General features: G+C 37.4%; 2 protein-coding genes and 2 long non-coding RNA genes across 6 annotated transcripts; 1 reads left to right on the forward strand and 3 right to left on the reverse strand.

Moving 5' to 3' along the window:
* Positions 1-26,148: 26,148 nt before the first annotated feature.
* Positions 26,149-29,683, reverse strand: LOC145101305 (uncharacterized). 2 transcript variants are annotated; one of them, XR_013705592.1, is made up of 5 exons: positions 27,414-29,683; positions 27,212-27,300; positions 27,084-27,136; positions 26,390-26,997; positions 26,149-26,319 (listed from the first exon to the last, which is right to left on the reverse strand). It is a non-coding gene; the product is annotated as an uncharacterized LOC145101305 (long non-coding RNA). The 2 variants fall into 2 exon arrangements; XR_013705591.1 differs by having other exon boundaries at positions 26,149-26,997.
* A 1,055-nt stretch (positions 29,684-30,738) lies between these two features.
* On the reverse strand, positions 30,739-32,362 carry LOC145101304 (lignin-forming anionic peroxidase-like). Its single transcript, XM_079038501.1, has 4 exons — positions 32,049-32,362; positions 31,736-31,918; positions 31,485-31,650; positions 30,739-31,373 (listed from the first exon to the last, which is right to left on the reverse strand). The coding sequence occupies exons 1-4, from the start codon at positions 32,271-32,273 to the stop codon at positions 30,976-30,978; spliced, it is 972 nt and encodes a 323-aa protein (XP_078894627.1). The 5' UTR covers positions 32,274-32,362; the 3' UTR covers positions 30,739-30,975.
* Positions 32,363-35,297: 2,935 nt separating this feature from the next.
* LOC145101302 (uncharacterized) lies at positions 35,298-37,153 on the reverse strand. Of its 2 annotated transcripts, XR_013705590.1 has the most exons (5): positions 36,608-37,150; positions 36,340-36,518; positions 36,045-36,154; positions 35,740-35,866; positions 35,298-35,633 (listed from the first exon to the last, which is right to left on the reverse strand). It is a non-coding gene; the product is annotated as an uncharacterized LOC145101302 (long non-coding RNA). The 2 variants fall into 2 exon arrangements; XR_013705589.1 differs by having other exon boundaries at positions 35,740-36,154; positions 36,608-37,153.
* Positions 37,154-46,501: 9,348 nt separating this feature from the next.
* Positions 46,502-48,092, forward strand: LOC145101303 (lignin-forming anionic peroxidase-like). Its single transcript, XM_079038500.1, has 4 exons — positions 46,502-46,817; positions 46,948-47,130; positions 47,216-47,381; positions 47,493-48,092. The coding sequence occupies exons 1-4, from the start codon at positions 46,593-46,595 to the stop codon at positions 47,888-47,890; spliced, it is 972 nt and encodes a 323-aa protein (XP_078894626.1). The 5' UTR covers positions 46,502-46,592; the 3' UTR covers positions 47,891-48,092.
* The last annotated feature ends 23,997 nt before the right edge of the window (positions 48,093-72,089 follow it).

The raw sequence follows: 72,089 nt of genomic DNA on the forward strand, positions 1-72,089 counted from the left end.
TTTAAGTCATTATCCCTTTACTTTATCCTAGGACAATCACAAATCATGAGAAATAATAAGGTAAATAGCATAAAATATTTAATTGATACCAAAATTCTAATTTGATATTGTGTTTTTTTGTTTCAAATTTAACATTATGTTTTTTATTTTGCTTTCAATGTAACCATATTACCGGTTAGAACCGGTTTGTCGGTTACCACTCTGTTACTTCTCTGTTACTTTTGTTACTTCCTGTGTGACTTTGTCCATATCAACGAGTTTCATTACACCCTTTTCCTAATCATCCTCTTCCCTCATTTACCTCTTCCCCATCATTTACCCTTGTCTCGACAAAGCACATACCAACCCTCATTAACTAAGGTTTTCACACTCTGTAACTTCGAAGATTTTCTATCTTTAGCAGCATGTATGTTCATCGCATGCCATCGATTGCAGGAAGAAAGTTGAAACCATACCACGAAGCAACAAAAACCGTCTGATCGTATCGAAAGGGGGCCCTATTATGAATCAGATTTGAAGAAAAGTGAGTGCGATAAACACTAATATTCATTATCGTAAAGCGACTCTAAAAGGGAATTTGTTGTTGATCAGGTGTTGGATGATTGTGATGCAAATGAATAATCAAGTTCTCAACATTTGAAGATACCTTTTGATGTTTTCCTTTATAATTTATGTCATCTTCCGGTTTACAATGAGAGGGAAAATGTTGATGATGAAGCTATTAGAGAAGAATTTCATATTGATAATGAAAAGGAAGAGGAGGAGGATGAGGTTGTTCAAGATCTAACCCAATTTAGTGTTCTTGACCCTTATGTTTATTAGAAGAAACTGAAACCACATTTTGGTAAAAGGTATGCTAGTAAAGCTGAGTTAAGGTTCAAACTAACTATGTTGTTCACAATGGTTATCCAATTAAGGTGACAAAATCTTTTAGTACAAGGCTTCAAGAAAAATGTGGTTTAACAATAAAGGTAATAGGTGTACCTTCAAGTTGTGAGCATCCTGGATGAACAATGGGAATTTTTCAAATCAAGGGTCTTACTGGTAAGCATAGTTACGTTAGGGAGTACAAGTATGCCAATTGGTTAATCTTGACTGGATTGCTAAAGAATTCTTGAAACAATTGAGTGTTACACCAAGAATGAAAGCCAGTGAGGAGAAAGAAGATATAAAGAATAAGTTTTTTATGCATGGTGTCTAGGGGACAGTGTTATAGGACAAAAATAAAGCACAACAAGTTGTAACTAGAAAGTCAGAGCATTATGCTCATATATAGGAATATGGAGGAGAGATCATCAAATCAAACCCTGGTATTACAGGATAGGTTGGAGTTGATCTCAAAGAATATGATAGCAGTGTGTTTAAAATATTTTATGTATATTTCAAGGCTTTAAGGGATCAGCAAATTAGGGGTTGTAGAAGAGTCATTGGCATAGATGGTTGTTTTTTAAAAGGTTGATGCAAAGGGGAGCTACTCATTGCAATAGGTACGGATAAGAACAACCAGGTTTACCTAATAGCATGAGTTATTGTTGATGTTGAAAAAACAAGTCAAATTGAGCGTGGTTTATTCAATTTCTTGTAGAGGACCTTGGTTTACAATTAGGTGATTGGTTAACAATAATTGATTATCATCATAAGGTATATCCAATCACTCTTTTTTGTATGTTTACTCTTTTTCGTATCATGTAACATATTTTGTATCATGTAACTTTTTTGTATCATGCAAAGTTTAGTAGAGGTTGTCAAAGAGGTGTTATCATTATTAGTTGAGCATAGGCAGTGTGTCAAACATGCGCATGTCAACTTCAAAAAGGTGTACAATGAGATATATTGTAAGTGATATTTTTGGACAGCTTCAATTTCAGCCATAGATTCCTTTTTTGTTGTGACAATGGAGGAACTCAAAGCAATAAATGGGAATGCTTATGAATACTTGATGGTAAAGAACCCAAAAAAATGGAGTATGGCAATTTTTTTAGTGAAGGTAGAGCATGTGAAGTTGTAGAAAAATGTATATTAGAGAGATTCAATTCAGTTATTCTAAAGGCAAGGACTAAACCATTTTCTTACTATGTTGGATGATATCAGAATGTATGTTATGGAGAGGTTTTATAGGATGTCTACAAAGCACTTAACATGGAGTGAAGACGTATGTCCTATAATATTGACAAAGGTTTCTAAGAACAAAGAGGTCCCCAGAGAGAATTAATATACTTCAGCTTGGAAAAAAGGTTGTTGGACCAGGGTCTACTAGTTTGGAGCATGTTTCTTTAGAGTGAGTTATGGGTTGATGGGACAGTGTTTATGTTAGCCCTTTTTGTATTAAGTTATCCCATATACTTTAATTATCTCTTGTAAATGGTATACCAAAACATTACTACCCTTTTTTGTAAATAAGATGGGTCAATATGGTCAAAATGTATGGGATTTTTTGGTAACAAATCATGTAAGCTTGGTATGGTGATTATGGACCTAAACACTTTATTGAACTTCAATAGTATCTTTTTGGCACATAAGGGTAATTTGGTACCATTTGACCATAAACATATACACTCCATTGTTATTGTCTATTGCTATTATATTTGGACAATATCCTCATAAACATACATATTTCACTCTCTTAAAAGTATACACACTTTATATATATATATATATATATATATATATATATATATATATATATATATATATATATATATATGGTCAACATTGGACCTTACCAAACATTACTTCCAACTTAAAAACCTAACACAACTTCCTGCTTACCCCTTGTACACTATCCACATCAAAATCCCCACAATAACTATTAAAAAGACAAGCAAACCAATCACATCCCTAATAAGAACTAGCATTATTTTTCACCTTGACTAGGGTTCAGTTTTTCCTTTTCTAGTGGTTTTTTTTTCTTCTTTTTTCCATGATTTCATACGAAAGTTCCTTGTACCATGAACTTACTTCACCATCATACCATTTAAAGTAACCATAGTCTTCATCCTCATCGGGGAAATACTTGCACCCAAAGTATCTTCTACCAGGATTCTTCTCACTCTTTGATATCGACATTGGGGTATCTAGTCCATAGTAGCACATCCTAGAGGCACTGTTGGCTGATTTGATTACCCAAATATGGTATGATGATCCAACTGATCGGGAGAGAGACATCATTGCATGTTCCTCGTGAAGAATTGAGAAGAAAAGTAAAGACCGGTTTAAGGGAAATAAGAGTAAAGAAGAAAAAGATCGACCGAGGGAAAGTTTTGTAGGTTAAGGTCCATTTATAAAGAGTTTATTGTCGTGTAGGGTCTAAGGTGGATGTCACATAAGCTAAATGTCCTAGTCAGCAAAGTGAAAACCAGTTAACCTAAAGGCAACCGGTAATAGGGTTACACTAAAAAAAAAGTAAAAACACATTGTCAAATTAAAAAAAAAGTGTCAAATTAGAATTTGGTGTAAAGTTAGTGACTTTTTTGTGTTATTTACCTTAAGTAATATGACAAAACTGGAAAAAATGGTCCATGTGGTTATTAAAAATATGTGATTTTGGTCTATATAAATTTGGATTTGGTATTATTGGTCCGGTGTTAGATTTGTTTTGGTGATTTTTGAACCCTATCAATTTGAAAAGACTATTATACCTTTTATATTTGTTTATTTATTTATTTTTTAATATTTATGTTAATGTTTTTTACTAATTAAAAATAAAAGAATGGGCTCTATCTCTATTTCTCTCTCACTTTGTTGGAAAAACATAATAGGCTTCATTTTTTAGGGTGTGTTCTTTTGTCACTGAAAAACATAATAGGTGGTGTATGTGTGTGTGTGTTTCATTAGAAACCAAGACCTCTCGTGAACACCAGAACTCTGGCTAGCACCTAAACTCCAACACCGCCTATGTAGTTGTCATACTCTTCATTTCTTCTTATTATTTCTCTTCTCCCTTCCCTTTTTTCTTTGATTTTCGAAAAAATCCCACTAAAGACAAACACAAACCATTCATCATAGTTGGGAAAACATGACATTTTTCTGCCACCGCCATAGCCGGATCGACCGTCGCCGCCCATGATAATTGGACCGTCATTCTCGTCGATCCATCCGCACTCTACCATCACCAAACCTATCATCATCAGCTACTCCATCGATTTCACCAATTTAAGTCGCCATCATTAGGTACAGAGGCGGAGCCATTACAGGGGCTAGCAGGTGTGCTGCCCCTCCAACTTCTCTTATTTGATATAAATAAGTATTGATTATAAACATATATTGTTTTAAGCTCATAATAAAAATGAATTTCAAGCCCACCAACCACCCTTTAGCTAGCCCAATTTATTTGATATTGTGTTGCACGATTACAAATAACAAATATATTAGTTGCGGCAATATTGTTTTAAGCCCATAATAAAAATGAATTTCAAGCCCACCAGCCACCCTTTAGCTAGCCCAATTTATTTGATATTGTGTTGCACGATTACAAATAACAAATATATTAGTTGCGGCAATTATCAATCGGCAAATCTATCTTGCGATTTACAAATCATCGGCAAAGTAAAAGAAGTACGGCAAATATAGTATTTAATTATTCATCACAATTACCTATTTAAATTGATCCACGTGAACTTTCAAAAGGTAATTTCCCTTTTTATTAGTTAATACATACTCTATTTATGTTCTTTTTTTTTTTAATTTCTGGTTAATATTTTTTTTAGCAGTATAATTTGTAATTAATGATAGTATTATGATTGGTCAATTGGTTTCTTAATTCTTATAATCATAGGGTAAACCATGAGAAAAAAAAACTATAGATTCTTTTTCAAACAAAGAAGACAGCCAACAACCATATTTTGTTAGAGAGAATATTAGACATTTTTTTTCTTTATCATATCTCTTTCAATTTTACAAACTCAAGCCCCCCTTATCTTAAAATCCTGGCTCCGCCCCTGATTAGGTACCACCATCAGAAAAGCGCCATCCATCAAAAAACGATACTCCGACGAAGTCGGTGCTAGTGAATTTAGGTTTCTGATGGAATAAATGGTAGTGGTCGGGGTGGTTGAAGTTTTGGGTGGTGTCCAGAAGAGAGAGAGAGAGAGAGAGAGAGAGAGAGAGAGAGAGAGAGAGGTGGATGTGATGATTGGGTTTTTTTATTTTGTAATTAAAATAATATTAAATAAAAAAATTAAAATTAAAAAAAAAACTATTTAAAGGCATATTCGTCATTTCAGATTGAGTATAGACCAAAAACACAAAAAAAAAAAAAATGGCAACCATAGAGACCAAAACCACACAAGGAATCCAAAATTAGACAACTGATGCACCACCAACAAAATTTAAACCAAAACCACATATTGTTAACCATAATGACCATTTTTTGTAATTTTGTCAAATAAAAATATTGTAGCATCCCAAAAACACGATAATATTTTTCATTTTTAATTTAAAGGAAATCGTTATTTTCAAGCAAACCCATCTCAAAATCAAGTATCAGAGTACAAATGTTTCCCAAGATCAATATATCATAAATCTAAAAACATAACACCGAAGCATGTGTACAATCATGTCTTCGCCTTGCCCCGATCATCTGAAACATGAAGTTAAACCATAAGCCAAAGCTTAGTGAGTTCCCCCAAAGTACCACATACAACCATACAAATAACAGCATGCATACATGAGCCTACAACCTAACTGGACCGTCACACTAGGCCTAAAACCTATCTGGACCGATCTCAGAGCCTTCAACATGACTGGACTGCCGCGTCGGACCTACAAACTATCTACACTGCTCTCCAAGCCTTTGACATGACTGGACCGTCTTACATGCCTTGAGTCTATCTGGGCTGCCCTGGGTATCATGGCCTTCAGCATAAAGCAGGACTGCCTCAACCCAACCAGCAATAACACATCAACATATATCATAACAATCAATATCTAACAAATACATGTAGTCTTATAGATCTACTAGTCTAACACATATCCAGTAATATATGTAATCATACAGTTCTATCAGTCTAACGCGTATCAATAATCACCAAGTAATCATACAGATCTACCGCATGCTCAGTATAACATCTATCAATATACCAAGATATCAAATCCAGTGGGTCGGCATTGGTGACTTCGACCCACAAGTAAAGTGAGGAAAACTCACCTCTCGGTCTGAAAAGGTCGATGATCAGGACATTCCTCCGAATATCAGCTATACATATCACTTATACATCAAATAGTGACTAATCTCAAATACAAGTCAGAATACCCCAAATACCCTTAGGCCAAACTTGGTCAAACCCTGGTTAGAGTCAAAATCAATCCACACTCGAATGTCCCACAATCCCCTAATCACGACGTGACCCCTAATGGTCACATCGTGACCTAATAAGTTAAATCAGTCGAGGAATACCATCCTCACGTCGTGACACCCATGTGCTCACGTCGTGAGAACCTTCTAATCAGAAGTTCTTAATGAAACTCATAATCCCTTTTTGGCTAAGCAACCAAACCCTCCATAGTGTCTTATTTACTCCAGGACATAAAAATCATGGATTTTTGGACATACATGTCCAATGCATGTCCTAAACACTAACTAGGGCACAAAAGAGGAAATGACACAAAATCTCATGCAAGAGTCTTAAAACTCAACCATATTCTAAATCTAGCATCTATACTACTCAAGGGACACTAGAGATCCATAAATTTGGCAACTTTATGGATTTCAACCACTACATCATCTTGAATATAAAAGATTAAGCATAAAAACCTAGATCTAAGCTAATGGACTCATAAAGCAATGAAGTTGAAACTCACAAAAGGTCCAGAAGGTGTGATAATTCTTGATGGGGAGACTTGAATGCAGAAAAGATGTACTAGATGCTCTTCCTCTTCTTTTCATTGGCTAGAATCACCACAAATAAGCTCAACATCAAATATGGATGTTAGGGTTTCAAATAGGAGTAAAAGGAGGTGATGGAGGCTGAGGGTGGGCTAACCCTAGCCCTCACTTCCTGTAAATACGGGATAAAACCCCTAAAACTAGGGTTTCCTCTCAGGCAGATCTCACATCATGAGCCATATGTGCTAATGTTGTGAGCCCAAAGGTGATGCGCGATTGCACTAACCTCCTCACGACGTGACATACATAGCTTACGTTGTGAGTAAGGTTAAACCTTTGAATTTTTAAACTTACCAATTGCTCACCTGAACTGAATGTTACAATTTTCCCCCTCTTGAACTAGACTTCATCCTCAAAGTCCGCTGTTGTGAACAACTTAGGGTAAGGCTCTTGGATCTCTGACTCGGGTTCCCACGTCCATTCGAAACCTTTCCGATGCAGCCACAAAACCTTGACCAAATACTACCTTGTTGCGCAAGGCCTTTGTCTTCTGATCCAAGATCGTCACTGGCCTCTCAATATAATTTAGGCGATCATCAACCTGAACATCATCCAGAGGAACAATCGCTGAATTATCGACCATATACTTCCAAAGCTTCAAAACATGGAAGGTGTTGTGGATCTGACTGAGCTCCCCAGGCAAATCCACCATGTATGCTACCTTGCTAACCCTGGCAATCACTCGAAATGACCCAATATACCGAGGCTCCAACTTTCCTTCTTCCTGAAGCATATTACACCCTTCCAAGGCGATACCTTCAGCAAAACCATGTCTCCAACCTGGAACTCAAGCTCAGATTGACGCTTGTCGGCATAACTCCTTTGCCGACTCTAAGTTGTCTACAACCTCTGTCTAATCTATTGAATAAGAGCTCTGTCATCTGAAGGACTACTTCACTCTTTCTCATAACCCTATGACCGACCTCTCCCCAACAGATTGGGGTACGACACTTCCTCCCATAGAGAAGCTCAAACGGTGGCGCGCCGATACTGGAGTGATAGTTGTTGTTGTAAGAAAAATCCGCCAGAGGAAAATAGGAGTCCCAAATCCCATCGAAATCTATGGCACAAGCTCTCAACATATCCTCAAGTATCTGCATTGTCCTCTCACTCAGGCTATTAGTCCGCAGATGATAAGCAGTGCTAAAGTGCAATCTCGTACCCAGTTCCTCGTGGAACTTCTACCAAAACCATGAAGTGAATCGAACATCCCGGTCTGAAACAATAGAAACCGGAACACCATCTCGAGCGACAATCTCACACACATAAACATCGGCCAATTTTTCAGCCGACAAACTCTCACGGATGGCTACAAAATAGGCACTCTTGGTCAATCGATCCACTATCACCCAAATCGCATCAAAGCTCTTAGCTTTCCTAGGCAAATTAGTGATGAAATTCATTGTGATCTATCCCCATTTCCACATGGGAACTTCCAAAGATTGAAGCTTTCCATACGGCCTCTGGTTCTTAGCTTTGACCATCCGACATGTAAAACACCGCTCGACATACCAAATATCTCTCGCTTCATGCACAACCACCAATAATTGAGTCGCAGATCCCAATACATCTTAGTGGATCCAAGGTGTATCGAAAATTTGTATTTGTGTGCCTCTTCCAACATAGCCTGTCTGACCCCACTAAAATCTGGTACCTATACTCGACCATACCGGGTCAATAATCCTTGGTTTTTGGTAGAAAACCTTTCGATCTTGCCTCTGAGTTGCTCCTGTTTCCAGTTCTTTTTCATGACTCCCTCCGCACGAGCCTCTCTAATCATACCCAACAATGGCGAATCAATAGAAATACTCATACAAATGCTCCTAACAGCGAAACTAGCTGTCTTGCAGCTCAAATCATCAGCGACCACATTTTCTTTCCCGGGGTGGTACAGAATCTCGTAGTCATAATCCTTGACCATGTCAAGCCACCTGCGCTACCTCATATTCAGATTCGGTTGATTGATGAGATACCTCAAACTCTTGTGATCCATGTAGATGGTACAACGGACCCCATACAAATAATACCACCAAATCCTGAGAGCAAACACCACTGCTCCCAACTCCAAATCATGAGTCGAATAACGAACCTCATGTAGCTTCAGCTACCGAGAAGCACAATTGATAACCCTCCCTCGCTACATAAGCACCGCCCCCAAACCAATGATAGATGCATCACAATATACGAAAAAAAATCCTCTACACCCTCAACCAGGTTCAACACTGGGGCCTCACATAACTTCCATCTCAATGTATCGAATGCAGCCTGTTGCTTAGGCCCCTCCAATGGAAATACACGCCCTTCCTCGTCAGACGAGTGAGGGGTACCATAATCTTGGAGAAGTCTTGAATAAATCTACGACAGTACCTTGCTAATCCCAAGAAACTCCTGATCTCACATGGGGATTTTGGAACCTCCCACTGCATAACAACCTCAATCTTGGTCGGGTCAACTAAGATCATGCTCTGGTTAACGAGATGCCCTAGGAACTGGACCTCTCGTAACCAAAACTCACACTTCAGGAACTTGGCATATAATTGTTCTCGCCTCAAAACTCCCAGAAGCTCTCGAAGGTGCTCCTCATGCTACTCCATGGTCTTGGAATACACCAAGATATAATCAATGAAAATAATGACTGATCGATCGAGCATCGTCTTGCATACCCACTTCATCAAATCCATAAATGTTGTCGGCGCATTGGTGAGCCCAAACGGCATCACCACGAACTTATAATGACTATAACAAGTCCGAAACACGGTCTTCTCCACGTCCTTCTCTTTAACCCTCATCTGATGATACCCTGACCTCTAATCAATCTTGGAGAACCAAGATGCACCCCGCAACTGATCGAAAAGGTCATCAATCCGCGGAAGTGGGTAACGGTTCTTCACGATCAATTTGTTCAACTCCTGGTAATCAATGCACATACGGTGTGAACCATCCTTCTTATTGATGAACAAAATCGATGCTCCCCCTACGAACTACTCGGTCTAATAAACTGCTTGCCCAACAGCTCCTGAATCTGATAGGATAAATCCTGCATCTCAGGCGGCGCCAAATCGGTACGACGCCATAGCAATCAAAGCCGCACTTGGAACCAAATCAATCATGAACTTGACCTGCCTCTCAGGAGGTACGTTAGGTAACTATTCTGGAAACACATCAACAAAATCCCTCATAATAGGAACATCCGAAACATAAACCTCCTTCCTAACCCGGGTGTTAACCACATACGCAAGATAACCCATACACCCGTGCTGCAGATACTGTCGAGCCCTGACATCAGAACAAAAGGCTGATCCAATCCTAGTACCCTCTCTATAGATAAATAGTTATCCCTCACTTTGGGTTCAAACTACCACCCACTGAACCTCGCAGTCCATCATAGCACCAAACCTGCTCAACCAATCCATCCCTACTATCATAACACACATCCGCCATGGGGATAGGAATCAAATTAATCGGGTAAGGCACCCCAAAAATCTCCAAGACACAACCTTGATAAATACTCGATGAAGAAACCCCATGTCCGTTGGCGATAGAAACCTGCAACAGATACTCTAACTCTCCAAGAGTCATATCAAAACTCATATTGAAGGACTGAGATACAAAGGACCAACTTGCACCAGAGTCAAATAGCATAAGAGCAGGCAAGGAGTTCACTAAGAAGGTACCTAAATTTTTTTTAAACATACGCATACCATAAAATAACTGACAGAATAATAAATGGAAACATACTAGTAATGACGTTCGGCGCTGCCCTGGTCTTCTCCGCCATATGCTGGAAAGCACAACCCTGAGCCCTTAGGGGCTCCTCCCTACCCTGGCGCCCATATATGATCCTAGGAGTAGCAGTAATTGGTGCCTGAACTGGCCTGGTGGTAAGTAAGGGGCAATAGGCCTTCACATGGCCCACCTGCTCGCAATGGTAACAAATCTTGGGACCCACAGGTGGGGCCTACTGACGGTAATCCCTCGTGTAGTGCCCCTCCTTGCCATATTTTTGGCAACCAAAAGAAGAAGATATATAAACCCCATCATGAACCTTGCCACACTTTCCACAAGTGCGACCCTTCGAACCTCCTGATCGCGAGTCAGCGAGTTTGAATCGCTTCGTCGCAGGCTGGGACTGAACGGGAGCTTGACGCTGCTTCATCATCTGCGTCTTAATCTTAATCTATTGCCTCCTTGCGGCCTCTTGGAGCTCAGCAAGGGTACCGTATCGTTGGGTAGACACAAACTGTCGGATATCCGTCTTAAGTATGCTAAAGTATCGGATCATCTGGTCCTGCTTCGAAGCCGAAAACTCGGGACAAAATAAAGTCCTCTCAATAAATATCTTGGTGATCTTCGTCACCATCTCAGTCGACTGCCTCATATCCAGGTACTCCTTGGTCAATCTCTCCCTCTCCACTAGGGGCAAATACTTCATACATAACATATTTGTGAACCGCTCCCAAGTCACCGCCACCCCTCTGCTCATGAGTGTAAGAGCCAGTAACCAATTTCCACCAATATTCGCCCCCGAACAGAGAAGGTTCAGGGCACACTTGGCCTTCTGGTCATCCATACAAGAACATGTGAAGAAACTACCCTCCGTATTAGACAACCACCTTATCGTCACAATCGGGCCCTTGACCGTATAAAACTCTGGCGGCTTCTTATTGTCAAATTCCCAATACTAGAAAGATCTCTCCTCCCGAATCCTCGCATCAATAATAATTGTGGTAGCTGTAGCAACAACAACCTCAATAAGAGCAACGTAGCGGTCTTCGAACAGCTCAATCATGGAGGTCTTGATAGACCCAAACAACTTCAGAATAGATCCCCATATAGCAGTAGCCACCTCAACGTAAATCATCTCACATATCTAATCATTAATCAATCATGGCCTATCTTGGCCATTCGCTCCAGATCCGGAACCAGATCCTCTCGTGAACACCATACTGAAAATGAACCAAAATATACCAAAAATGTCACAATTCATATCGCCACACTATCTCAGATAGACTAAACCCTCGGGCCTTGTGACTTCCTTGCTATTTGTATGAGTCCTATGTTTTCAGTATTATAAGCCCATACTACCTTCCACACTTACTCGTGTTTGTCTCAAGGATCATCACAACACTCAAACAAATCCTCAACTAAAATACATATACATATTATTGTCACTCTACTGATAATGGCTAATCATTCCTTATCTAGATGAATGTTCACACATACTTACCCATGAAACTTCCACCAACCCTATAGCCGCTCGTGCATGCTAGTCATACATAACGCTGGATCCTATAGACAGTCGAATACTTGATTATACCCTAAGACCACAACCAGATAAGGAACATGAAGTAAGTCCCAACCAAACATTCTCAGGCTATAGAATCTTAGTTATGTACAACTATGATGCGCACAGTAAGCAACTACAATAATGATGTAACTCCATACAGGAAATCTTCCTAGAATACAAATATTTCCCATGATCAATGTATCATAAATCTCAAAAACATAACACCGAAGGATGTGTATAATTACGCCTTCGACTTTCCCCGATCATCTGAAGTACCTGAAACATAAACTTAAACCGTAAGCCAAAGCTTAGTGAGTTCCCCCAAAGTACCACATAAACCATACAAATAACAACATGCATACATGAGCCTACAACCTGACTAGACCGCCGCACTTGGCCTACAACCTCTCTGGACCGCTCTTAGAGCCTTTAGCATAACTGGATTGCTATACCGGGCCTACAACCTATCTAGAATGCCCTCCAGGCCTTAAGCCTGACTGGACCGCCTCGTAGGCCTTCAATCTATTCAAACCGTCCTAGGTATCTTGGCCTTAAGTACAAAGTAGGACCGCCTTAACCTAACTGAAAATAGCACACCAACATATATCATAACAATCAATAGCTAACAAATACAGGTAGTCCAAGAGATCTACCAGTATAACACATATCCAGTAATACAGGTAATCATACAGTTGTACCAGTCTAATGCATATTAGTAATCATTAGGTAATCATACAGATCTACCACATTCTCAGCATAACATCTATCAATATACCAGGATATCAAATCCACTGGGCCGATCTTGGTGCCTTCGACCCATAAATACAGTGAGGAAAACTCACCTCTTAGTCTGAAAAGATCGTTGATCAGGACACTACTCCGAATATCATCTCTACAGGTCGCTTATTCATCAAATAGTGACCAATCTCAAATACACTCAAAATACCCAAAATACCCTTAGTTAAACTTGGTCAAAACCTGGCCAAAGTCAAAATATTCCACACTCGAAAGTCCCACAATCCCCTAGTCACATCATGACCCCTAATGGTCACGTTGTGACCTAATAAGTTAAAACAGTCAATAAATACCATCCTTACATCGTGACGCCCATGTGCTCACGTTGTGGGAACGCTCTGATCATAATTTCTTAATGAAACTTATAATCCCTTTTAGCCAAGCAACCAAATCCTCCATAGTGTCTTATTTACTCCAGGACATCATAAAAATCATGGCTTTTTTGACATACATGTCCAATGCATGTCCCAAACACTAACTAGGGCACCAAAGAGGAAATGACACCAAATCTCATGCAATAGTCTTAAAACTCAACCATATTCTAGATCTATCATCTATACTACTTAAGGGACACTAGAGATCCATAATTTGGCAACTTTATGGATTTTAACTAATACATCATCTTGAATATGAAGGACTGAGCATAAAAACCTAGATCTAAGCTTATAGAATCATAAAGCAATGAACTTGAAACTCACAAAAGGTCCAACAAAATGTATGATATTGCTTGATGGAGAGACTTGAATGCATAAATGGTGGACTAGATGCTCTTCCTCTTCTTCTCATTGGCTAGAATCACCACAAATAAGCTCAAGATCAAATATAGATGTCGGGGTTTCAAAGCATTGACGGATCTTCATAAGGGCGAGGGGGGTTATGCCCCCCTTGTTTTTTTTAGAACAAGTCCATTACTATTAAAAACTTTACATATTAGACCCAAAACAAAAAAAAATTGACTATGGCCCCCTGTTTCAAAGGGGAGTGCAAGGAGGTGATGGAGGTTGAGGGTGGGATAACCCTATCCCTCACTTCCTGTAAATATGGGATAAAACCCCCAAAATTAGGGTTTCCTCTCAGGCCGATCTCACGTCGTGAGCCATATATGCTCACGTCGAGAGCCCAAAGGTGATGCCCAATTACACTAGCCTCCTCACGACGTGACATACATACCTCACGTCCTGAGTAAGGTTAAACCTTTGAATTTTTAAACTTGACAATTGCTCACCTGAACTGAATGTTACAAATATTGAAGGATTGATTTCAATTTTTAAAATAAATGTTAAGACTATCCCATTAGCAATCTACCCTATTTTTTACTAAAAAAATAACTTTTTTTAACCACCACAATCTGATCATATCCAATTTTTCACACTCATTAGCAACCAAACACGAACCATTTCTTAATAAATATAATTTACATTTATTTTATTTTATTAAAATCTATTATAAATATTAATAATAAATATTTTATCTCAAAACAAATAAATTATATATTTTAAATATAAAGTTAAATAGAAATAGATAAAAATAAATTACATTTATCAAAATACTTAATAAAATAGATAAAACAAGATACAATCATAAAATGAAACATATATTACAAATACCAAAGGGCTTCTAGCCCAGCGGTACCAGATGTTGTCCTCCCTCCTAGAGGTTGAGGGTTCAAGTCTCATTGGAGACATAGGTGGAATTAGGGGTAGTTTAAAAGTAGAGTAGATTTACCGTTCTAAAAAAAATAAAATAAAATTTTAATTATTCACTAGTGCCGAATTTTTTACAAATATGTTTAGTTAAATTGCCTTTTAGATCGTTATGAGCTACGATATTACAAACTTGTGCCATGTTGGTTATAAAATAAAACTGGATAGGTCTGCAATTCGTTGAATGGAGTATTGAAAATGTTATTCATCTTCTATAGTTAAAATTTCAGATGGATCATAATAGTGAAGGTATGTAAGTCGTTTATCTTTAATGATAATATTATCATTATGAATGATGATACATGCAATCATAATTTTCTCCATCATATCATTGTCTCACACACGACAAGGGGCGTTGAATAAATCAAAAAAGAGCTTGTAAAACTCCAAATGGTCATTCAACATCTTTTCAAGCAACCTCGTGATGTTCAGTGAATAAATTTTGTTTAAAGTTGTTGAGAACTTATTGACTCGACAAAGGTAGCCCACGAAGGATATATGCATTCAGTGAGAGATAAAAAAAAAACCATATTATTTTCCCTATCATTCATGATGTAACTCACTTTGGTCCTCGACCTACCAAGACATCATAAAAAAAGGAGATTATTTAATTACGGTAATATTGTTGGATTAGTGTCTAAGTCCATAACTATTTTGGTATGTACTTGACCCGATGGTAAATGGTCCCTTTGGGTTGCCTTCACCAAAGCAACTTGATAGGATGAATTATGGAGAGAGAGGATTAATTATGATTTATTAATATATTATGAGAATAATATATTAAAGGAGAAATTATATTGTTTAATTAATATTAGTCAATAATTAATTAAGAATTAATTTTGTGGCTAAAAGAGATTAATTAAACTTAAGGGACTAGAACTATCAATTATATGATAGTTGAATATTGGGCTAATGGACTCCATATTAGAGGAGTGGACGAATTCTATGGGGAAACCCATTAGAAATCGTCCAAGGCCTCTAAGGAGGGAGTCCATGGGCTGCTTAGGGCCTAGGCAGTCAAATTAGGGTTTCCTTGTTAGATAACCCTAATAGCCTCACTATTTAAGGACCCTAGGGCACCAAAAACATGGATAAGAGTTTCCTGAGGGTTTCTAGACGTTTTTGAGTGCCTCTCCTCTTCTCCTTCTTCATCCTTATTACTCTTGGTGTTTGTGACTCCATTACAGGTGCAACACTTGAGGCACTAAGCTTTCTGAAGCCAATTACAAGGAGGAATAGACTGTTATTACTACATAACAATCAAAGGTAATTTCTAAACCCTTAATTCAGTTCATAGTATGATAGATCTAGGGTTTATAGCTTTGGATAATTCAATTGCATGTTCATTAGACAAACTAGATCCAAAGCATTAGGGTTTGCATGTATACCATAGTAATGATGTAATGCTCGAAACCCATCAGTGGTATCAGAGCCTAGGGTTGTTTGTTGATGAATTTGTTGCATATTTGATTATTCTTTGGCTGAAAATCGTTTTTCTTGCTCTCTGCCTGACTGACTCGGCGAGTCCATTCCCTAACTCGGCGAGTCCCGGGCTCAGACAGAGGGAAAATCGGGATTTTATGCTCTTTTTGCTGTGGGATAATTACCAAAACGATTTTTATTGATAAGATACGGATCTTTATGATATTGGATGATTATCCTTGCCAAAATAAAAGATAATTTCATATTAATTGAATTATTATTTCCTTAAATGATAAAATTTGATTTTTTTTTTATGAATTATCTTGCATGAAATCGGATTAGGTCGAAATTAGATAACCACCAATTAATTGTTAATTGATATTATTTGTATTTTGATCTAGAATATTCTTGATAATGTTTTGAAAAGTTTCAAAACTTGTCCTCAAGTTTTGGAATTTAAATTTTTGATTAAAAGTTTAATTTTGAAATATTTAAATTCTAAACCCTAACGTTTTGAAATGTTTCAAGACTTGCCCTCAAGTTTTGGAATTTACAATTGTTTGATTAAAAGTTCAATTTTTGAAATTATAAATTCTTAAACCCTAGTTTTTTGAAAATTTCAAATTACACCGTCATGGTTTTATTAAGTTAATTAAAAGTGTAATTAAAAGAGAATTATTAAATCCAAAATGATATGGTTTATATTTAATTAAATTAAAGGTGTAATTTATGAAATTAAACCACCTAGTATTTTAAAAATGTAAAATACACCCTTGTACTATATATAACATTAAACGTCTAATATTATATATGTATAACTTAAACTGTTAGTCTTATAGTTAGTAGGCCTCATTCACGAAGCTGGTCTATAAGGGGTGTTTAAGGAAATTGCCTATAAAATGGCGATTGAATGGGTATCCACTCTTACCCACCGCACTCTTGACTAGTGGAGGGTCGTTAGCCGAACGGGTAGGATAGGGCAAACCTTCTCCTCATTAAAAGTATAATGAATTATAAAGTAACTAAATGTTTTTACAAAATTCCCACTCCTAGTTACTTTAGTTAAAAGTGAATTGATGCAATTCCATGAAATTACACTTTGTACCCTTTCTAAGACGTTAGTGGAGCGTGTGTGGTTAACCGGAACACTAATTGGATGCTAAGCAAAAGTAGCAAAGGGTGACTCAATGTTTGTCATAGTTCGGTGGAGCGTGTGTAGTTAACCGGCACATCGAATAGGCAACTATAACATTGGGGGCACCATGTCTATTTGCATGGTTATTCACACCCTGTTTTGTGAGCTTCGACATCCCAGTCACAAATCGAGGGTCGTATCGAGATTTAAACATGTCATTGAAAAGTTCAATGAATCTTAAAGGATCTAGGAGTTGTTCAATACATTTAAAACTTAAATCTCTTTTTCGTTTTTCATGGTGGAAAATTAGTGAATCGTCATTCACTTACCTTCAAATGTTCTGAAATTTGGGTTACGACATCCCTCTCCCAAGTTGTAGAGTATTGTGTTGGGTCCTAGCCTTAATATCTCATTTAGGTGATTTATTAAGGACTCAATCAATCAACTAACTTGATTTTTCTCCTGTTTTGTAGATGTCTGAATCTAACCGTGGTCTTCCTGAATCCTATGGAAAAGGTTTTCCTGCTCAAAGTGAAAGTCTATTACACAATGAAGGTGAAAGATATATCTCTGCATTGTGGACTAGCTTGGTTTCACTTCCTCCACCTCCTCTTGTTGTTCTCCCAAACCCACAAGATTGAAGAATTGAAAAGTTCAAAATCACTCAAGCCCTGTTGGCAATGAAACATGAAGATGGAAAATCCATGCGTGCTCACGTCCTAGGGATGAAATCACACATCGATAGGTTGACAATGTTGGGTGAATCTTTTCCAAAGAAGTTGACTGTAGACTGGGTTGTTCATTTACTCCCTAAATCATATGATAAGTTCATAAGAGAGTATTATATGATGGATCTTGACGCGACCCTCATTGACCTAATTTACATGCTTATTGCTGCTGAATCAGAAATGATTTAGCAAAGTAATGGAGCATATTTGTCTGGTAATTCAACCAACCATGCTTCTGTGGTTGCTCCAGGAGAAGCCACCTGTTTCTGCTGCCAAGAGAAGGGGTGTTGGATACGAAGCTGCCTCGAGGACCTAAAGAATCTAAGAGATGGGAGAGTCAAGAAGTATGGCTAGACTTTAGGTAAAATCCACTATCTAACTCCATTAAGTTCATATTCATTGATTCTTAATACATAATGTGATAAGATTACATTTGAATGTTTTGCAGGATCAGAGAAAAGAGAGGAAGCTTGATGGAAGAGCAAGATGAGTCTGATCACGAGGAAATGGATCACGATCGCATGGATTCAAAGATTAGATTTTGAGCTAGGAAGTTATGATATATTTGTTAGGGATATTTGATTACATAGTTTTTTATTTGATTTTGCATTGTAAGGACATGTTTTCCGCTGCTTTTATGAATAAAATAAATTTTGGTTTGACTTTTTTATTTATATCCTTGCAATGAAAATCGTTGTGGAAAATTGATGTTTGCGTATTTCTATAATAAATGGATGTGATTCTTATGGAAATTTTCTTAGTAAGGAAAGATTCCTATCACCCAAGTTTCAATTGGACAGAATCTTGGAATCATATGATGAATGGAAATCTTGATACTTAGAAATTTTAAGACTAATTCCTTGAAAAAGAGTCAAGTGAAGGACTAGGAGAACGGGTTCACACTGTTGTGCACCATTTAAGTCCGTAATAAATAACAATAAGATTATTCATCATATTTACTAAAGGATTAGTGAATGTGGTTATGCTTATAGGATTAAGCATGATTCTGAACCATTGAAAAATTTCAATGAATGGCAAAACGAATAAGAAGAATCAATTAGGCAGAAAGATAAGAAGTTTCTCCAATCTAAGAAGAATGGAAAGTACTTATGTATCAGGTTTTATGATCATCTTAATTGTAAAAAACCATATTACAATTCATCCTCTAAGAACACCTTAGTGCACTAGTTTAGCTAAGAAGATGATTCAGGAATTGCTATAATGGTTAAGTCGTTAAGATAAATCATACTTCGTTCCAATATCGGATATTAAAATTAAGATTGTGACATTGAGTGACACATCTTAAGTAGGTTTATAACACTTATCAATTGTGGAATAGAGAAATTTTTCTTATTCATACACATTTGGAATTCGTAAGTTGTGATGTCTTGAAGAAGACAAAGACCAACTAGAACAAATTAAATTAAGTGTTAGTCTTGATGGAATTTTGCACTAACTCTTGAATATTTGTTTTGTCAAGGAATGTTTCTTGACAAGAGAATCATATATGTCAAGAGGTCAGTGGGAGTATAAATGATCTTGAAAAGTTTCAAGAACAAATTAAGAATAAACCTAATCAATGATTACTAGCATACGACTTGAAGTTTACAACCTATCATGTTGACATATTCTCGTTTCTGTGCCATTCCAGTTTGGTTAACTATGCATATGAGTTCTACGAGTTCTCAATGGGTTGCATAGGAGCAAGGCATCTTGATCAATGGAAAGTGCATTGAAAGATAGGGGTGACTTGTTCAATAACTTGGAAGCTATGGTGGGACCCTTGATGGCAAGAAATCAAAGATTAAATAAGTTCAGTCCATATGAGTTGGATTTTTCACAATCATTATCTTATGATTATACTTATGACAAATGCACATGGATAGGAACACATACACCACAAAATTTAAGTGTCATAAGGTTTCTCTCCTTCATGAAAATGATTGTGAGGAAACGATTTCACTAAGAAAGATTTTGAAGATAGCAGTATGTAATTTGCATTTCTCGAATTTGATTATGACTACGACATCCCTCTTCATAGTTCGAATTGTGAGATTTGGCAAATCAGTTTGAACATTCGAGACTTATTGCTATAAGTTCTAGAATTTTTTAAACACACATATGGGTTGTCTAAGGAAAGGTGTATGAGTTTAAGAAGCTTAGATAAAGTCTTATTGGAAGCATCTAGTATTAGAAATATGAACTTAATAAATTCAATAAGCATTGGTTTTCTAGAAGTTCAGATGATTTCTGAATACATGTCAAAGCTAGTGGGAGCATAAGTGTTATGCTAGTATGGATATAATCACCATGTTAGTGGGAGCATGGTAATTATGGTAAGTTACAAGTTGGCAATATTAATTATAGAAAAAAAGTTTCAATTTGCAAAGTTGCAATGTTGAAATGTTTTTTTTGCTATAATTAAGGGAGAGAATTTTATACTTCGTTTCAAAATCTAAGAGCTTAGATTGAGAAATTTTAATCAAATTTAGTCAAATATATGAATTGCATTCTCAAAATTCGATTATGATTACGACATCCTTTTTTATAATTCGAGTTTTGAAAACTTGGCAAATAGAAATATTATGGCAAAAGACCGGTAAAGTATCACGTCTTTATGTAAGACATTATGCTTCGTGTTCCATACGCTTCGGGTATAGGATCAATCACATATGCTATAATAATTGACCGTTCTTAAATTTTTCCAAATGCCTAGGGCATAAGAGGGAAAAAGGACTGGAACCGGACATGGCTAAGTTTATTAAACAACTATCAAAGGACTAACTATGGTTCGCCAAGGATTGGTCGCTTATGAGCAGTTGGAAGTATAGTAATAGATGGACCATATCGACATTATTATAAATAGATAGGATTCTATTTAGAATGAGTTGTCATATGGCGAATATGGAAATATTTCCATATTGGGAGTTGGACGTTAAGAATCTATATGTCTAGATTAGAAACTTTTATGAGAGAAGGATGTTCAAAGGAATGTACTTTGAATATGAGACTTCGTATTTATGGAATTGTCTTGCAACAATTTCCAATAGATGATTTTGTAATTTCATTGGCAAAGGATTTGTGACTGGCGTTGTGATATTACGAAAGAATCATTGCATAAAATGTTAGAATCTTATATATATTCTATAAGTGGCAAGAATTTGATATTCTTACACTTGAGGTAAGGATTGGGAATTGTGAAATGAGTGTTATTGAAAATATGTTCAATTGATCTATTTCACAAAGTAAGGACCGTAGGAAAACATAATGTGCATGCTAAGAGCATAGGACAACTATAGTTATAATTCAAGTAGTAAGTTGATTACCCAAAACAACAAATAATGAGTAATCAATATGGTGATAAATAAAAGGTGTTTTATTTATACTCAAAATTTTGAGGCCATATAGGATTAGTATTATTCTTGTGTTAACTTTGCATGTTTTGTGTAACGCCCGGGTTTCGGGGCTAAGAATTTTAGACAATGTAATAGTATAGGTCAACTATTGTAACTCTTTTTGAAGTAATAATGATGAAATATTTGAGTATTATGTGAATTATGTGTATTTATGTGCTTATTATTTATTTATAAATGTATAATAAATAAAGGATAAAAATAAGTGTCAAAATTAAAGTGTGAGATAACTCCGATACCTTTACATAAAGTTTTAGTGGTCGAAACAAGGATTCCGGGGATATAAAGAACGCCGAAATCCGAGTTATAACGAAGAAGTTTTGACCTGTCGAAGTTTTGCGACAGAACCGGCACGACACCGGGAAGCGTAAAAAGTGAATTTATGATAGAAGACTTTTTAGCCTTAGTGATCTAAACCAAAGTTGTAGAGTATGTTAAACCGAGAAAATCCATAAAAATAACGCCCAAATCTGACTTCGTATGAGGAAGTTATGATTTTTCGAAGTTTCGACTTAGCAATGTACAGCCCGAAACTCGAATTTTAGTTCGAGCGGTTTTTGGCTTATGCGACCTAAATGAGAGTTGAAGATCTCATTATTAGGAACTCAACGGTAAAATGACAGATGAAAACGGAGTCCGTATGAAGGAGTTACGAATTCTTCGCGGTCATTTAGCAGTCTAATCTCTCCTACTGTTAAATTTACCGTCGGTCGAGAATTAGCCGACGAAGTCTAAATGAAAGTTGTAGATCTTGATTTTACCTATGTGTGGATATAAAGAACGTCGAAAACGAAGCTAATATTCAAGAGTTATGATTTTTCTAAGTCGGGAGGCTCATATGCGATATTGGGTGATGTGGCACCACCAGAATTGGACACATGGCACCACCAGAAGGCTGCCACATGCACCAACTCGGTGAGTTTTTGGTCAAAAATCGGCGAGTCCATCAGAAATTTCACTATAAATAGAGGTGTCGGGTCTTGCCATTTCTTCACACCTCTCAAACCTTCTTTCTCTCTCTACACACTCTCTCTCTAAGCTCCCTAAGCCCCCCTAAAGTCTAGGTAAACCCCCTAGCATCCGAAGGAAGCCCCGAGGCTCTTGGAGTCCCAAGAAAAGAGCCTTTCGGCTTGGAAACGCTGCTCCAGCGAAGCCCGGTTTTGAGAAAAACCCGTTGTAAGTGAGCTACACCTAACCTATCTTTAGTTTAGCTTATGTTTTAATATAGTAATGTTATTAGGACCTTATAATAAGTACTTGGGCTATTATTATGGGTTATATAAGTATCATTTAACGCTTATATAGTAGTAATAATAGCTAGACTATTAATTAGTCTCGGTGAATATTAGACTAAACCCTAGTGGTAATGATACTAGGTTTTGCCGAAGGAAAAGTGTGTTAAGAGTAACGAAGTGCTGTCCAAGCACCGAGTCACCACCTACTTAGGTGTGTGCATAGTTACTTTCATCTTACACATAGATATGAAGTATTTTATATAAATTATGTGCTATGTGTGCATATTATATGTATACTTGCTATCTATGCTGGATGAATGTTTTTATACAAGTTTTAAATGATTTAAACTGTATATGTATTTTATATCTACAATAATGTTGGGATAAAACATGGGTAGATGTAGTAAGACGATGTGTGATAAAATGACGAGAGGCCTCGATGTTGTTGTTGGTGATCCAGTCATCTAGCGGATGATGACCACAAACTGTTCTACACAGTCCAGTGGAACGCTAGCAGGCTCGCAACTTGTAGGTGTTTGTGAACGATGTGTTCACCGGTGTACTCCATCCCCCACATGGTTGCCTTTAGGACATTTATTGCTAAGGAACCCCCTTAGTAGTAGTGTCCATCCCGATGATGATCCTTAGGATAGGTCCCTTATGATAGGTGTTTAGGGACGTAATGTGAGGATAACGGGAATGGGTAATCAAGTTGTTGTTGGTTGATGAAATTAATAAACTTATTTATTGTGGGTTGAAAACCCTATGTGCTCACCACGCTCCCAAGCCTGACCCACTCAGTTTCATGTATTACAGGTAGTGGCGCTCGAGCATAGATGTGATGTTTTGCATGAGGGATTACGGATATAGGCCTATAGATATGAAATAACGTAGTAAGGCTTATATTGTACTATTTATGCTTTTGATCTATATCGAACATGACATCCCAAGTCCTTTAATGAAATACATTTCTTTGGAAATGCTTTTGATAAATCTTTATCATATTTTGTTTTGGGACAAATTCCGCAATACTTTTATTTAAAATGCTACACAAATTTTCAAAAAAGCATAAACAAAATCGGTCTTTTCTGGCCGCGAAAATGGGGATGTCACATTTTGACATCCTGAATAATTAAATTATTTTAGAATAATCAAATTATTCGAACGGTCCAAAGTCGTTTATACGTTGGAAGTAGGTATGAATGAAGACTATCATGGATTGGTGTGTAGATTGTCTAAAATATGTTAGACATAGCAAAGGTTTGCTGCAACGTTCATGAGTGCTTATGAATATGATTTGAGCATTGGATTAAAACCCACGCTCACTTGGATCGCTTCATGGATTTTATCACGAGTGATTGGTGAGACGATAATATCTTATATTCTTGAAATCGAGATGTGTGAGTTGTATCTTGCAAATCGGTTGCACATTTATAATATGTAAACGCACCGGTAACTTGATGTTATAAAACGTATTGTTGTGTGTGATTCGGTGAGTGAGTACAAGCAAGCATTGAATCGAAGTTTATCCGTTCCTTTTACCCAAAGTGGGATAAATGAGATATCTGTGGGCCCCTCAATGATTTAGTGATGACACCTAAAGTGCTTGGCCAAGCTAGAACTAAGTTGACGTGTTCAATTGTAGTCTGTTGTCAGTCGTCATAAATCGGAAATCGGGAAACAACACATAGACTGAGAGAATGATTTAAATCCATGTCTCATGTCTATATGATATCTAGAATGGAGGAATATATGATCCCTTATCTAAAGGACAGGGTTCTGATAAGATCAGAGCTAACAGCGGCTTTTGAAAGCTACGATTGTGAATCAGGATCTGAAGTCACACGCAGAATAGTTATTAGACTTATCCAAGTGGGAGACTGTTGAATTAGTGTCTAAGTCCATAACTATTTTGGTATGTACTTGACCCGATGGTGCATGGTCCTTTTGGGTTGCCTTCACCAAAGCAACTTGATAGGATGAATTATGGAGATAGAGGATTAATTATGATTTATTAATATATTATGAGAATAATATATTGAAGGAGAAATCATATTGTTAAATTAATATTAGTCAATAATTAATTAAGAATTAATTTTGTGGCAAAAAGAAATTAATTAAACTTAGGGGGACTAGAACTATCAATTGTGTGATAGTTGAATATTGGGCTAATGGACTCCATATTAGAGGAGTGCACGAATTCTATGGGGAAACCCATTAGAAATCATCCAAGGCCTCTAAGGAGGGAGTCCATGGGCTGCTTAGGGCCTAAGCAGTCAGATTAGGGTTTCCTTGTTGGATAACCCTAATAGCCTCACTATTTAAGGACCCATAGGGCACCAAAACCGTGGCTAAGAGTTTCTTGAGTGTTTCTAGATGTTTTTGAGTGCCTATCCTCTTCTCATTCTTCATCCTTATTGCTCTTGGTGTTTGTAACTCCATTAGAGGTGCAACACTTGAGGCACTAAGCTTTCTGAAGCCAATTACAAGGAGGAATAGAATGTTATCAGTACATAACAATCAAAGGTAATTTCTAAACCCTTAATTTAGTTCATAGTATGATAGATCTAGGGTTTATAGCTTTGGATAATTCAATTGCGTGTTCATTAGACAAAATAGATCCAAAGCATTAGGGTTTGCATGTACACCATAGAAATGATCTAATGCTCGAAACCCATCAAATGTCATTACACAAACCCAGTGTTCTAAAGAATTCATGTTATATCCATATGTCATATGATGTAACAACTTCATAAATGATTGTTGTCTTACCACTTTTGCCTGCTTATTGCCCAACCCAAGCGGTGGGGCAAAATTTTCATTCCCAATGCATGCGGTCAGTGATTTTTAATATTTTTTCATAATTTTAAATAAAGACAATCTTAATTTAGTTTATCTAGATAAAATCAAAGGATCCAATAAAAAGTTGACACATAAGATAATGGTGAATTTCCTAGATGATAAGATCATATTCACAACTTTACATTCAATGAAGATGATTACCACAATTTTGCATTTAATAAAGATGATACCGACAACTTTTCATTTAATAAAGACGATCTCGACATTTCATGTTTAATAAAGATGATGCCGACAAATCTTTATTTAATAAAGATGATATATATTGATATCTCCAATTGTGACAAAATTCAACTTAAAATGTGGCTAAAACAATGATAAGATTTTATCAATAACCTTTACCCATAGTTTTAATCAAAAGTGTGACCATAGGTCATTTGTGTACTAGTTAATGGTGCGGTTTTAAAACCGCACCAAAAAATGATGAGAACCGCCCTAAAAAAATTGTTTCTTCCATAAAAACATATTACAATCGCCTCATTAAAGCTTTAAACCGCTCCTTTAAATATAAAAAGAATCGCATCTTTAAATAAAAAAAAACCCATCTAAAAAGTACCGCAACATTACCAAGATAAACTATTGCAAGATCTAAAAGCTTTTTTTTCCCACCGTTAACAATATAAACCCCTTTAAATTAGAGTATAGACACAAAACAAAAATCAACCCATGAATCTTAAAACATATAATGTCATAATACAACAGTGGTCGAGATTCAATGTATTTAACAAATAAGTTGCATTTAATTCTAGAAAACAAAGAAAGATATAATCATTTGAGCTCTAGCTCCTTGCAACTCTTGTAGTCTTGCTCCAATGGGGTTAGTTTAACTTAGCTTTATTTTAGTTGCGGAACCTTAAGCCTGTAAAAGGAACACAAAATGATGCACGGAAATTCATGGAATTAATTTATATTATCAAGGTATAACATACATTTGTGAAACGGAACCAAACCGGAACCGATTAGTGGTATTTGGTACAGTTTCGAATCTCCTAATCCATCAGTTTTCATTTTTGGTTCTGGTTCGGTTCGGGCAGGTTTCGGAACGGTTTACATCCCTATGTCAAAATTATTCTCGTTTTCATAAGACTGAAGGCAGAGAGATTGGATACAAACCAAAGGTAGCGAGCTTGGACACAAATTATTCTCCCAATCCTTTGTCTGTTCAAAATATACAAATTGTCCTCTTCATCCTCATCAAAAGTAGTAAATCTGTAGCCAAATGATTTTGTTGAATACAAGTTTGCAGAGCTATTATTGCTTTTTTTTTTTTCTAACTTTCTCATCCTTGTATCTATTTTCAATTGGATATAGTAACTACACAACACACCATTAAATCATAAAAAAGGAACCATTTGCTAGATTTCCAAAACCTTGATTTCACTAGTGTTTGCAAACTAGATTTTAAATTTATAGGTGATAAACGAATAAACCCTAAGAAAGTAACTCAAATGCAAGCCTTGAGGATTGAAACATCCATCTGTTGTGACTGCCTCCATCTCTTTTGACTTTTCTTCATTCATGTCTTTTAATTGAACTTCTGTTTATACAAAGATGAGAATTCTGATATTAAATCGATTTAATGATGTTAGAATGAAAGATTAACATAAAGATATAACTACTAACCTGGGACCCAAACAAGCATTTGCCCACCTATTGACACAACATCTTGTGGTACACTATATAAAAAAGGGGATTTGTTTTAGTGGAAAAAGGCATCAAGAGATGTAGAACGCCACAACTAACAAGGTTACCTGCTTGTTGTTGTTCGGAGATGACTTAGGCATTTAAACAAACAGATAGAGTGTAATGGATAAACCCTAACACCCTATCTCATTTTTACCTGTTTCAATTTGCACCAAAACTGATCAATTAGATTTTGCGAATCAATCACATCCACACAATCATACATTACATATAATTAAAGGACAGGAGGAGAGGACTTTTATTAATTACCATTCTTTGAACCACTTAACCACATGAATTTTAGACTTGATGAAATTATGTCGTTCGAAGGGGTTGTTGCGCCAGAGTAGAGACTACCTTACCGCGCCGGTGTGTAGAAATCAATGAGATCGCTGATGTAATAGGCTGGAAAGAGAAGAAAACCTATAGCAGAAGGGTCTTTGAGGTGTGTATACGACAAAACAAGGAGGAATCAGCGAAGAAATGAAAAATCAAAACATTTAACTATTTAAGAATAGAAAATCAGAAAAATCGACGCTAGGGTTTTTAGATTTTGTATCGAAGCAGGAGGAGGAAGTCGCCAGAAGCAGGAGGTCGTCGTATCTGTTGTGTCTTTGTCGTCTGCCCTTTGGGTGAGAGATGAAGAACAAAATATTGGGCGGAAAGACATGGTGCGGGAAATGAAAAAATTAGAAGGGGGAAACACCATCATGAACAAAATATTAGGAGGGAACTGGATCTTTAATAATGTGTTTTTAAAATAAACCGCACTAATAAATGGTTTCTAAGCATTTTTATAGAAACTACATCAACAAATATATTTGATGGTACGATTTTATAGTTTTCTAATGTGAAAACAATTTATTGATACGGTTTTATGCTATCACCGCATTAAATGAAAGATATTAAAAAGGGTTTGTACTAGTGTAACCTGGTTGGTAGAGTTTATTGCCTCATGGAGTAGAAGCTCAACCTGGTCAATGAAGCTTCTAACTTTAGAGTCACTAACATGTTAACCATCTAATTTATCGTTCTAAAAAATTCATTAATTGTAATGAAATATCAACCCTTGGCCTCACTGACATATTACCAAACCATTAGGCCAAAGTGATTAATGAAATATACATCGGACATATTGCTTTCTAGATTTTATTACTATATATTTTTTTAATCAAAAGAGAAATACATAGGAATTCAGAAGTGAAAAATTCAGAAAACTCTCTCCTGCCAGCAGTGATTTTTGGAAGGTGACATATCCACAGATGAAGTGAAAACGGCTGTGTGGGATTGCGGGAACGATAAGGCTCCTGGACCGGACGGTTTTACATTCAAATTCCTGAAAAAATATTGGGAAGTTCTGAAGGGGGACATTATGGCGTATATTAATCATTTCGAAAAGTGGGGCAGGCTTTCCCGGGGATGCAACTCACCATTTATAACATTAGCGGCTAAGATCAAGGATCCGTTATCCCTTTCGGATTACCGTCCCATTAGCCTTATCGGTTCATTATACAAAATAATTGCAAAGATTTTAGCATCAAGAATCCGAATGGTGATGGGGGAATGTATTGATGAAGTACAAACTGCAGTTGTCAAAGGACGGAATATATTAGAAGGACCTCTTATAGTAAATGAGATATGTACATGGGGGAAGAAGAGAAACAAGAAGATTTTACTGTTCAAAGTTGATTTTAATAAAGCCTTCGATTCGGTAAATTGGAACTTCTTGAATTCCATGATGCAGCAGATGAATTTCGGAATAAAATGGAGGACTTGGATGAAAGGATGCTTGGAGTCAGCTAGGGCATCGGTATTGGTGAATGGTTGCCCAACAACGGAATTCCAACTAGAAAAAGGAGTTAGGCAGGGAGACCCTTTATCGCCATTTCTTTTTATATTGGCCATGGAAGGACTAAATATCGCATTAAAAGAGGCAGTCGAAAAAGGTGTTTTTCAAGGTATAACTATTCCAAATTCTGATATTAAAGTATCACATCTATTCTACGCTGATGATGCTCTTTCATTGGAGAATGGTCTAGACAAAATATAAAAAACCTGGCAAGGATACTTAAGTGTTTTCAAGTATTTTTCGGACTAAGTGTAAATTTTAATAAATCAAAAGTTTTTGGCATATGTGTTAATACACAAGAGGTTGAGAATTGGGCACTACCGTTAGGATGTGAACCCAGTAATGTGCCATTCAGAAACAAGCTTTCTAGGTGGAAATCAAAGACTTTGAGTTTTGGTGGCAGAGTGACTCTTGCAAAGGCGGTTCTGGGGAATCTCCCCACATTCTACTTATCAGTTTTTGCTACCCCATCGGGGATCATTGAGGCTTTAGAGAGAATAAGGAGAAAATTCATATGGGGAGGTCCAGAAAATGAATCAAAAATTAATTGGGTTGCTTGGGACAAAATTCTAGCACCCAAGGAAGTGGGAGGTCTTGGTCTTGGCTCCATAAAGGCAATGAACTTAGCTTTGCTAACAAAATGGAAATGGAAATTCTTCACTAAACGAGACTTGTTATGGGTGAAGATCATAAATGGTTTACACAATCTTGGATCGTTTCCGCCAAGCAAAATGTCCTCTAGATATATATCTAGGTGGATTTTGGAAAAAATATTGATAAATGCAATAATTCTCTTCGGAAACTAAACATTGCAGATAAGGATGTGATACGACGAAATCTGGGAGGTACTGGATGGGATTCTGATTTTATTTTGGATGGAAAGTTTATTGTTGCAGCCTTAAGAGGACGAATTGAAAGGGCAGGTCATTGGATCCCGGATGGAGCCTTCATGTGGAGTAACTGGATTCCGTCCAAGGTGAGTTGTTTTGTCTGGAGAGAAAAAATGAACCGCATTCCATCATCGAATGCTCTTGTTCAGCGAGGAGTTCAGGTGCAAGATTTACACTGCAGTGCGTGTATCTCAGATATTGAATCCACAGACCATATGTTGGTCACTTGCCCGTTTGCAGAAAAAATCTGGAACCGGATATGGAATTGGTGTGATATCATGCCTCCTCAACTATCTAGTGTCAAGGCGATTCTAAACTTTGCAGCGGAGTATGGACATATCCCAAAGAAGAGGAAAACAGTGAACACAATCATTTTCGGAGTATTATAGTGTATGTGGAGAACCAGAAATGACAGAACTTTTAATTCAAAATTTACTACACCTGAACTCGTTTTTTAAGGTGTAAATACCATGGTGTATATATGGATTAAACATAGATATGGAAAAGGAAATTTCGTGTGGGAGGAGTGGAAAAAATCTCCATTTTCATTTATGTAATTGACTGTAATAGTTTTGGCTCTCACTAGTGACTTGCTAGTGAGAGTTTTTTTAATAAAATTTGCCGGTTCAAAAAAAAAAAAAAAAAAAAAAAAAGAGAAATACAATTCACATTAAATGGCGACATGAATGTTAGTGTATATTGAGTGTAATTTTACGTTGTGCCATTTTCTATTCATTTGTAATTTGTCCATATAGCCCAAAGTATTGTTGTATTTACTGTACCCTGATATGTCATTCAATCAACTTTTGAAAATAAGTGTGTGCTAATATTAATAAGCTAGGGACATATTATTACATACACGAAGGCAAATAAAAAAATCATTTGATTTTCAATAAAAATTTACAATTGTAAAAAGACAATATTCATTATCATGATCTTAAGCTATCCATTTTGCGTCAAATAAGACTTAAACCCTCAAAACTTATTTACTGAATACAATTATACAAATGTAATGGTGACCCAAGAAACATGGTCCTGAAAATTTAATATAGATGTCGCTACTTTTCCATATATACGTTCGATTTTTTTTTTCTTAATTGGCAGCGCTGCAGATAGTCCTTATCACTCCGTTTGCACCTGTACGGGGATCAATTTCTCCCATCCTAACCATGGCTGCTGCAAAATCAGATGCAAACCTTGAAGGACTGTTGCTGTACTCTAATACGATGCTATCACTTGAGCCTCCATTAAAGAGCACCTGATCCGATCGAAGAAGACCTCTCCTCTGTACTAGATTTCTGAAGTAGTTGTTATCAAATGAATTTGGTGTCACCAAATCAAGAGGTGCCATGTTATCATCTCCTTCTCCTCTAGTCAAAGGGCAGTTGCGCCTACGTGTGGTAGCAAAGTTAGCATCTATGTCCGACGACCCATTGCCATGTATCCTGCCTCGAAAAGCAACACACCGTGATTGCCCAATAGTATGAGCCCCTGATACGAAAAATATTGTTCATGATCAGTTTCAAAATTTGAGAAAGATAATTGTCGGTGATACCATGGATGCAGCGACATATGTAAAGTGTATAGATTATAAATTCTAACCAGATAAAGCAACCATGTCTCTTTCACTCAGACCCTTCACTTGAAAATCCGAAATGAGTGACTGTAGATCCTGATCAGCTCTTGGAAGATCGCTATCGGCTTGACTTGGATATGCAGCAGTAGAATCTCTTCTACCAAGACCTACTGACCATGATGGACCACCCACCTGCATGTTTTTAAATTATTGATAAGTAAAAAGATGCAGATTCTATTTTTACTATAAGAAAATATATATTTAAGCAGTCAATTACCGAAACAGAAGCATCACGGGCTGCAACAGCGAGTATATCAGCACATGAAACGATGCCGGGACATATATTCTCCACAGCAGATTTTGCTGCATCTATAACTTCGTATCCTCCAACCCCAACATTGGAAAATGTTGTCCTCTCAGTTGTGGGTGTGTCGTTTAGTAAAATAGATGCATCGCAACCCTACAAATTTAGCCAGTATATATGAAGTTCAAGTGTGTTATATAGCTAGCTATAGGTCAAAAAACACAGGCACCATGGTCAAATGTCATGGAAAGGAAAAGGGAACTTATAAATTACGTATTAAATCTACCTGAACAAAACAATCATGAAAATGAAGGCGAATGAGAAGAGCTGCCATGCGACGTTGCCGTGACACTGCAGTCCTAACTGAAGTTCGGATGACGGTGAGTGCGTTGGGGCATGTGCTATCGTAGAAGGTAGGAGACAACTGAGCTTTGCACCCCATACTGTTCAATGAAAGAATTAAAATGATGATATAAGGGTAAATGGTTCGAAGAGAATGATGAGGATCCATTTGGTTGAAGATTCTGATTAAGTAAAGATCGATCAACGGCGTGTGTTTTTGTTAATGAACTGAAAAGTTGCAGGTTTGTCTGGGAAGTGTCATTGCTTGAGTTATATATAGGGCTACTGGGCTAACAAGTGGTTCAGTTGGGTGAAAGGGTAATTTAATCTCATTTATTATTTGCTTGTTGACTTAGTCACTTAGACTAAGCCTCGTGTACGTGTGGAGCCATGATACTTATAACTTAGTTCACTTTTCTTGACCTAGAATTAAAATTTGCTTTCACCAATTTGTACATTTAATGTAATTACCTTGGGTTACTGCCTTCCTCGGACCAGAGGTTTTCAAATCCTTCTCTTAACAAAACATATGAGGTTTTCCCTTGGCCGGCACTAGGCATGCCGGGATGTGTGACCATACATGGTTCGTGTCATTTAGGAGGCCCATAGTCTTTTTATGTATGTTAGAACTTAGGACCATTTTTTTCTTTTTTCGCACGGGCCTATGAGACAAATGAAATTAAGGAGTATAATAGTGTGTGCATGTGTGTTGCCTTTATGAAGAAAAACAAGTGAACATCACTCAGAGGGAACTCACTACACAACGAAGTTATGATTTGTGGCAATAGAAATGGCGTCTGTAAGTACAATATCATCTAAATAAAGTATATATAATGTAAGCGTTAACCGATCCTGAATGATATATATATATATATATATATATATATATATATATATATATATATATATATATATATATATATATATATATATAGAGAGAGAGAGAGAGAGAGTAAATCGTTGAAACTACACATGTGGTGCATATATTTGACACCATATATGAATCTATGCTTGGTCTAAATTTATGGTTTATACTTTGTTTTTCTAGACATTTATAGTTTTTGGTCTAGGGTCAAAATCCCCGTGAGTTTATTTGTTGTTTGGACCGAAATCACATGTGATTTCGGTCAAACTATTGGGTATATATATATATATATATATATATATATATATATATATATATATATATATATATATATATATATATATACTAGTAGGGTACCCATGCGATGCAACGGACGGCGAATAGTTCCATTCAGGAGATCAATTATATTTTGTCGAACGATGAACAATTTGCTTTTGATCTATTATGGGCAGTCTCTATTGTGATTTGATATCAGCATTTCAGCGAATTGTTCATTTCAGTCGCGGCGATTATATTCATTTTGGCAAATACATCGACTCAATGTTTTCTTTCCAAAAAAGCATGCAATATTTTGGTGAATATTATCACAATCAAACTATATCGATAACGTATGTTGTTTTCAGTTAAAATGAAAATATGTTATTATTTTGAATTGAAGTTAAAACTGTAATTAGTGGGGGTAGGCAAGCCAAAGTGGGCGTCAAAGTAGGAGGCATCGTGTATGTTTGGCAAAAAAATTTATTTTTTTACAGTTATTATTACTTTTTTTGTCAAATCGTAAATTAAGATTTTTCTGTCAAAAAATTAAATTTTAGAATTTTCTTGTTAAATTGTTGAAAGTATTAGGACTTTAGTGTATATATTTCTAAAAAAAACTAAGTAAATAGTTTTCCTTTTAAAAAATAAAAATTAAATATTGAAGTTTCAAGGAAACAAAATGAACAATCGACCACAAATCGTTAAGAGAATTGCAATATATATAATACGAATCTACCCATTTGTTGGATACCAGACGGTTTTGTCTTTTATTATTATTATTATTTCGAGATTGGTAAATCAAACATGTATAATCTTTAATATGTGTATTTTAAATTTTCGGTATTTTGTTAATCAAAATGGATAAATTATAAATCATATTTTATCGAACCAGATATTTGTAATATTGTCGGATTTTGAACTAATTATGTTGCTTTGATCTTTAAGAATCACTAAGTTCAACAGATAGTATTTTTGTTTTATTTCGATACAAAATATCATGAAAATAATAACTTTAGCAAAATATTTATCCGTTTTTACAAAATATATTTCTTCTTACAACTCTATTTGCTATTTTATTTTTTACATTTTCATTTCTTTTGCAAAGTATAGTTATAGGAAATGTCAATAATTGTATTTTATATATTCATTTATAATATCGGTTTTCTATAATATTTGCTTTTGATACATGCTCGATTGTGTTTTCTAAAAAAAACAAAAACTGTGTTACAATGTACATGATACAAACCCTAGTTAATATGCAATTTTTTTACACATACTTTATCCACATAATAATTAACAATTCTTAATTTAAAAAATGATCACATTGTATATATAAGAACATTTCCTAGTTCATTGTTTATGCTAAACAACTAAAATGTAATGTTCGAAAAAAATAAAATATGCTTAAAAAATAATATTTAATATTTAATATAAATAATAGAAGCTTAGATTTAGTACATATGATTAGTCTCATCCTTTTTTAGATCTTGGAACTCTACAAATCTTTTTTTAACTAAGTGTTTTGGAAATTTACAAAAATCTATTGTTATATATATATATATATATATATATATATATATATATATATATATTTGCCAAAGATTCAAGTTTTTTATCATTTAAAAGTTAATTCAAACATATATTATAGCATATATTATAGTAGATATTCTTACGAAAAGAATAAGTTTTAATTGAGGATAAATAGTACTACAATTATATTGTTAGATTGTTAAATGCAAAAAAAAAAAAAAAAAAAAAAAAAAAACTACACAACAAAATGGTCGTTACTTGTTACAAAAAAATCTTTATTTTTTTTTTTTATCTATTTCTACTTTTATCCACTCTACTTAATGGAAAAACGTTTGATTTTTTTCTCTTTGAATATATATATTAAATTAATTGAAATGTAAAGATAAATTAAAAGTTTTGCTTGGATACCTCTACAAAATAAACACCACTTTATTTGAAACATAATATCATAAAAAGATAATACGGTTTACAAAATGAAATGGCTATTATACAAATTCCAAACAAAAAAGTTACAAACAAGTATATCAAGAAACCTTAAAATTTGACAGCTAAACAAATACTTTAGTAAATCGTTATTACAATTGTTATATTTACATCATATTAACCACACCCTTTTTATCTAAAAACATTGCGCAAAACAGATTAGAAACCCTTTCCTCATCAAATACTTATATCAACACAAATTTGATAAATAAATAAATAAATAACCATAGATGATTTCAGTCCCTTTTAGCTGTCATCGTGACATAAACAAAATAAAAGTCCACAAGATCATAAACAAAATAAAAGTCCACAAGATCATAAACGCATTAAAGATAGACACATACAAATAAAACTCCTTTGCAAGTTGTTTATGCTTAGCATTCCTTGATAAACCTAACATAACATTAATACTCATGTATTAATATGAAGAATCGTTGAATAAACAAATCAGTAAAGAAAACCCAAAAAACTTTACATGTTAGTATTAAGTAAAAAGTACCTGACTACAAAAAATGAGATCTAAAGACCTAATACAAAATAGCTTCTTCCCGGACTACTTGCAATCCAAAGGTTTCTTTCGATTCAACTCCCACAGTTGGTACAAAAAGTTCCCTAATAGTCATATACTACAAAAGTATGATCACGGTTAGCAGGGTAATAATACACTTTGGATATTGAATCTACTCTGTATGTAGAGAAGATCTGCTTCAAAGATGATCTCTCTATGCTATCACAGTTAACTTCATAGTATGACAATAATAAACAACGATTAAGTCATTCACAGTTAACACGAAGAGAGAGTACCAAGAGGTTGTTCCAATTAGAAAGAGATTTTGATATAACGATCACGGAGGTCTTTTCAAATTTGATTCATCCCAAGGATTCATCAACTCCTCCTCCAACTTTCATTACTCCTATAGAACAAAAATGAAACAACAACTACATCAAGAGCTATTGATTTCACAAAGAAAACCCACTATTTAAAAAAGTTGATAAATCTTAAACCACAATTTCAGATACAAGGGAGGTGAGGGGTAGTGAACAATTGACAAAGTAAGTGATAGATTCGTGTAGAGAGAAACAAAAAATCAGACCATACCTTGCTATAATATACAACAAGCTAAAGCAAGCGGTGCAATTAAATGGTCTAAGGCGGCACATATGAACCTCGAAAGCAGAAAAGGACCTGGTGGCGGAGGTTGATAGTGACGTTTGACGCTAGAAATCCATATCACAATTGATGTTTATGTCTTGAAATCGTTTCTATCACGATGTTTCCTATATACAAAACATCAAGATCAAGAGTTAGTTTTAGGGATTGTAATCGATATAGGTAGTAAGACTTAGGGATCGAAATCAATGCTTACCTTGGAGATTTTGGGTTTATTTCAGGAGAGTAGTTTTGGCTGATGTTGCCAATCGTTCAAAAAGTCGATTTATACCTCTATCTTCATCTTAGATCTGTTTGAAGCAGGGGGTGCATTTTGGTGGTGAAACCCTAAATCAGAATAAGATAGAATAAGATAGAATCGATTACGATGGTCTCTGGATCAAGATCCATGTCCATAATCGGAAAATAGATCTAAACTTGAAAAACAAATATGTTTCATTCCTTTTCAAGATCAAAGTTTTTGTTCCCAACAAAGCTTCAACCATGGCGACTGTGGTGATTTTCCTGAGATAGGGTGAAAGGGAGAGGGTGGTGTGTTGCTGGAAACGTGGTGCAATGATGATCGAGGTGGTGAGGGAGGCTATTTAAGGTTAGAGGGGAGAAGAAAATGGAGAAAGAGAGAAAAGTGGCGGTGGTTTCCAAATTTTGAAAATGAAATACATGACGAAGAATAGAGCGATGCAGAAAAGAAAGACACGGTGGCAATCTGTGTGAGTTGATCCGTGTAAGGCTCCGCATGTTTGGTAGATCTTCCCATCTCAATCATTATAAATTTGTACACAAGGCTCTACATGTTGTCTTTTAAGACAATTTTTAAATTCTCCATTCTCATTGGTTAATAACATTTCACACGGATCACCATTCGGAAAATCCTCACCGTTCAATATAGATCCGACGGCCTAGATTATCTTTCCTTGTTTTTTAAGATAACATGCTTAATTTTTTGTACCTTAGGCTTTACAATTTGTAATTAAGACATTGATTATGTATGGGGTGTGTGTGTCTATATATATATATATATATATATATATATATATATATATATATATATATATATATATATATATATATATAGTGTCAAAAAGGGCGTGTAATAGTGAAAAAAAAGGAGGGAATGTTCAAGGGGGATGATATATTGTTGGGAACGTGTTTTAGAGAAAGAAGTAAGAGAGAACGTGTGTGGGTGTGAATCTTGTGTATCGGATTATCAATCAATACATTGTGTGCATTGAAGATTCATCTTCTTCTTCTTCTTCTTCTTCTTCTTCTTCTTGTGTATTCTATCTTGCATCATCCACTTGATTGAGATTCCGCACCATCAAGTGAATCAGATTGATACATCAAAGCGAATTTGGGAATTACAAGTGGTATTAGAGGTTGGATCGTATTAATCAAATTGGCAAGATATTGAACGTTTTTGGATTTTTCTTGGAGTTTTTGGCGTTTTTGATTTGTTTTGGACGAAATATTGGTTGTTTGTTCTTCTTGTTCTTCATAATTTTGAGTTTTTGGTCGAGTTTTTGCATTAAAAGTTGAAAAATCGTGTTTTTGGTCGTAATCTGCGAGACCCCGGTGGCTACTCTCTGTGTCAGATAGGGTTTCCACAATGTTTTCGGCCAACAACGTGTTTTCAGCCAGCAACGATTTCGGTGGAGCGTCTGCGAGGGTTTGCGGTGGAGCGTCCGAAGGTTCTCGGTGAGAGGGTTTACGGTGTGAGGTTCTCGGCCTCAGAGTTCTTGGCTCGCACGTGTTTGGTTCCGATTTCGGTCTTGCATTTTCGGTTAGAAGTAGTTTTCGGTGCGAGACTTCTCGTTGTGGATGAGAAGCCTCGCGATTTCGGTCTAAAAATCAAATTTTCAAATTTTAAAGTCTCTTTTTCGGCCTAAAGTTTTGACTTTCGACTTTTGACTTCCAAGTTTGAATTTTAACTTTCATTTTTGACCTTTGACTTTCAAAGTTGACTTTGAACTCTCACGATTAACTTTGATTTTCTAGTTTAACTTTCAAATTTTAACGTTTGGCTTTCAAATATGATTTTCAATTTTGACTTTCAAGTTTGACTTTTAAGTTTGGCTTTTAAGGTTGACTTTTGAGGTTTCAAGTCAGAGAATATTTTTGGTATACAATGAGTTCCTCAATCAACAAGGTTAATGAAACTTCATGTTGTCAGTCTTGTGAAGCTACAATTAAGCTTCTTCATGATCAAATTGATATATTACATAGAGACAATGAGGACCTTAAATATGAATGATATACTCTTAAGAAGGCCCAAAAACCCTTAAAAGAACAACTAGAGGCCAAAACCAAGGATTTTAGAAAACTTCAAGAAGAATATAGTAATAAATGTGAAAACTATAACTATGTTAAGAGACGGCTTGCCAGCTTGACTCACGAGCTTGACACATTGAAAAACAAATTTAAAAATGCTGATTTTAACTTCAAAAAGTTTGATGTGTCAAGTAAGAAAGTTGAGACTATGATTGAGAAACAATTAAATTTAAAGATAATCAAAATAAGGGTATAGGGTATCACAATGTTCCACCTCCCTTCAGTGACAACTATACCCCTCCCCTTGAAATCAATGAAGAAGAGACACCTGCTCAGTTTGGTCCGCCCCTTGTACCAGCTTCAGTTAAGACTAAACAGTAAGGCCCAACTGAGAATATTGAGATGAACGATACTGATGATTCTACTTCATGCGCAGGTCAAGTAGTGGAGAAGGAGAACAAGAAGAACATAATTAATTCTAGTTTTGTTGATTCTGTTGATTGTCAAACCAATGTCTCCTTGAACTCTGAATCTTGTGCTTCTAATTTAGTTACTTCTACTAAACCTGTTGTTGGTAAATATAGGCCACCAAATCAAGCGAAACAGACTGCTTGTTGTAAGTGTGCTTGTGGGAACAATCAGAGACAAGTCATGGGCATGTTACCAGGGACAGGCAGAAACAACTTCTACGTGAAGAAACAGACTTGTTTCCACTGTGGAACACTTGGACACATTGCCAGAAGTTGTCCAAATCATGCATATGTTCCCTTCTATGCACAAGGTTGGCAGAATGCTCCAAGAGGGAGATTCTCCAAAAGTAACCCTTCGAGGTCACAATCACGTAATGGTGACTGGAATGCGAAAAGGCCAAGAATCAAACTCCCAAAGACAAGAAGGGAATGTCGGCCAATAAGCCAAATTCAAGAGATGGTCTAGTTAAACCAAGATCAGTTAGGTCAAAGTCATCTCGACGTTTGGTTTCAAGTTCTAAAGTGAGTGATAAGGCTTCCATCCGATCAAACAATAAATGGGTTAAACCCGACTACAAATGGGTACCAAAAGTTCATACTCCCAAATTGTCTAATAATTCTAACGTTTCTTCATCTTCTGTGTGTGATAAACAAGATATGTCATGGGAGAGAGTATCTTGCGTAGATGATAAAGGTCAACCCAGTTTCAAAATGGATTGGGTTCCAAAGACCAACTAATCTCGCACTCTGTGCTGGAGCAGATATAGAGGAATATCATCAAATTTTGGTTTTTTGATAATGGTTGTTCCAAGCACATGATAGGGGGCATCTCTCAACTGTACAACATTCAAAAACTTAATTGAAGGTATGTGTCCTTTGTGGGAAAGGAAGAAAGAAGAGTATCACAAATGGGGATTGTACTTAACGATGTGAAGAATTTTTGGATATGTTCCGGAGTTGAGACACAACTAAGATTGAATGTGTTGTTGCATATGTGTGCTGTTCTTAGATCATCTGGATGCAACTTCAGTTGGTGAATTATGGTTTGCGTTTTCTCGATACTCCTGAGTTTTTCTTAAAAAGATTCGTTTTGAAGAAAATGTTTTTTTTCTTTCTTCCCCATGCCCAAATTTAGGGGGAGAAATCAAAATACAAAAAAATTAAAAAAATCAAAAATACAAAAATCTGTACTTATAGTTTTTCGTTTGTAGGTATTATTAGGAAAGTGATATGAAGTCTAGTGTCACACCCCCAAACCAGAACGGCAGAAACGTCTGAGGCATATGGAGTGACTTCATGTACAGTACTATAACAATTGAATAGCAATGAAACATAGCAACACATACATTTAGACATTGAGATTTCAAATATTACATTGTTTACAAACATGGTTGTTTCCAAAAATTCAATACAAATAACTGAAAAGTAGGAAAACATGAGACGACGACGTCAGCCCTCAACAAAGGTTTGAGTACATGTCTACTGGTTTCCTGAGAATACAAGTGATTTTGAAAAGTATCAACAATTAAGGTGGTGAGTTCATAAGCATTTTTGCATAAAAAGGGTTTGTAACTGTTTCACGAAAGACGGTTTCGTATATTTCCAGAAAATCCGACATTTTCTTTAATATGAATTGAAATTGAAAGTAATTCCTTTGTATCTTTTCCTTGTAAAGTAATAATGTATATTTCCATAAAAATGCAGTATTTTCTTAAAAGTGAACTTTGGTCTTAAACCCTAAGACAACGATGGAAGTGAATATCGTACATAAAATAGTATATAGTTTCATTTCTTTTAATAAAACTAATGAAGTGTAAGCTTCCTGTAAACCAAATAGTTTCGCTAATCTCTATGTGAGTTCTTATAACCATGCTTGATATGACTGTTATGCCTAAACGGCGTTCTTCAGGCGTCAGAGTTGGTACACTTTTGTCACCCTAGACTTGCTGGTCTAACTATAGCGAACAACTGAGATGTGGGGTTGTCAATCCCGTATAGATCTATACACAACGGTCTCGCTATCCCTCCAGGAGACTCTGGTTATAACGCAAGACTTAAGGTGTACGCTAGGTAGGTATGGTGAAGGAAAGTCTCACAAGAGCATTAACAGATTTACGTGAACTATGACTCAATTTTACTTGCACAATAAGACAATTATGTCTTTAAATAATTATATGTACATTTGAAAAGTGTGGTTTGTGACCTCCAAACAATACCGATTATAGTTTATTATGTTTGTTAGTCAAGACAATTTATATAATCATATATATAAATACATATAAGTTAACATGTCTAGATGTTTTGAAAGAATATATCATATAAACTCTCAGCTAACACGAGTATAAGAACTTTTAGTATGATAAAGACAATTTTTAGTTTTTGATTTTTCTATCCATGTTTTTTAGAAAAATTATATAAAAATTATCATAAGTTGAAATTTGGATCCGTGAACTCTGAGAGTTTAGGAAATGAGTCTACTTTGTTCATAATTTTTATTATAATTTTTAATGGTCTCAAACCAGTTTTGAAATGTTCATCTTCACAGACTGGTCCGAAATCGTTTATGAAATGATAGACAGTTTTGTAAAAATCGCCATAAATTGTAGAAAAATCATATGAACGTGTGCGGGTAGTCTTTAGATAGGTATAAATCTGAACTATTTTCATATTAAAAGGTTTTGAAAAATATTAAGTTTAAGATGGTCAAAACAGTCCATGAATAGACCATAACTTTTCTATTGAAATTTGATGTTTAAGTTTAGATCATGTTTTGGTGTTGTAACTTGTATTTGCCCTCTAAAACTTGAAGAAAACATGAAAAAATAGGGGTATGAACTCACCTTGTTGATTTCGTGGGTTGAAGGAAGGAAGTGAAGAAGATTGTGTGCCTAGCCTTGCATAACTTGAAGAATACTCGAAAATGGGTGATGTTCTAAGGATCATACACACGAAAAATAGGTGTGTAAGTGGAGTGATCTTAACACAAACATGTAATAAAACCCTTTCAGTTTCACAAGGAACTTACCAAGATGCCTAGGACTGAGTTTTGTGGTGATGAAGCTCGAGTTTTTTAGAGAAGAAATGGGAGGAAGTTCTTGAGAGCAAAGTGGGGGAAAATGAAATTGTGAGGTGTGTGTGTGTGTGTTTGGCCGTAACATAAGAGAAGGGGGGGGAGTTGACTTTGTTAATGGTTGATGTGAAGCTGGCTTGGAAACATGTTGGTCCATAGCATTGTTATTTGGGGGTTAAAAATGAGGTGGCAACTTTTTTTGCAAACTCTTTTTCTCCTTTTTTTTTCTCTAATACCAACCGAAAAGCATAGGGTTTTCGGCCGCTTATGGCTCTTCAAAGGGCTTTTCGGTTTTTGGGTGACCGAAAACACCCTATCTTCTAAAAGGGTTTGCGGTTTTGAAGAATGTGGGGGCTTTAGGGCTTATTTTGGCCCACTAAAAGGGTTTTTGGTCCAATAAGGCCCAAAGAAAAGGGTTTTCGGCCTAGGATGTTTGGGCCGAGAATTCTTGGGTGAAGGCCCAAAATTGATTGGGCTTAGCTACATGGATCAGTTTTTGGGCTTGCATGAGGTTATTACTATTTGATTCATATGTATTCATAAAACATTGTTGTTTTGGACTTCAATAGATAATGAAATAAGGTTACGTAGAGGGAATTGCTTTATACATGAATCACAATCTCAACCCTAAATTTGCTAGTTGTGACATCTAGTGTTAATGGGTAATTTGAAATTTGTGTAATGCACTAAAACTGAATTGTCTAGATTGTGTGTTCAATGTACTGGTAGACACGAAGGATTCAAAAGGACTAGCATAGATTGATAATAAAGGGACTTGACAGTGTGGATGTAGATAGTTTCGTTTGGACTGACCATACGACGCTCGAATAGATTGAGTAGTGAGATAAACAAGGGAGCCTGCGAGATACATTAAAGTCATATGTACCTAGATTTTTGGCTCAACATTTCCTCGATGTACGAACTTATGTCCTTAATTTCGATACTGATAGGGCGACTGGGGGTTCTGATAAAGTAGGTCTGTAGGAAATTATTTTCTTGCTTTCTATCTGTCAGCCATATGTAGCCTCCTTTGCGCGGTGGAACATATCCGACCTGGAATGCAACATATGCAACTCTATTTCTATGCACCTTCTTATCTGTGTAATTCTTTTTATTTGTTAGCCATGTGTTGTTTCCTATGCGCGATTGGAAACGATCCGACCTGGAACACAGCATATGCAACATTCTACCTCTCAATCCCTCTATCTGTGTTAGTCACATGCTGTCCCCTCTGCATGATTAGAAAGGATCCGACCTGGGGCACAACATATGCATTTCTAAATCTGACTTCTTTCTTAATGATTGAATACTCACCTAAAGTAAGGAGTTCTTTGGAAGTTTTTGATTGCCAGGGTATGTTGGGAAGTGGGGAACATATTCTAGTAAACCTAAAACTAAACTACTTAAAAGGTTGTTTGTAGATCTCGCTGCTGAATTTAAGTCGACAACAATATCAGTAGTCGTCGTCAGCTAAATGGTCTATTTTAGAATATAGGTGCAATGTCTTGTCACTTATAATCTGTCCAACTTGTCAATATCATTTGTGCTTAAGTGGATCACAATACTGGTTATTGACCATAGCTAAACATACAGTTGTGTGCTTATAAACGATATTGAATTGCTTGACAACTTTGATCCCAAAAGTCTTAAATTTAGTTATTATTTTTGTTTTTGTTAAATTTGTTCATAGTTTTCCTCTATGCACAAATTTAGGGGGAGAATTAAAAAAATTTAAAAGCAAACAAAAATCATAAAATTTAAAAATCCAAAAATATGTTTATTTCTGTTTTTATTTCTTTTTCAGAAAAATCAAAAAATCCAAAAAATATTGTTTTGAGTGTATTTTACCTTTTATTTTTATTTTTAGTTTACTTTTTAGTGATTTCTATTGTGTGCTAAGTTTTCTTTTAGTTTTGTTTTTATCTCAAAATTTCATTTGTCTTAAAACAAGAACTCAAAGGAAGAAGAGACTCAAAGAGACTGTATCGGAACTTTCTGAGCCAAGGTTACATCCTTGAACAACTGTGGTGAGAAGGGTTTTTCATAACTCTGTGATCCACAGGGACTTTTTAGTCATTTGTTACTTTTCAAAGCGCAATAGTGATCATTGAAGAATTGTCATTCGAAGGAACAAGAAGTGAAGATTATTTTTCAACATTCAATCTTTCAACCCCAGAAGCAAGATGATGCTGTACTTGAAGTTATGTGACAGATTGCATTGAAGCCTCCTCAATCAATTTGCTGCTATCTATGAACCTGCCGAAGTGATCCAGAAGAATCAGTCTCTCTGTTATTTTCTCGGAAGATTCTCAAAGCTGAAAGTGCCGATTTTCAAGAATCCTTATAAGAAGCCTCCACTCCCAATGTGCGTTCAAAGTCAAATTTTTTGAAGAAAAGTTCAACTGTTCAAGATGAAGTCATTCATACAGATATTCATTTGCTCATCTTGAAGTTGTGAAGAAATCGAAGATAAAAGCTGAAGCTAAGCACAAAGCGAAGATTGAAAAGTAAAGAAGCTTCCAAACCAAGGGGAATTTGTTAAGACATAAGAAAAGAAAGCTATAAACCAAAGGGGAGACTGTTAAGTCTAAATTTATGGTTTATACTTTGCTTTTCTAGGCATTTATATAGTTTTCGGTCCAGGGCCAAAATCCCCATGAGTTTATTTGTTGTTTGGACCGAAATCACATGTGATTTCGTTCAAGCTATTGGGTTTTCGGTTTGGGCTTTGTACTTTGGGTCCATACATATATAGTGTCAAAAAGGGCATGTAATAGTGAAAAAAGATGAGGGAACATTCAAGGGGACTGATATATTGTTGGGAACGTGTTTTAGAGAAAGAAACAAGAGAGAACTTGTGTGGGTGTGAATCTTGTGTACCGGATTATCAATCAATACATTGTGTGCACTGAAGATTCATTTTGTTCTTGTTCTTCTTCTTCTCTTGTGTATTCTATCTTGCATCATCCACTTGATTGAGATTATGCACCATCAAGTGAATTAGATTGATACATTAAAGCGAATTTGGGACTTACAATCTACACTCAGCAAACGCGTTGTGTCGTGTCGAGTTAGAACATTAATCATGTGGTGTCAAACCATTTATTTTTGTGTTGGGTTGCAGTTTAGAGTTTAGACCTTGTAAATCTGTTGTGTAATAATAAAACATTACTGAACATTAAAGAAGTTCAAAAAGTATGAGTCAGGGAGAGCCAGAAGGAAAAAAAAATAAAATTTTGAATGTGTAAAAGTTGGATGGCAGAAGGACAAAATTCAAAATACATAAAATAAAAATCATTATATAAAGTTTGTTAATATATATGATGAATTATTTATATTTAAAAATACAAAAAAAAAATCGAAATTGAAATTAATATATAATATGAAGGACTATAAATGTAATATTTATTATATCGTGATGGATTTGCTGCTAATCTACCCTAATAAATAAGAATGATTTTGCCACATGTCATTCTCTCATTTAATTTGTCACATGTCATTTTGTCATAATTTAGAGATATATTTATTTTCCACTTGTCATTTATTTCATTTTCCATTTCTAATATATTATTAATTAGTTTCCATAAATTAAACCTACCATAATGATATTAATTTTAAATTTTAAATTTTAAAATTCAAATAAATTTACAGTTTAAACCTTTGTGTTTAACATTTTGTTATAATTAACCTTTTTAGTATACGGGTCTGATAACTAAACAATAATTTTTATTTATTTATTTTTTGCATGTTTTTTTTCTTATAATTTTTATTTATTTCAAATTTCAAATTCAAATAAATTTCTCATTTAATCGTTTCTATTTAACATTTTGTTTTAATCAACCCGTATAATATACGAGTTTCACAACTAGTGAATAATGATTATGTGTTAGTCAAGTCGAAGTGGTTTTTGACTTTTAAAAAAAGTGTTGCTAAATTGATATTTCATGGACAATCATTTATCAAAAATCAGTCCTATAATTAGTTACATACAACTATTTTTTCTGAATATCTGAATCAATAAAATATGGTAATTTTATATGTACCCACAAGTTGTTTTTTTATATCTTTTGTGAGTGAAATAGTACCCACAAATTGTTTTTTATATCTTTAGGCGTAGGCGGGGATACCCACAAATTGTTTTTTTTATATCATGGCTCCACACGTACACGAGGCTTAGTCTAAGTGACTAAGTCAACAAGCAAATAATAAATGAGATTAAATTACCCTTTCACCCAACTGAACCACTTGTTAGCCCAGTAGCCCTATATATAACTCAAGCAATGACACTTCCCAGACAAACCTGCAACTTTTCAGTTCATTAACAAAAACACACGCCGTTGATCGATCTTTACTTAATCAGAATCTTCAACCAAATGGATCCTCATCATTCTCTTCGAACCATTTACCCTTATATCATCATTTTAATTCTTTCATTGAACAGTATGGGGTGCAAAGCTCAGTTGTCTCCTACCTTCTACGATAGCACATGCCCCAACGCACTCACCGTCATCCGAACTTCAGTTAGGACTGCAGTGTCACGGCAACGTCGCATGGCAGCTCTTCTCATTCGCCTTCATTTTCATGATTGTTTTGTTCAGGTAGATTTAATACGTAATTTATAAGTTCCCTTTTCCTTTCCATGACATTTGACCATGGTGCCTGTGTTTTTTGACCTATAGCTAGCTATATAACACACTTGAACTTCATATATACTGGCTAAATTTGTAGGGTTGCGATGCATCTATTTTACTAAACGACACACCCACAACTGAGAGGACAACATTTTCCAATGTTGGGGTTGGAGGATACGAAGTTATAGATGCAGCAAAATCTGCTGTGGAGAATATATGTCCCGGCATCGTTTCATGTGCTGATATACTCGCTGTTGCAGCCCGTGATGCTTCTGTTTCGGTAATTGACTGCTTAAATATATATTTTCTTATAGTAAAAATAGAATCTGCATCTTTTTACTTATCAATAATTTAAAAACATGCAGGTGGGTGGTCCATCATGGTCAGTAGGTCTTGGTAGAAGAGATTCTACTGCTGCATATCCAAGTCAAGCCGATAGCGATCTTCCAAGAGCTGATCAGGATCTACAGTCACTCATTTCGGATTTTCAAGTGAAGGGTCTGAGTGAAAGAGACATGGTTGCTTTATCTGGTTAGAATTTATAATCTATACACTTTACATATGTCGCTGCATCCATGGTATCACCGACAATTATCTTTCTCAAATTTTGAAACTGATCATGAACAATATTTTTCGTATCAGGGGCTCATACTATTGGGCAATCACGGTGTGTTGCTTTTCGAGGCAGGATACATGGCAATGGGTCGTCGGACATAGATGCTAACTTTGCTACCACACGTAGGCGCAACTGCCCTTTGACTAGAGGAGAAGGAGATGATAACATGGCACCTCTTGATTTGGTGACACCAAATTCATTTGATAACAACTACTTCAGAAATCTAGTACAGAGGAGAGGTCTTCTTCGATCGGATCAGGTGCTCTTTAATGGAGGCTCAAGTGATAGCATCGTATTAGAGTACAGCAACAGTCCTTCAAGGTTTGCATCTGATTTTGCAGCAGCCATGGTTAGGATGGGAGAAATTGATCCCCGTACAGGTGCAAACGGAGTGATAAGGACTATCTGCAGCGCTGCCAATTAAGAAAAAAAAAATCGAACGTATATATGGAAAAGTAGCGACATCTATATTAAATTTTCAGGACCATGCTTCTTGGGTGACATTACATTTATATTTCATAAATAAGTTTTGAAGATTGAATCCATGTTTGACGTGAATAGTGTAATAGCAGAGTAGATTGTTTTGTAAATTACTTTCCAAAAAAACTCATATTCTCTTTTCCCAATTGTAAATTAACACACACACACACACACACACACACACACACACACACACACACATATATATATATATATATATATATATATATATATATATATATATTGTTGGCGAGAGCTAGAGTTCAACACATGTTGTTATCCTAAACTTGTATTCTTATCTTATAGTTTCCCTTATCATAGGATAGTAAGTTATATATAGCCTTGTACCTTGTTCTTTATAAGATATAAGAAAAATCTTGAAAGAGAATTCCACGAATTTATCTCTCTAAATTAAACATGGTATCAGAGCAAGGTCACTGATCCATCGGATTGCAGAAATCTCAATCGAATTGAGGACATCTCTCAAGGCGAAGCAACATGGGCGAAGGTGAAGAAGGGTCAGGTCCATCGAATCAGGTCATCGTCAACAATGTCCAAGATCCTCCGTTTCCCACCCGGGTCATTCTTGACGATAACAATTTCCCCCTCTGGTCTCAACTAATGGAGATGAGAATTGGGGCACGTAACAAACTCGGGTATCTCACTGGTTCATCAATAAAACCCACAACGAACGAGAAGGCAATCGAAACGTGGACTACAGAGAATAACAAAGTTAAAAGCTGGCTCATTGACTCGATGAGTCCAACTTTGATGCGGAGATTCATTAGGTTGAAGACAGCAGCGGAGATCTGGGATGCGGTGTCTAAAACCTTCTACGATGGAACAGATGAGACACAACTGTTTGAATTGAATCGAAGGTTGTTCAGTACTCGTCAGAATGGACGCCCATTACCCACGTATTACAATGAATTAGTAAGTCTTTTCCAAGAAATCGATACTAGGCTTGCTGGGGAAGGGGATTCAGTAGCGGAAACCCTTGTAGTCAACAAGGCTATGTCTAGGTTTCGAGTCCACATATTTCTGGCTGGATTAGATTCAGAATTCAATCAAGCAAGGAGTGAATCCTTGAGAAAAGATCCACCACTCACTCTTGAATCCTGCTATGCATACATCAGAAAGGACCACAACCAGCGACAAGCTATGGAAGTCAAAACAGTTGAACCAGATAGCGTTGTGAACGTGGCCACTCGAAACTATCAAACGAAGAATAAGGGCACAAATGGAAAAGGAGGAAACAATCTCTCTTGCACTCACTGTGGAGAGACAGGACACTCAAAACAGAGGTGTTACGAGATCATAGGGTATCCAGACTGGTGGGACTTCACGAAGAAACCCAGGAAGAAGATTGGAAAAGGCCAAGCTGAGGTGGCAACAACAATGAGCCCTGAAACCCCACCCATTGCAGCTTACACATCAACGAACTCTGGTAAGTCTCACGTTGACTTTAAAAAACCTGAATGGGTAATAGATACGGGGGCCACAGATCACATGAAAAATAATCCTAATTGCTTATCTACTTCGTATACTCCAAAACAAGAAAATGTATACACTGCGAGTGGAGGTGTTGAACGTGTCATAGCAGAGGGCACAGTTAATGTATCAAACTCTATGGAACTGAATTCAGTTCTTGTAGTTCCCTTTCTATTGTAACAACTCGTCATTTAAGGTCATTGAAAATCGAGTCTTGTAACCTCTTGGAAAAAGTAATTGGGATACCATCGAAAAATGAAGTATTCAAAAGCTCTGGTTGGAGTACGCTATGTAGTAGATATCGTCTTAAGATTTCCAAGCATATAAAGAACACTAAAATCCGAGTTATAACGAAGAAGTTATGACCATTCTAAGTTTTCCGACAAAAACCGGCAATACGAAGTTACGTAAAAATGCAAAGTTTCAATAAAATACTTTTTGACCTTAGGTGTCTAAATGAAAGTCATAGATATCGTTAAACTACAAAAGTACATAAAAAGAACACCCAAATCCGACTTCGTAAATTGAATTTATGATTTCTTTTTTTAGTTCGGCTTAGCAGCAGGCAGCTAAAAACTTGAATCGGAGATCGAGCGACTTTTGGCTGGAATGACCTAAACGAGAATCGAAGGTCTCGACAATGGTAATTCAGCGGTAAAAAGTCTGGCAAAAACCGACGTCAGATAAAGAAGTTATGAATTTCTAAAGAAATTCCTTAAACACGGCCTTTTAAAAATAAATAATAAAAATAATTTCGGAATTTGCCGACAGAATCTAAACGAAAGTTGTAGATTTTAGTCTCACCTACGCGTGGATATAAAGAACGTCGAAAACGGAGTTCGTATGAAGGAGATATGAATTTTTGAAGTTTAATAAATAATTAATATATATTTTTAATTTTAAACTCTTGGTAATATCCGAAGAGGAGTCAAGATAGGACCGAGGTACGCCCTGCGTACCCTCATACGCCCCGCGTACTCAAATCAAGGGCCTCGGTTCGACCACGTCGCCCCCTATGCGAGCTATGCCCCGTCCCATCCGAGCTCCGGGGCAGTCGAGGACTCGATCATGCATGATGCACGGGTACGCCCCGCGTACGCCCGTACGCCCCGCGTACGGAGGCCTCTCAGCCCCTATAAAAGGGATGCGAGGGTTCCGGGAAAACATGCTCATTTCCTCTCGTTTCTCTTGCGTTTTGCCTCGTTTTTCGTGCCCGTGCTAACCCGAAGCCCTGGTCATTTTGCCCAAGTCCCGAAGATCGTTTTTACTCCCGAGATTCCTGAGAATCCCGAGAAAAATCCGTTTCCCGAGACGAAATTCTGCCCGATTTCCATCTCGCTTTCTTCAAACTTTCAGGTGAGTTCATACCCCTACAAACACATTTTTAAATACATTTTAAATGTTTTTTATACTCTTTTAAGGGGGGGGGATACAAGTAAACATACGGTTATTATCATGTATTTCACAAAGTTTCACTGTACTCGTTTTTATCGAATGAATCACTTGTGATTCACTACTACTATGTGAAAACTCTTGTCACTTTTTGCATGCACTAGATTTATACAAAGTATTTAGCAATTCCAAAGCATCCTTCGTTGCTAAACCGTTTTAATACATTTTAAAAACTTATGATTTATGCATTGTCGAACATTGTGAAAAAGGATAAACTTTACATACGAAACTACTACTTTAATACAGACTTAGTTGAGAATCCGTGAGACGTGTACATCTTCAAATAATACATTTTTGCTAAAAGGTACCGCTTCAAGTCCTGTCTATAACCAGAGTCTCCCGTTCGGAGAATGTGTCAAATGTGTATAGATCTATACGGGAAGTCATGATCCCGCGCCCTGACTGTTAGCTACAGTCCGTCCTTTGGGGTGACAGTTTGTCATAACGCTACAACGCCTGAAGAACGTCGCTACAGGCATATTATGTTTAGTATGGTTATAAAACTCATCGGATATACAATTATTATAGTACTTCTGATTGATGAACGAGTAGTTATTAAAACTATTCTTCATCTAACAAACTGAAATCTTCTAATAGGTTTTATTATATAAATCTATGCTCTAACCCCCTAAGGCATGTCTTTTGCTTTCGGTTTTTAGTCTGGGACATTAGGCTAACTATCACTTTAGGAAAATATGGGATTTTCCCGGTATACAAAACAAACAACTAATAGGAAAATAAGGGATTTTCTTGATTTAACTATCCATATTATTCAATACATATATTCTCATGCATTTCACACTTTTATAAGAAAATAAGGGATTTTCTTGGAAAACATACACTCAATTTGGAATGGCATACAAACTTTCTAAACTACTTATGAACTCACCAACTTAATTGTTGACACTTTCTCTTTGAAATAACTTGTATTCTCAGGGAACCGCTAAGCAGGTTTGGAAATCAACTTTTGGGGATTAACGCGCTGGCGTTAATTACTTCTTTTAAAAGATGTTTATGCTTTTATCTTTTGGGCATGTAATGAATACAATGATGTAAACATTTTAAAAACCTTTATATATGTATGGTGGTGTGTACCTTCCTTTCTATGAACTGTTATGATACTGAATATGACGTCCTCCGCCCCCGAACGTTTCCGCCGTTCTGGTTTGGGGGTGTGACAGATTGGTATCAGAGCATCATTTATAGTGAATTAAGTATAACAAAACCATTTTTGGTATACAACTATAAACTCAACTGGGCAAAAACACTCTGAGAAGAGTCACACTTTTGAGATTAAATTTATTTAGTTTTTGTAAAGTAAGCATGCATTCATTTCGTACTAATAACAGTTTCACATCGGACCATTTTAGAAGTATTATAAATAAGTTGTGCAGTGCAGGTACGCCTTGGGACATGTAATCGGAACTGGGAAGGATATAGCCTGATCAACTATATTTGTCCGAAAGCCGACTAACGTATGCCGAGGAGTGTCTGTAGTGGACAACAAATTTAAAACTTGCCAAAAACATATCGTTAAATAATACTAAGGGAGTATTTGAGTATCAACAACCATTAAAATTAAGGGTAAATTTCATGTACTCTAGCTTATAGTAAATTCTTAACCCTATTCTCGTGCAGACTCAATGTCTGGATTCCACCACCCCAATGACCCCTACTACCCCAACCAAGGTAATGGAGGATGGATCGAAGAAGATCCCGAAGAAGACGAAGAACCTATAGAGTTGGATGAAGGAGATGACTCTGGTACAGATTCAGAGCCAGAGGTTATCAATCCACCAGCCCCACAACCTCCTGTCCATGTGAGGAACTTCCAAGGACCCACTCCTGTGGGGGGGAGTCACCTCCACCATTGGAGCCAACAACAAAGCTTACGCCCTCCCTACAGCATGTGCTGAGACTTTTATGATGTCAGGGGCGGGGGATCGACGGATCGAGCACTTCCGGTCATGGTTGGCAAACTAGCCAACCAGTGCTATCAATCCGGAGTTCAAGCCAACCGGATCCGCGAAATCAACGTAGAAGTGCAGGTTCACACTTCTGACATCCGTAGGCTGGATGGGATTCAGGACCATGCCCAACTCCAAACTGAGGCATTTCAGGCTCAAATTATTGCAGCCCTAGCCGAATTAAGGGAACAACAAGCCGCTTTTGATAGGCGTCTAATGGAGTTGAAGCAATCGGATGCGGAGTCAAGCTCCAAGCGCAACCTACGTCGCAAGTAGTGCTTGCTAAAATTTCAAATTTTGTTATAAATTAGGACTTCGGATAAAAGTATTACTTTCTTTAAACTTTCTGTAATCGGAGACCTTTAGAAAGGTCAAAATTTTTTGTCTAAACTCGGATGTAACACAACTATATGTTTAAAATATATAGGGAAAACCTCTTTTTTGTTTTGATTATGTGCAGTTCGTCCAATTCATAAGTACATCTATTCAAACTTCATTTATAAATCAGACTCAGAACCCTATGTTGGCCAAACCAAAGCCTTAAACTATTAAAGGAAGTTAACTCAATATCATTCAACTTGCAATCACCAAAACTTATAATTTCTCACTTTCTTTTGGCAGCGCGATGCCTCCTTGTCCAAACCCGAGGCCTAGACCGGGCACGGTGCCACCACCACCTCCACCACCAACGTATGATCCGACCATGGTCCAGGCGGCTATCACAGCAGCAGTAACAACAACTCTCTCACAAATAAACTCCAATGCAAATGGAGGTACAGGAAGCAGCACAAATCATTCAAATCATGGCACCGGCCGTGGTCAAGTGAGGGAGTGTACCTACAAGGAGTTCTCCAACTCAAAGCCAAAGACTTTTAATGGCATGGGAGGAGTCATTGCACTAATGCAATGGTTCGAAAAGACCAAAACAGTCTTCGAGATCTGCTCGTGCCAAGAAACAAGCAAGGTCAAGTTCGCTGCTTGCACCTTCATAGATCGAGCCCTCACTTGGTGGAAAAGCCATGTGAATTCGGTGACGCTCACTGTCACCAACGCCATGAGTTGGGAAGATCTGAAGGTTCTACTACTGGAAGAATACTGCCCAAGGGGCGAAGTGCAAAAGCCTGAGCAGGAGCTCTGGAATCTGAAAATGACTGGGTCTGATCTAGTCACCTACATAGCTAGGTTCAACGACCTCGCTGCATTGTGCCCTACCATGGTCAACCCAGAATCAAAGAAGGTTGAAAGGTACATTTGGGGGTTATCACCCTAGATTCAAGGGCATGTCCTAGCTTCCAACCCTATCACCTACAACAGCGCTAAACGCTTGGCTCAGCGACTCATCGACCACGGGGTAAAACAGGGTACCATTGCAACTACCGCCAATCCATCTAAGGAGGCACAAGGCCAGAATAGGCCTTGGAACAAGAGAAGGGGGCAAACCCTACATGAGAACCCCAAGAAACAACAAGTAGTAGCGATCCACGCTATTACTGTACCTACCAATACTGCCCCCACAAGCTCATACAATGGGAAACTTCCGAAATGCAACCAATGCAACTTCCACCACCACGGTCTCTGCCGTGACCTTCAATGCACCAGGTGCAATAAGAAGGGACATACAGCCCGCTATTGCAAAGAGCCAACCCAAAAACCCGCCCCCACTACTAATATCGGAGTAAGCCGCGCCTGCTTTGAGTGCGGAGACACAGGGCACTACCGCAGGGACTGCCCGAAGGCAAACAACAGGAATACCGGCGGAAGGGGCCGAGTATTCGCAATGGGACAAGATGAAGCCGTTGCAAACCCCACTGTTGTTACGGGTACGTTTCTTCTCGATAACTCGTATGCATGCATTTTGTTTGGTAGTGGAGCGGAGAGAAGTTTTGTGAGTCATAATTTTAAAGGCCTGCTAAAGCCATTACCACAATCATTAAGTGAACCGTTTATAGTAGAAATGGCCAACGGTAAAACCGAAGGCACCAAGGAGATATACTTAAACTGTACTCTAACTCTAAATGATAATCCCTTTACAATCAGCCTCATGCCAGTCTTGATTAAGAGTTTCGATGTCATCATTGGCATGGATTGGCTGAGTTCTCATCATGCAGACATTTTATGTTACGATAAGGTCATTCGTCTTAATCTGCCAACCGGCGAAACTTTCATTGTCTTGGGCGACAAACCCAGTACCACTCTTCGTATCATCTCATGTATCCAAGCTCAGAAGTGCCTACGCAAAGAGTGTCACGCGTTTTTGGCACATGTTGTAGATGTGAAACGCGAAGTCCAGGACGTCAAGAATGTGCCCGGCGTATGCGATTTTCCCGACGTTTTTCCCGAGGACCTTCTAGGAATACCACCCGCGAGACAAGTTGAGTTCAGAATCGATCTGGTTCCCAGAGCTACCCCAGTAGCTAAAGCACCCTATCAATTAGCCCTGGCAGAGATGCAGGAGCTATCCAGCCAACTGAATGAGCTACTTGGAAAAGGATTCATCAGGCCGAGCTTCTCGCCATGGGGAGCACCCGTCTTGTTCGTGAAAAAGAAGGATGGATCATTCAGGATGTGCATCGACTACCTAGAACTCAACAAACTTACCATCAAGAGCCGATACCCCCTACCCCGAATCGACGACTTATTCGACCAACTCCAAGGAGCCAACTACTTCTCCAAGATCGATCTGAGGTCAGGATATCACCAACTGCGAGTCCTGGAGAGCGATGTTCCCAAGACGGCCTTCCGAACGAGATACGGACATTACAAGTTCGTAGTGATGCCGTTCGGACTAACCAATGACCCGGCCGTATTCATGGATCTAATGAATCGGATATGTTGTCCATTCTTGGATAAATTTGTGATCGTATTCATAGACGATATACTCATTTATTCAAAGAATAAAGAAGAGCATAGTCAACATCTGAGACAAGTCTTAGAGACGTTACGGACTGAGAGACTTTATGCAAAATTCTCAAAGTGTGAGTTTTGGATTAGAAAAGTGGACTTCCTCGGTCACATAGTCAGCAAGGAAGGAATCCACGTGGACCCATAAAAAATCAAGGCTATCAAAAACTGGTATGCCCCAACTACTCCAACAGAGATTCGCCAATTTCTAGGTCTTGCTGGTTATTATCGAAGGTTCATTCAAAATTTCTCCAACATCGCAAAACCTCTTACCGCTTTAACCCAGAAAGGTGTGACCTACAACTGGGGAGAAAAGCAAGATGCTGCATTTCAGACTTTGAAACAGGCCCTTTGCAGTGCACCACCCATCCTTTCTCTTCCAGAGGGGACCGAAGATTTTGTGGTGTATTGCGACACTTCGAAGCAAGGACTGGGTTGTGTGCTAATGTAGAGGGGAAAGGTTATTGCATATGCCTCACGACAACTGAAAACGTATGAGGTCAATTACACTACTCATGACTTAGAACTTGGAGCGGTGGTCTTCGCTCTTAAAATCTGGAGGCACTACCTATACGGTACCAAGTGCACTATCTTTACAGACCACAAGAGCCTCTAACACATCTTCGACCAGAAAGAGTTAAACATGAGACAGCGACGTTGGGTCGCATTGCTCAACGACTACGAATGTGAGATTCGCTATCATCCGGGAAAGGCAAACGTCGTGGCCAATGCCCTTAGTCGTAAGGAGTACTCTGGCCGAAGAGTGAAGTCATTAGCCATGTCGATCCATTCGCACCTGTCAGCACAAGTCAAGGAAGCTCAAATAGAGGCCTTGAAACCCGAAAACGTGACAGGTGAGACCCTTAGAGGAATGGACAAGAACTTAGAAATCAAGAGTGACGGAGCACGCTACTTCATGAACCGAATCTGGACACCCAAGTTTGGTGGATTCAGAGAGGTAGTTATGAGCGAGGCACACAAGACTCCATACTCCGTACACCCAGGGTCATACAAGATGTATCTAGATCTCAAGCAACTCTACTGGTGGCCAAACATGAAAGCGGAGATTGCTACCTATGTGAGCAAGTGTTTGACTTGCGCCAAGATAAAAATAGAACACCAGAAACCCTCAGGCCTACTCCAACAACCTGAAATACCTGAGTGGAAATGGGAGCAGATTTCTATGGACTTTATAACGAAACTGCCCAAAACTCAGGGTGGCCAAGATACTATTTGGGTGATCGTCGACAGACTAACCAAGTCCGCTCATTTCTTACCGATCAAGGAAATTGATAAGATGGAAAAACTATCAAGAACCTACATCCGAGAGATCGTACGACTTCATGGAGTGCCGATGTCCATCATCTCAGATAGAGACAGCAGATTCACTTCCAGACTCTGGCAATCATTGCAAAAATCCATGGGAACAAGGTTGGATATGAGTACAGCATACCACCCACAAACTGATGGACAGAGTGAGAGAACAATCCAAACCTTGGAAGACATGTTGCGAGCATGTGTAATTGACTTTGGTAAAGCATGGGATGTTCACTTACCTTTGGTCGAGTTCTCTTATAACAATAGTTATCATACTAGTATCAAGACTGCTCCATTTGAAACCCTTTACGGCCGTAAGTGCAGATCACCTATGTGCTGGACAGAAGTGGGCGACACGCAATTGGCAAAAGGTCTAGTCCCTGATAGCACCCTCACTGGTCCGGAGATCATCAGAGAAACGACTGAAAAGATCGTGCAAATACGAGAACGACTGAAATCCTCAAGGGATAGGCAAAAGAGCTATGCCGACAAAAGACGTAAACCCTTGGAATTCTAGATTGGCGACCGTGTACTACTGAAGGTCTCACCCTGGAAGGGCATGATACGCTTTGGAAAACGTGGGAAGCTAAAACCTAGGTACATTGGACCCTTTGAAATCATTTCAAGAGTTGGTCCAGTGGCCTACAAACTCCAACTTCCGATCGAGCTTAGCAAAGTACATCCAGTATTCCACGTGTCGAACCTGAAAAAGTGTTTGTCTGACGAAACACTAGTAATTCCACTCGATGAAATCGAACTAAATGAAAATCTTAACTTTGTGGAAGAACCCGTCGAGATCATGGACAGGGAAGTTAAGCGAACTAAACAGAGTCGCATTCCAATAGTAAAGGTCTGATGGAATGCTAAGAGGGGACCTGAGTTCACGTGGGAACGAGAAGATCAAATGCAACAGAAGTATCCACACCTCTTCCTCAGCCCGTAAAACTTATCTTTTGTATTAAAAATTTCGGGACGAAATTCCCTCTAACGGGGGGATGATGTAACAACCCGTCATTTCAGGTCATTGAAAATCGAGTCTTGTAACCTCTTGGAAAAAGTAATTGGGATACCATCAAAAAATGAAGTATTCAAAAGCTCTAGTTGGAGTACGCTATGTAGTAGATATCGTCTTAAGATTTCCAAGCATATAAAGAACACTAAAATCCGAGTTATAACGAAGAAGTTATGACCATTCTAAGTTTTCCGACAAAAACCGGCAACACGAAGTTACGTAAAAACGCAAAGTTTCAATAAAATACTTTTTGACCTTAGGTGTCTAAATGAAAGTCATAGATATCGTTAAACTGCAAAAGTACATAAAAAGAACGCCCAAATCCGACTTCGTAAATTGAATTTATGATTTCTTTTTTTAGTTCGGCTTAACAGCAGGCAGCTAAAAACTCGAATCGGAGATCGAGCGACTTTTGGCCGGAATGACCTAAACGAGAATCGAAGGTCTCGACAATGGTAATTCAGCGGTAAAAAGTCTGGCAAAAACCGACGTCAGATAAAGAAGTTATGAATTTCTAAAGAAATTCCTTAAGCACGGCCTTTTAAAAATAAATAATAAAAATAATTTCGGAATTTGCCGACAGAATCTAAACGAAAGTTGTAGATTTTAGTCTCACCTACGCGTGGATATAAAGAACGTCGAAAACGGAGTTCGTATGAAGGAGATATGAATTTTTGAAGTTTAATAAATAATTAATATATATTTTTAATTTTAAACTCTTGGTAATATCCGAAGAGGAGTCAAGATAGGACCGAGGTACGCCCTGCGTACCCTCATACGCCCCGCGTACTCAAATCAAGGGCATCGGTTCGACCACGTCGCCCCCTATGCGAGCTATGCCCCGTCCCATCCGAGCTCCGGGGCAGTCGAGGACTCGGTCATGCATGACGCACGGGTACGCCCCGCGTACCGAGGCCTCTCAGCCCCTATAAAAGGGATGCGAGGGTTCCGGGAAAACTTGCTCATTTCCTCTCGTTTCTCTTGCGTTTTTCCTCGTTTTCCGTGCCCGTGCTAACCCGAAGCCCTGGTCATTTTGCCCAAGTCCCGAAGATCGTTTTTACTCCCGAGATTCCCGAGAATCCCGAGAAAAATCCGTTTCCCGAGACGAAATTCTGCCAGGTTTCCATCTCGCTTTCTTCAAACTTTCAGGTGAGTTCATACCCTTACAAACACATTTTTAAATATATTTTAAATGCTTTTTATACTCTTTTAAGGGGGTGGGATACAAGTAAACATACGGTTATTATCATGTATTTCACAAAGTATTTAGCAATTCCAAAGCATCCTTCGTTGCTAAACCGTTTTAATATTTAGCAATTCCAAAGCATCCTTCGTTGCTAAACCGTTTTAATACATTTTAAAAACTTATGATTTATGCATTGTCGAACATTGTGAAAAAGGATAAACTTTACATACGAAACTACTACTTTAATACAGACTTAGTTGAGAATCCGTGAGACGTGTACATCTATACGGGAAGTCATGATCCCGCGCCCTGACTGTTAGCTACAGTCCGTCCTTTGGGGTGACAGTTTGTCATAACGCTACAACGCCTGAAGAACGTCGCTACAGGCATATTATGTTTAGTATGGTTATAAAACTCATCGGATATACAATTATTATAGTACTTCTGATTGATGAACGAGTAGTTATTAAAACTATTCTTCATCTAACAAACTGAAATCTTCTAATAGGTGTTATTATATAAATCTATGCTCTAACCCCCTAAGGCATGTCTTTTGCTTTCGGTTTTTAGTCTGGGACATTAGGCTAACTATCACTTTAGGAAAATATGGGATTTTCCCGGTATACAAAACAAACAACTAATAGGAAAATAAGGGATTTTCTTGATTTAACTATCCATATTATTCAATACATATATTCTCATGCATTTCACACTTTTATAAGAAAATAAGGGATTTTCTTGGAAAACATACACTCAATTTGGAATGGCATACAAACTTTCTAAACTACTTATGAACTCACCAACTTAATTGTTGACACTTTCTCTTTGAAATAACTTGTATTCTCAGGGAACCGCTAAGCAGGTTTGGAAATCAACTTTTGGGGATTAACGCGCTGGCGTTAATTACTTCTTTTGAAAGATGTTTATGCTTTTATCTTTTGGGCATGTAATGAAAACAATGATGTAAACATTTTAAAAACCTTTATATATGTATGGTGGTGTGTACCTTCCTTTCTATGAACTGTTATGATACTGAATATGACGTCCTCCGCCCCCGAACGTTTCCGCCGTTCTGGTTTGGGGGTGTGACATCTATCAACTAGTTTAATATCAGTAAGTCAAATCACTCAGGCACTAAACTGCTATGTGACTTTCTGGATGAATGATTGTGTATTCCAGGATGCGAGGACCCATCAGATTCGTGGTTATGGTACTAGGAGAGGGAGGCTATATTACATGGAAGAAGACTATAGGAGCCAAGTCAATCATGTTGGAGTAGCTGAGTCAAATAAAGCCTTGTCGGTATTATGGCATCGCCGTCTTGGGCACATGTCGTTTTCGTACCTTAGGAAATTGAAACCGAACATTTTTTTGAATTTATCAGACAATACATTTAATTGTGGTGTTTGTGAGTTGTCAAAACATAAAAGAAGTTCTTATTCTCCTAGTGATAATAAAGCTACGTTTCCTTTTATGATAATACATTCGGATGTTTGGGGTCCAGCCCCAATTGCAACTCCAAGTGGTGCTCGCTATTTTGTTACGTTTATTGATGAATGCACTCGTGTAACATGGGTTTCTCTTCTTAAGACAAAAGATGAGGTGTTCAATGCCTTCAAATAACTCCACAATCTCGTAAAAACAGAATATAGGAAAGATATTCATACTCTCCAATCAGATAATGGAGGAGAATACATGAGCTTAGAAATGAAAAACTATTGTAAATCTAACTCAATACGACACCAAACATCATGTGCAAGAACACCGCAACAAAATGGACTTGCAGAACGAAGAAACAGGTCCATTCTTGAAATTGTTCGCGCATCTTTATTTGACATGAAGGTTCCCCGTCAATATTGGGGTGAAGCAGTCAGATCGGCTGCATATATTATGAACAGAACACCCTCGAAAGTTATAGAGTTTGTTACACCGATTCAAAAACTCCATGATATCATTGGCACCACTCAAAAACAAAACCTTGAACCACGAGTGTTTGGATGTACCGCCTATGTACATCAAAGTATTGGCAAACTTGAACCACGCTCAATTCGATGTGTATTTATCGGATACGCAGACCTGAAGAAGGGGTATAGATGCCTTGATCCAAGTAACAATAAAGTGCATGTGTCATGTGATGTATCCTTTCACGAATCTGTACCTTACTTTAATCATGAGGGACCACTTCAGGGGGAGAAAGGCGTTGAAGTGACCCCTAATGAAACTGTGGTACAGGGTACTAATGATGGGGATTTCCTAACAGATTTTTCTGATGGCATTGAAGCAGTCAATGTAACGAATCCTTCTGATTCTGATGAAAATGAAACAGGACCAACTGATATCGGTATGAACCAAACTGATACTAACACTGATACTAACACCAGTACTAGTGAGACACAAGGTACTCAACAAGTAACTCAAGAACGTGGAGTAAATATACCATCAGAAAATGAAAATATAGTCTATGATGGGTATATATCTCGTGAAACTGAAAGTGATGGGGAAGTGTCGAATGCTGAAGACGTAAATACACCAAGGTATCCCTCTCGAAGCACACGAGGGAAACCAAAAAGGCAATATGAACCAGAATTAAACGCAAAGGGAAAGTATCCAGTCAATAATTATGTATCACAACACCGTCTTGCTAAGTCACATGCTCTGTTGGTAAAGGAATTGGATGTTGTTACTATACCGGTGAATGTGGAGGAAGACTTTAAGGATTCTAGGTGGAAAAAGGCAATCAATGACGAAATGGAGGCATTACAAAAGAACAACACGTGGGACTTGGTTAACCCACCTCATGGGGTTAAAATGGTGGGTTGCAAGTGGGTATTCATTGTAAAACTCAATGCAGAGGGAAAAGTAGATAGATTTAAAGCAAGGCTCGTAGCAAAGGGGTATACTTAGAAATATGGGATCGATTATGGGGAAACATTCGCACCAGTGGCAAAGATTAATACAATTAGAAGTATTATATCTCTTGCTGCAATTGAAGATTGGCCATTGAAACAATTTGATGTTAAGAATGCTTTTTTGAATGGCATTCTGGAGGAGGAAGTCTACATGGAACCACCACCGGGTATCAATGCAAATGGAAAAGTATGCAAACTGAAACGGGCACTGTATGGATTAAAGCAGTCACCACGTGCATGGTTTGGAAGGTTTTCTAAATTCATGAAAGAAATTGGTTATAAACAGAGTGATGCTGACCACACTCTGTTTGTGAAAAGGAGATCAAAGAAGGTGACAATCCTCATAGTTTATGTAGATGATATGGTTGTGACAGGAAGTGATGATGAGGAGATAAATAAATTTCAACAAATATTAGCAGCTGAGTTTGAATTAAAGGATCTAGGAAATCTGAAATATTTCTTAGGAATCGAAGTTGCAAGGTCTAAGAAAGGAATATCAATGAATCAACGTAAGTATGTCTTGGATCTTTTAGCAGAAATGGGTATGTTAAACTGTAAACCCATTGACACACCTATTGAGGTAAACCATCACTTGGAAAGTACTGAAGATCAGGTCCCCGCCAACAAGGATCAGTATCAGAAGTTAGTTGGGAAACTGATTTATTTATCTCATACCCGACCGGATATTGCATATGTTGTGTCTGTTGTGTGTAGGTTCATGCCTGCCCCTCGCGAGAAGCATATGAATGCTGTTTTTCGAATTCTAAGGTACCTGAAATCATCTCCAGCAAGAGGTCTATTTTTTGGAAGAAACAAAACTTGTGATGTAAGTGCTTTTACCGATGCTGATTGGGCTGGGGATAAGTCTGATGGAAAATCCACATCAGGTTATTTCACGTTTGTCGGTGGTAACTTGGTTACTTGGAGAAGCAAAAAACAGAAATTGGTCTCGAGATCAAGTGCAGAAGCGGAGTTTAGGGGCATGGTGAACGGGACTTGTGAACTGTTGTGGATAAAGCGAGTACTTAGAGATCTGGGAGTAAAACTAAGTGAACCAATGAAGTTGTACTATGACAACGAGTCAGCAGTGAAGATTGCAAATAATCCAGTTCAGCATGATAGAACAAAGCATGTGGAGATAGACAGACACTTCATCAAGGATCACCTAGAACGGAAAACTATGGAGTTGCCACATGTAGGATCAGAAGACCAACTAGCTGATATGCTAACTAAGGCAGTTTGTGGAAGAGTGTTCTACAGCTCTCTTGACAAGCTGGGAATGATAGATATACATTCTCCACCTTGAGGGGGAGTGTTGGCGAGAGCTAGAGTTCAACACATGTTGTTATCCTAAACTTGTATTCTTATCTTATAGTTTCCCTTATCATAGGATAGTAAGTTGTATCAGATCTGTATATATAGCCTTGTACCTTGTTCTTTATAAGATATAAGAAAAATCTTGAAAGAGAATTCCACGAATCTATCTCTCTAAATTAAACATATATATATATATATATATATATATATATATATATATATATATATATTAAAAAGGTCCTAAGTTATGAATAGTAAATTTGGATGGTTTTTGTATAACTTTGGTTTTTATTATTTTGTCATTTTGATACTTTTGGTCCTTTTAATCAAATTTTTTATAATTTTTAGGAACCTTTTAATATTTAAAGTTTGGCCACAAAACTTTAACGGTTTGACAACTTTGGTCTCTTTTTTAAAAATTATCTAATTCCTACCCCCTTTAATTCTTTAGCCATTTAAACACTTTTGATCCTTGCAGTCAAAACTTTTACATTTTTTCATGAAAAATACAAAAAAAAACATCTGGGGAAAAGATCGGGTTTTTCACCCTTGTACTTTCTACGTTTTTCATTTTCTTCTTTTGTTATAATTTTTCTATATTGGTCATCATGTTTAATTTTTTTGGTTTATCCTACTTTTAATATATATATATATATATATATATATATATATATATATATATATATATATATATATATATATTATCAAAAAGTAAATATGGTTGAATAGTAAATTTGGATGGTTTTTGTTAAATTTGGCCTTATTCTTTAATCATTTTAACATTTTTGGTCATTGCAATAAAAATTTTTACACTTTTTAGGAACCTTTTAATATTTAAAGTTTGACCACAAAACTTTATCGGTTTGATAAATTTGGTCTATTTTCTAAAAACTTGTTAATTCCTAACCGTTTAATTATTTAGCTATTTAGACACTTTTGGTCCTTGCAGTCAAAACTTTTACATTTTTTCATAAAAAATACAAAAAAAATGATCCAAGGCAAAGATCGGGTTTTTCACCCTTGAAGTTTCTACGTATGTCATTTTCTTATTTTGCTATAATTTTTCTATATTGGTCATCATATATTTTTTTTTTGGTTTTTCCTACCCTCACCAAAGTCAACTAAAACAGTCAACAACAACGTCTATTAATCTATAAACAAAAACGACATTGAAATCAGACGCATATGACCCATGCGGAGCATGGGCAACATATCTAGTTATTATTGAAAATCTCTTGTTTTTTGTTTGGATAAATTAAACGGATGGTCCTTGTGGTTTAGGATAATCTACGTAGATCTCTAACAATTTTTTTAACTTGGACCGTCCCTACTTTATATTTTCGTTGCACGTTTGGTCCCTACCACTCTTAAAAAGACTATTTTGCCCTTAGAACTATTTTTATTTTGATAATTCTTTTTTTATTATTCCAATTATTATTAAAGAAATTTAAAAAAATATAACAAAATCAAATACACTTAGTATAACCAAACATCCGTCTCATTTGTTGCTTTCGTCCCCCTCCCCCTCCCCCTCCCCACTTCCCTAATTTTCCCATCGCCGATCCACGAGGTATTGGAGTTGAAATAGAAAACGAATCAGAAATCTTTAGTAACATGTGGAAATCGACTTTCAAAAATCGATCTTTTACATAAGCTTTAGAGTGCGGATTGATTTTCAGATTTCAAACCAAAACTCAAACAAGGCGTCAGCTAGGGTTTCGACGAGAGAGGATAGGAAACTAAAGAGTTTTCTAGAGATGTTTCTGATGAGAAATGAAAAGGAATGATAGGCTAGGATTTGGTTACTTGTAAGTTTTCTATCCACAAATTGATAAACCAGTAAAGGGGGCGATGTTTCGATTTCCCACGAGATCAGATAGTTCCTTCGACTGTGGGTGGTAGTGCAACATCGACATTGGAAACCATTCAACCCCTCCTAATCAGAGGTTTGTTCTTTTGCTACTGAAGAAATGGGGGACGCTTAAGGGATATGGTAGTTGATTGGATTTTAATTTCAAATGCAACTTCTGATTTTGGGTTTGGATTTGGATTTGCATCATAGGTTATATATTTGTTTAAGATTTGATTTTCAAGTTTTATTTGGGTTTTGGATCTGTGTTAGGTTGGTTTTAGATGTATTTTCAGATTTATTGCTGAAGATTATGTAGTTTGGTGTTGAGTTTTGAATGATTTCTATGGTATTTAATGTAACATCCCAAGTCAGAATCAAGAGTTCAGGGGGTAAAGTGTAAGTTTGGGAAAGAGGAACTCGGCGAGTAAGAGCTGCAACTCGTCGAGTATAAGCGTGTTCCGGGCACATTTTAAGTGACCGGACTCGCCGAGTCGGAGGCTGGACTCGACAAGTCCGTGCTGGAATGAGAAACCCTAATTCCTAGGGTTTGCACCCTATTTAAGGAGCCTTAAGCCCCCATTCTGGCCGCTTATTACTCCCCTGAGAATCAACAGCCCTAAAATCATAAGTGAGAGCCTTGGGAGCATTTTGGGAGCTTAGATAAGTGGATTTAGGAAGGAAGTCTTGAAGATTAAGAAGCTTGGATCAAGGAGGCTTGAGGAGATTTGGTTTACTCTTCAGTTGGAGGATGTTTTGAGGTAAGGATTCGTCATCTTGGCTTTATTTCTTCTAGATCCACCTTTCATGGAGCTTTAGGGTTTGTTTGGAGGAATTTATGATGAGATCTTGATGCATGAGCTAGATTTGGAGTTGAAACTCCAGATCTGAGTTCTATATGGATTTTATGTAAAGAAAGCCCTTTGTTTAGATATGCAAAAGCCAACCCTAATGAGTTAAGTTCCATTATAGCTTGGTTTTTGGTGAATGGGTCATGGAAGCACGTAAAGGTAGCAACTTTATGTTGCTAATGAACCATAGGGACCCTAATCTATTGTTTGGAGCAAAGGAGAAGCTCTGTAATTTCAGATTATGGAATAACCTGTGTGGACTCGACGAGTCTGGGAGAGGACTCGGCGAGTCGGGTAGGGTTTGGCCTGATTAGTCCCGTGTAGACTCGGCGAGTTGGAAGACCAACTCGGCGAGTCTGTTGAAGATTGTCTTGGACTCTGCGAGTCTAGTCGTGGAACCATAACCTTTTTTGGTTAAGCCATGAATCGGTGAGTCGAGGGAGGACTCGGTGAGATGAGTAGGATGGGGCGACTCGGCGAGTTGAGTCGTGATATGGGAGTTTTGAGTATGGGAACTCGACGAGTTAACTGGTTGACTCAGCGAGTAGGGTCAACCAGGAATGTTGACTTTAACTGAGGACTTGGACTTTGACCAAGGGTTGACCAGTTGACTTCCAGGGGTATTTTGGTAATTATTGGTATTTATTGGATTTGGTTATTTGGTAATGTTTAGTGGTGGAGTTCATGTTGGTGGGCGGAGTAGCGTTCGGCAGTTGCAGGTGAGTTATCCTCACTATACTGAGAGGGTCTATGGTACCAAGGCCGGCCCTCTATCGGATGGAAATCCAGGTATTGTTGTTATGTTATTGATATGCTATGTTTGCATCTTGGTAGTTAGGATGGTATATGTTAGGGACCTGGTTAAGGTCAATATCCTGATAGTTAGGATGGTATATGTGTGACCAGAAGGTCTTATGTGCTATGAAGAGTATGAGGTATATGTTGTTAGATGTTATGAGAGCGATATGTGTTATGCTACGATATGAGCAGTATGTTATGGACCAGAAGGTCATCATGTTATATGCGGTTAAGATGATATTTATGTATGTGCTATGTATGCTATGTATGGAAAGGACCGGAAGGCCAAGATGATATGGACTGGAAGGTCAACAGAGTATGGACTGGAAGGTCAACAGAGTTATGGGATGGAAATCCCCTGAGACATATGGATCGGAAGATCCTATGGAGTTATGGCCTGGAAGGGCATACGTGCTGTTATGGCCTGGAAGGGCATATGTGTTGTATGTAGTATTTTGGGGGTAACTCACTAAGCTTTCGGGCTTACAGTTTCAGTGTATTGTTTCAGGTATTTCAGGAGATCGTGGCAAGGTGAAGGCGTTATCGTATCGCTCCTCAGTTTTATGTTGATGTTTCTGGGATACTCTGATAATACATGAATTGAAAACCTTTTTGTAATAACTAAATGAATATGGTTGTTTTTGAAAAGTTTAAATTGGTTGTAAATTTTTACGGTGTTACAAGTTTGTATCAGAGCCTTGGTTTGAGTGAATTGGAGGAACATTCGTGTGAATCTAGTCTCAAATCAAGGAGAGTTTTCAAAGTGAAATTGAAATGGTTTTCAAAAATAAGTAGAGGAGGATGCGGAGGTACGATCATCCAGAGCCAGTAAGTAGACCCCAAAATACCATACAAGTTATTTGATTATATGATATGTTAGAACATTATGCTAGTACTAGGCTAGGGATCTTCAGGAATTGAATGATGGAATTGCCTGATTATATGATGCCCGCTAGCCTAGGGTACCGCGTTATATGAAGTAGCTAGCAGTTCCTCTAGAGGTGAGGATTGAGTGTTTCCACGTAGATGTTATCGCTAGGGTGTTGTGATGATACTTGATATAAATATGGGTAGGTGTGGAAGGTAGTATGGGCCCATACTACTGAAAGCACGGGACCCATACACGTATCAAGGAAGTCACAACCCCTAGGGTCGGGTTGGGAGTTGGTTCCCGGGTTATTGGGGAAGCATCTGATTTTTTGGTGGTGTATTTCCAGTATGGTGGTTACGAGGCATGTCAGGGATGGTCTGAATCAGGATTGGGATCAGGAGAGGGTGTTCAGGGTGGATCAGCGCTACCCAAGGTCATTGGTCAGATGAGTACGGATGAGTTGGATGCCAGGATTCGTGAGATCCTGCATGATGAGATTGTTGTTATGTTCAGGGCGAAGATGTCGGAGATGTTTGGGTCGATCAAGACCACCATGGTTGAGTACTTTGATGAGCGCTATGCAGCTCTTACAGAGGCGGTTGTCGCGGCAGCTACATCGGCTGTATCAGCGGCAGGGGGAGTAACCGGTCGAGGTTTTCAGTATCAAGACTTCTGATAAGTTATTAATTAACTTGATGATCGATTAGATCTTCTTAACAGGTAATGCAATAAAGTGAAAACAGTAAATAACACAAGTATAGATCAAGATGTGTCGAATGATTAGATCAAACAATCCTCAGCAGAGCTCGACTAAGAACTTCCACTGTAGAGGATTCTAGGGTTACAAGAACGATAAACTTGCTGAATAATGACTCTCTGATCGTTCTTTTCTATCTTTTCATACTAGGAGCATGCAAGCACCTATATATAAACTAAACCCTACTAAACTCACGGATGGACAGGCCCATACCGGAGATACATAATGGACTAGCTAACGAGCCCAATAGACGCAATACATAACACAAAACACGACCCAACAATCTCCCCCTTTGCGTCAAATTGGAGCGAGACTACTTCTTCTTCTTGCTTGGGCCAGCAGCGGGAGCCTTCTTGACAGTATCAAACAGACGTGTGATAAGAGCAAGGATAGTCTGTCTGAGCGAGACTACGGCTTCACGACCCGAACGTTGATAATTTTCTGAGCACTCCAAGTCTAATATTGGGGTTGAGGAGCCTTCAGATAGAAATTGATTAAGTCCCGATCAACCTGTGGATGAGGATGAGGGAACTCTGCAACGTTGTCAAAGGCATGAAAGATAAACGCCTTTCGGGTCAGTGGCATGTCGAACTGTGAGTCAACAGTATTGGAACGATCTAAAGAGATCACAGGTTCCAGCCACAAGATACTTGGTGTGTCAATGGCTTCCTTAATCAGCCTCTCAAGAGTCCAGGAAGGAAACAAAGTTTTCCTGCTCTCAAGAAGGTCGTGGACTTCCTTCTGTTTACGTTCGGCTTCTTCAGCCTCTCTTGCCACACGAGCACTGATGTCAGCCTCATTGTTTCGACTTTGCTGCTTCAGAATGTCGACAATTGTTTCTTTATCATCATCGTCATTGATATGTGCATATTTAGTGTGTATTTAGTATAATTTTTTATTCATATATTAGCTAAATTATCGTATATTATGGACAAAAGGTACTTAAAAGTGTTAAATTATGTTTTTCAGTCCAAAAATGAAGTTCGGAAGCAAAAGGAAGCAAGAGAAGCGGTAAGAAGATTGAGAGTGGAATGAAGAAGGAAAACACTGAAAAAGAAGCTTCTACTCGTCGAGTCATATATCTACTCGACGAGTCCGGTCGAGGAATCAGAAGGATAACGACTCGGGATCCCAGATAGTTATCGCAATATGTAGAATGTGAGAGGGACTCGACGAGTCATCACTTGACTCGACGAGTCGAACCGCTTATTTAAAGATAATTCCACAGATCGAGAGCAGGAAGTTCGGGGACAATTCAGAAGTGCTTAGCTGCGAATAAGAAACCAGAAGAACCCTAGAAGTCGACCAAGGAAGCTAGAATCCAATTCCGGGAGTAATTAAGGCATAATTCCACCATTCTATTTGTTTCTTTTGTTTTGTCAACATGATTAAGCAACTTGAACTTATTTGTTTGCTGTTATTTACCTTAGTTATGAGCTAAATTCTTTAAACTTCTATTTGGGGATACGAAATTGGTAATATGGTTTGATTCTTGGTAGGATTAATTCTATGTTGGTTAATTTAGTTATTTTAGCTTGCTAAAGAACCTTGTGTAGGAATGATAATTGATTTTCTGTTAATAGGGAGATAATTAATTAGCATGAACATCTATTAACTATCAATCTCATATGCTTAGTGAACACTTTTTGTCATATGTCTAGTGTAATGAACATGAAACTAGGATTAATAAGAAAATCAAGTAAATTTATGTGCAAGCTTGTGAGATGACCATTAAACAAGAAGTTAATTAAAAGATAAATTAATTAGCTATTGCAAGTCTAACTTAACCCGAATATTATATCTAGTAAATTTAATTGAAATAGACAACTGGCCATTGTTTAAATTAATTTATTTGCTAAGGATTAATGAAATGAATACGGAATTAATCAATTGAATCGGTAACTAGCAAAAGAATTAATCCATTGCACTTTTACCTTGAAATCAACCATAGGATCAATTAAGTTGAACTAAATAGAAGTACTTCTCCGTTATTGAATCTAGTCAAGTCTTTGTTTTCTAGTTTAAGTTAGTAATAATTAGTAAGTTTCTAGTCTTGTAAAACTAGAGAAAACCCCTACTTATTAGTTAAATTAGATAAATTAGGTTTTAATATTTAATTTGCCGTTCCCTGTGTTCGATACCCTACTTGCTTGAACTATACCACAATTGATAGGTCCACTGCCTTTTGTGTGTTATTTGATAATTAAAAGTAGGTTTAAAACTAGTGAGTTTTACACACATCAGTCATCATCTTCACTCTCCTCAGCAATCTTTTTGCCTTTGTCTTTCACACCAGAACCGGAGGCTTGGCCTACTGGAGGAGGTTCGGTGGTGTGTGTTGCTGTGGAAGTAGGAGGTGGTAGAGACATTGTTTCCTTCTCTCCCCCTTGTTTCGGAATGGACACGAAATCAAGGAGCCCTTCGATTTTGCTGAGTAGGGCGAGGGCGGGAGCGAGCTTCTCTGCAAGGTCACGCCTCACAGTGTAGTTGAGAATTGGATCATGTGCTTCTAGGATGTTTGAGATAGCAGAGTGGACATCCGAAACACACGATTTTATCACCTCTCTTTCAAATCGAAGAGATTCAATCTCCTGTTGAGAGTTGGAGAGTTGAATGCTCTTGACCTTCAGAGCGGTAGTCTTCTTTGCAAGAACGTCCATGAGAGTGTTCTCGGCAGCCAAATCTTCTTGAAGCTTGGAGAGACGCTCTTCGATGGTTGTTCGGAAAGCTGAGTTGTCGTCAGAAATTGTTTGACGAAGAGAAGCGAAGGACTTCAACTCAGTTTCGACTGATGTTGCCAGCTGGTGGACAATAGGTTCCAGCGTAGTCTTGGCGGTGATGGCACTTTCCTGTAAAGACTTCAACAGGGAAGAAGCATCAGTAAATAGTTTATCGACTTTTTCAGTCGCAGCCTGACAGGCTTTGGTGGAGGCATCTATGGCGGTGGTGGCGGAATCAAGCGAAGCTTGCTGAGCTTTGGAGAAAGCGTCAACAATTTTCTGAACTGCAGCTTCAGATAGGGATGACTGAGAAGTGGAAGAGGAGGCGATGAGTGAGTCAATTTTGGCATGGAGCTCCTGGAGATGCCTTTTGGTGACAGGAGCATCATCATCGTCATCACTTTGCACTTGAAACGGGCTATAGTAGACCGAGTCAAAAGTCATATTCTCCCCGCCAAGGAATGGTTCCTCTTCGTCTGATGCGTGACCAGGAGAAGATGGTGGTGGTGAAGCTGGTGGTTCGGTAGTATGGGTAGGTTCGGGTTGGGTTGTTCGTTCGGGTGTAGGTGTGGGTTCGGGTGCTGGGGTGGTCTCGGGTGTTGGGGTGGATTTTGGTGCGTCAGTATGAGCCCCCGTATCAGATATAACATCTCTAGTGGTGGTTGTGGTTGCTTCGGTAAATATTGGTGGTGGTATTGGGATAGAAGTAGGTGGTATTTGAGTGGTGGAGGTTATGGGGGGAATA

Source organism: Lactuca serriola, chromosome 4, assembly GCF_051521515.1.
Source record: "Lactuca serriola cultivar US96UC23 chromosome 4, Lser_US96UC23_V15, whole genome shotgun sequence".
Classification (NCBI taxonomy): domain Eukaryota; kingdom Viridiplantae; phylum Streptophyta; class Magnoliopsida; order Asterales; family Asteraceae; genus Lactuca; species Lactuca serriola.

Excerpts from the sequence above, each read along its gene's own strand:
- LOC145101304 (XM_079038501.1), bottom strand. The coding sequence starts at position 32,273 with ATGGATCCTCATCATTCTCTTCGAACCATTTACCCTTATATCATCATT. Across the intron at positions 31,919-32,048 it reads TTCATGATTGTTTTGTTCAG|GGTTGCGATGCATCTATTTT; the intron begins GTAGATTTAATA and ends CTAAATTTGTAG. Across the intron at positions 31,374-31,484 it reads AGACATGGTTGCTTTATCTG|GGGCTCATACTATTGGGCAA; the intron begins GTTAGAATTTAT and ends TTTTCGTATCAG.
- LOC145101303 (XM_079038500.1), top strand. The coding sequence starts at position 46,593 with ATGGATCCTCATCATTCTCTTCGAACCATTTACCCTTATATCATCATT. Across the intron at positions 46,818-46,947 it reads TTCATGATTGTTTTGTTCAG|GGTTGCGATGCATCTATTTT; the intron begins GTAGATTTAATA and ends CTAAATTTGTAG. Across the intron at positions 47,131-47,215 it reads CCCGTGATGCTTCTGTTTCG|GTGGGTGGTCCATCATGGTC; the intron begins GTAATTGACTGC and ends AAAAACATGCAG.